This window comes from Cryptomeria japonica, chromosome 5, assembly GCF_030272615.1.
Source record: "Cryptomeria japonica chromosome 5, Sugi_1.0, whole genome shotgun sequence".
Taxonomy (NCBI): Eukaryota; Viridiplantae; Streptophyta; class Pinopsida; order Cupressales; family Cupressaceae; genus Cryptomeria; species Cryptomeria japonica.
The window spans coordinates 81,662,808-81,734,896 of record NC_081409.1 but is presented as its reverse complement, the minus strand read 5'-3'; positions in this window follow the sequence as shown (position 1 = coordinate 81,734,896).

The window sequence follows — 72,089 nt, the reverse complement described above, 5'->3', positions numbered from 1 at the left end:
TGTGCCTTGTAAAATGTGCCAATGAAAAATTCATGGCCCAGATGTACTTGTCACCGAAATAGGTTGAATTATATATCAAAATGACTAGAAATGCCCTTCGAAAGCCAATGGTGAGGTCTTTTTTTGCCCAAACTACTGTTATTTTTTTTTAACTATTTTTTTGGTGAATTTCTCGAAATTCGTGCCAAAAAAAGGCAAAACCAAAGAAAAAATTTCAGAACCCAAATTTGTCAAAATTTGACAAATTTTATATGGAAATGGGGGTTTTGGGGCATTTTGAGCTCAACAGTGAGGTCCGTTTGAGCCCAAAATGATTAGAAACAAAACCGCTACCCCAAATCCAATAAAAAACTCTGAAAAAACTTGAAACCCTCCTCCAAAAAATCTTCTGAAAAATCAGGAACAAACATCAGCAGATGTAGGCTCTGATACCATGAAGAAGTTGAGGAAATACAACTTCAGAGATCCCAAGAACACCTGCATGCAAATACCTATCACAAGAGAAGAATGGAGGCACATAAAGCAAAAAAGCATAAATGCTCTGAAGAAGAAAATTATCATTCAGAAAGGGAATCAAAATTGAATAAACAAGTACAATACAATCCTTATAAAAGGATAATAGAAACCCTAAAGAAACCCTAAAGGTATAATGTGTATTTAATAATTAGAATAATTATTAAATACCTACAATATTTATTAAATGCCTAAGTTTAGCTTAAGCGAAGAGTTTAATAGACTAATAATTAAATAAATAATTATTAGCTAATACAAGATAACTCTAACACTATTATGTCATAATACCTCTTAAGAGGACCTATTGTGACATTATACCTCTTAGTAGGACCTATTATGACATAAGACACCTTAGTAGGACCAATTATGACATAATAAGATCGATTATCACATCATAGGACCTATTATGTCATATAGGTCCTATAATGTCATAAGACCCCTTAAGAGAACCTGTCATGTCATAATTGGTCCTATTATGTTATAAGACCCCTTAGTAGGACCTATTAAAGGGTATTATGTCATAAAAGGACCAATTATGACATAATAGTATCTATGATGATGTAATAGGTCCTATTATGTCATCGTAGGTCCTATTATGACATCATAGGTCATATTATGTCATAAAACCGCTTAAGAGGACCTATTAAGACTTTATACCCCTTACTAGGACATGTTAAGGGGTATTATGTCATAATAGTACCTATTGCGACATAATAGGATCTATAATGTCATAATACGACCTATTATGTCAATAGGTCCCATTGTGACATAATAGGTCCTATTATGACATAATACGACTTATTATGTCATAATATGACCTATTATGTCATAAGACCCCTTAAGAGGACCTATTATGACATAAGACCCCTTAGCAAGACCTATTATGACATATGTAGAGAAAGATAAGTTGGTTGGAAGAGAGAGATGATATGTTTAGAGAGAGTTGAGGGGTATTATGTCATAATAGGACCTATTGTGAGATAATAGGACCTATAATGTCATAATATGACCTATTATATCATAATAGGTCCTATTGTGACATAGTAGGTCCTATTGTGACATATTAGGTCTTGTTATGTCATAATAGGTCTTATTGTGACATAATACGACCTATTATGTCACAAGACCCCTTAAGAGGACCTATTATGGCATTATACCTCTTTATAGGACCTATTATGACATAAGACCCCTTAGTAGGACCTATGTCATAATAGGACCTATTATGTCATAATAGGTCCTATTATGTCATAATAGGTCCTATTATGTCATAATAGGTCCTATTATGTCATAATAGGTCCTATTATGTCATAAGACCCCTTAAGAGGACCTATTATGACATTATACCTCTTACTAGGACCTATTATGACATAAGATAGGCCTTAGTAGGACCTATTATGACATAATAGGATTGATTATCACATAATAGGACCTATTATGTCATAATAGGTACATAATAGGGCATATAATGTCATAAGACCCCTTAAAAGAGGACTTGTCATGTCATAATAGGTCATATTATGTCATAAGACCCCTTAAGAGGGCCTATTATGACATTATACCCCTTAGTAGGACCTGTTAAAGGGTATTATTTCATAATAGGACTAATAATGACATAATAGGATCTACGATGATTTAATAGGTCATATTATGTCATCATAGGTCCTATCATGACATCATAGGTCATATTATGTCATAAAACCCTTTAAGAGGACCTATTATGACTTTATACCCCTTACTAGGACTTATTAAGGGGTATTATGTCATAATAGGACTATTGTGACATAATAGGACCTATAATGTCATAATATGACCTATTATGTCCTAATAGGTCCCATTGTGACATAATAGGTCCTATTATGACATAATATGACCTATTATGTCATAATACGACCTATTATATCATAATACGACCTATTATGTCATGAGACCCCTTAAGAGGACCTATTATGACATTATACCTCTTACTAGGACCTATTATGACATAAGACCCCTTAGTAGGACTTATTATGACATATGTAGAGAAAGATAAGTTGGTTGGGAGAGAGAGATGGTACTTTTAGAGAGAGTTAAGGGGTATTATGTCATAATAGGACCTATTGTGACATAATAGGACCTATAATGTCATAATACGACCTATTATGTCATAATAGGTCACATTGTGACATAATAGGTCTTATTGTGACATAATAGGTCCTATTGTGACATAATACGACCTATTATGTCATAATAGTGTCTTATTATGTCATAAGATCCCTTACGAGGACCTATTATGACATAAGACCCCTTAGTAGGATCTATTATGACATAATAAGATCGATTATCACATAATAGGACCTATTATGTCATAATAGGACTAATAATATCATAATAAGATATATGATGATGTAATAGGTCCTATTATATCATCATAGGTCCTATTATGACATCATACGTCATATTATGTCATAAAACCCCTTAAGAGGACCTATTATGACTTTATACCCCTTACTAGGACTTGTTAAGGGGTATTATGTCGTAATAGAACCTATTGAATTGTGACATAATAGGACCTATAATGTCACAATGCGACCTATTATGTCATAACAGGACCTATTATGTCATAATAGGTCCCATTGTGACATAATAGGTCCTTCTATGACATAATATGACCTATTATGTCATAATAGGTCCTATTATGTCATAAAACCCCTTAAGAGGACCTATTAAGACATTGTTCAGGCTCTAGTAGCAGGTTTGAAAGAATAATCGAACAATTGGGTAACCGGTTGAACTAGTCACTTATAGAAAATTCTATTACTTTCCTTTCGAAACTATACTTCTATTGCTTAGTTCTTTCCTAGGGAGGACCTTCCTTTATAGTATAGGCCCTTCCTTCCTTCTGACCTTCCTGCTGATTAAACCAGTTGAACAACTGGAATTGCCTATAGAATGGTAGGGGCTAGCCAGGTAACCGGTTGAATGCCCTTTGTATTCTAGTTGTTGACTTCCGATTAAAGAATCTGACCGTGGGTGGGAGGCAAGACAAAGTTACTTTCATCCGGGGAGGCATAGGAAAGGTAGGCACCAACCTCTTACTAGGACCTATTATGACATAAGACCCCTTAGTAGGACCTATTATGACATATGTAGAGAAAGATGAGTTGGTTGGGAGAGAGGGATGGTATGTTAAGAGAGAGGTAGAGATGTATCTATAGAGAAATATAGGTAGGTAGGGGGTAAGGGGAGGTGTATAGAGATAGCGAAGATAAAGGATAAAGAGTTAAGGATGTGAGAGAGAGGTAGAGACATAGTTTTAGATTTTGGGAGAGAGGGGACAAAGTGAGATAGAAAGGGAAAAAAAAAGACAACGAGAAATGTGACTTATATATAAATTTTATATTTCATGTATATATAGCTTGTATTTTTTATAAAAAAAAAAAAAAAATTTAAAATTAATTTTTTTTTTTTTTAAATAAATTAAAAAAAGGAAACGGGATCCCATTTTGTTTTTGAAATGGGATCCTAGGATCCCGTTTTGTTTTTGAAATGGGAGCCTATTTCTTAGATCTAGGCTCGGGATCTCGAAGCTAAACGGGATCCCATTTCGTTTCTCATGCGCTCCGTAAGATTTGCCATTTTTTTATAAGTGTAAAACTTCCACACTAAGTGGACACAACTTTGTGCACTTACCCTCTTCCCTAACTATTCTACTAAGTCGTACTCAGGTTTGGTTGATGAGGAAGTGGTGGTTTTAGCTGGAGCACCTTGCAAAGTGACCTTACCTCAACGAGTTGTGACATTACATTCGGAGGTAGATTCAGAAGAAGGTCCAATGCCTTTTAGGACAACTTTGGGTCTTTACATAGAATTTTTCAGGTGTTTTGTCCTATATGATAATGGTAGAGACATAATTGTCCATCGAAATGTGATTAACAATTGAATCATAGTTATAGGATGCTCTGGTGTAGTTGGTCTGGTCATCTGTGACTTGTCTTTTCCCTTGTCATGTTTAGGGAATGGTTCCTTAAACATCTCATTTTCTTGATTGGATGAATGGCCTTCGATCTCAATGTCTCCTCTATCAATAAGTTCTTGTATAATGTTCTTCAGTCAATGACAATTTCCTATTTTATGTCCCTTTCTTTTATGATATTCGTAGTACTCATCGTCATTCCACCAATTTGGTTTGACTTTTGGCTCATATGGAGGATTATCTAGAATTGTTATTATCTTGTTTTCCACTAGCTTCTTGAAAGCTGATTCAAGTGGTTCTCCCAATGGGGTGTATTTCCTTCATGGTTTCGAAGTTGTTTGAGTATTCACTTGATTGTTTGCATTGTATTAGCATCAACAACACTGTATCTAGAAAGGATGATTTTGGGTCACATTGTATTAGCATCAACAACACCATCATTGACTGTGTTCTTGTTCTTATTCCAAAATCTTGGCTTGTCTTTTCCTTTAAAGTCATCTTTGTTTTCTTTGAATATTTTGATGACACCTTGCTCAATTAGGACCTTCTTTGTCACTAATCCTTTTTCAATGGCATCCCTGAAAGTGGACAAACAAGCTTTCCTCAAGTCATACCCAATGTCTTTGTTGACATTTTGTGTAAACATCTCTACCATTTATTTTTGTGGAATTTAACAAGAGCATCTACTGGCTAAATTCCTCCATCTTTGTAGAAATGATGAAAAAGACTCTCCCTCCTTTTGCTTGGTGTTGCACAAAGTGGTGACCGATATATCTGTCTCTATGTTATATGAAAAATGTTGTATGAAGGCTTCTGCTAGATCACCCCATGACTTAATTCTAGGTGGAAGTTGGGAAAACCATTCCATATCTTGATCACCTAAGCTCTGTGGGAACAATCTCATCAAATATGTCTCTTCTACTACTACTTCAATGCAAGCTGTGAAAAACTGTCTTATATGTGCCTTAGGGTCTCCTTTTCCTCTGTACTTATCAAACTTAGGTGTCACAAAATGTGTAGGAAAAGAAGGCATTCGAATGATTTTTTCAAATAGATAAGGACATATGTCTTTCATTATTTGAGCCAAATTAGGTGTATTAATGTTCTCCATTTTTTTTTGTAAGTCATTTATTTGCTGTTCCAAATTGTTCTTAGGCAGAGACAGAATTCTTGGACCATATCCCATGCCTGAGCCACCAGGTGGAGGAGGAGGATACTGCATGTATGGATGGTATTGATCATAAATATGCTCATATGGAGGAGGTCTATAAGGATAATGCATGTAGGGACCACTTGATATGGGGTCATAAGGCATATAATGAGTTTGTTCATGTGTGTTGCCCCCAAATTTGACACGGGGCTTCCTTGTGTCCAAATTTTGAGCATGCCTCTGGATATCCAATTGTTTTGGAGGATGGTCCTATTGGTATGCAATTGAATGTATTTATCTGCATAAGACTTCCATAATGGTCTGCATAGACAAAAGTTGTTCATGAGATGCTCTTTCATGAGTTTCATAAGCTTGACCATGTGTATTTGGTACCTTAGCTTTTTGAAACAAGGATGATGGTGATTCAGGCACAAAATGTGGTCCTCTATTACCTCCATTATTAGGCCTCCTTTGATCCATGTTGAGTTGAGGTTCTTGCAAATGTCGATGTTCCATTATTTGAGACATGTCAAAATCATGAGGTATCTTGGCTCCACTTTGTGCCATCACTTGTAAGCAATATTGTCTATCTCTTCTCATGATTTCTTGTATCATCTTGTTGAAATGAGGATCCATGATTGCATCTTCCATCTCTGTTGAATGTATTGAAATATTGTCTGTATTGTCATTGTGTGTATCATTGGTGTTCATATTATCCGTGTTCTCAAAATTTTGAATGTTTCTATAAGCATCCATGTCAGGTAATGTGGTATGATCAAAATTGAAAAAGATATCATTGTCATACTCATAGGCACTCATGTTTGCGGACTCTTGAGCCTCTTTAGCTTCTCTCCTAGATGTTTGGGAACGAGTTTCAACCATGAACTAGGTTTTGACCAAGATGTGTGAGACTAGATGAAAATGGAAAGAGTATGGAAGACCAAGAGTTTGGATGGAATGTAAATGAATCTGAAGTGTACTTGCAATATCCAAAGTGTAAGACCAAGTATGTATGTAGTAGAGTAGGTGTGGCTTCCAAAGAGATGATAGTTTCTCTTGATGAGGTAAGTTGACCTTGAATCTAAGTAAGACCAAATGAGACCCAAAGGTGATAGACCTTGATGAGAGACCACTTAGCAAAATGTTGTTGTATGTATTGTGTTGACAAAGTAAGATGAGGACAAGCAAGTGACCTTTTGACTCAATTTTAGACAAATGTGAATGTAATGCAAGGTGTAAAGAAATGATGGACTTTGTGAGACCCAGGAATAGGCTAAATGCTAGATGAAAATCTGGAAAAATGACTTAGGAAGCTCAATGAGTCTGAAACTGATTGTTCTTGTTTGCTGGACTGTAATTTTTTTCCAATACTGAACATAGATGTGTTTGTATCCTTCACAGACGTGGTTTTCTGACATAGACATTTTTGAACACTACACTAATGCATTTCTAGAAACTAAGTGCAATTTTTCCAATTTGTAAAGTTGCTTGTTGTGACCAAATCTAAATTTTTGACCATTTTTCGTGACAAGACACAATGTTGATGAGGACTCAATGTTTGCAAGTGTTTGGACTCAAAATAAATCACAAGAAAGTGTGTTGTTTGATGCAAAAATGTTTTGCATACACTTGAAGACACAAAAGACACAATGTTTTGATGTTTGATCTTGAATGTTTGAATGTTTAAAAGAAGACAAGCACAATTCTTATAGTTGGCCAAGACAATAGTTGTTGATCCCACATGGGGTTTTCCCAGAGGCTACGCTATTCATAGCGGATACTTAGATGCTTGACCCCACTGGCTCCACCCTCGACACTCACTTCTCTGGGGCAGCCAAGCACCAGTCCCCATGAAAACTCCCCGTGGTGAACTTTGTACCTCTACTGAGAACTGTATGTATGTGGGCCGCTCCAAAGGTCCGACCTCCTGCCCCAACAAGTAGAAGGATTTTGGCTTTCTAAAACAAAAAGGTGCTAGTAAGGGCATCCACTCATATGGCCATACATGTGACACTTTCAGCTCTGTAAATACAGAAGGCTCCCAGCCGGTAGGGGTTATGCCCTACAACTGATCAAATAAATTTGATCAAACAGGTTTATGGGGAGACATAGTGTCGGTATGAACTAATCAGCACACATTACCCATGGCTTTCACCATGGATACAATTATTTATAGTGGTTCGGAAGAGGTGGGTTTTCCTCACTACCACTTGGGTCGTTCCCTCCTCACTAGTAGTCCTAATGACCACACGGGGAGGCAGACCCTCTAAAGATAAACACAAAAGAGCTTGTTGCCCAAGACACAAAAGACACTGGTTCAATTTTAGTGCACCAATTGAAGTGTTTGCTAATCTATTATAACAAGGCACACAATGAAGATCAAAAGAAAACCCTTGCCAAAATTCTACAACAAAGATTTTTTAGTAGTTTTTGCAATAATACCCCTCCTCCAAACACGCAAGTTAGGTAAATTTTAGATCTAAAAGACTTTGTGAAAAAGGGGCCTTCGATAGGATGTTTTTTTGATAGATTCAAATATTTGACTTTCCATGAGTTATTTTGCATCATAAAAAACATACCACCTCTAACATTTCAAGAAATTTACAAAATGTAAGAAAATCCAAAAAAGTTTCTAATTTGCTCCAAAAATTAATTTTTTTATAAAAAATCATAAAAAATTCATAGAAAGTGCAAAATTGATCCCAAAAATCTGGATTGTTTACTGAAAACTCCTGATAGAATTCCAAACCTGTATACAAAAATTCTTGCAAAAATTCCACGTCGTTTGTGAGATATGAGCAAAATAATGCAAAACCCTAATGTTTAAAGATCCAATTTTTAAGGAATTATTTTGCATCAAAATTAAAATCACAAAGAGTAGATCTTATGTATAATTTTGAGAGCTTTCCAAAAAATTATAAAAATCCGAAAAACTCTCTAAGTTTCTCTCAAAATTATTTTTTTATGAAAATGCATACAAAATTCATAGAAAATTCAAATATGATTCAACAACTCTAATTTTTTTATTGAGCATTTCTGATACTGTTCTTGACCTGCAACAAATATTGGATGTCAAAATTCAAAGCAGTTTGTGAGATCTGATCAAAATAATGAAAAACCCTAATTTTTAAAGATCTGATTTTTTAAGAAATATTTTGCATCACAATTAAAATAAAAAATAATAAATCATGTGTATAAATTGGAGAGATTTCCAAAAACATAAGAAAATCCGAAAAACTTCGCTCATTTGCTCTCAAAATTATTTTTTTATGAAAATTCATAAACAATTCATAGAAAATACAAATATGCTCCAAAAATTCTAAATTTTGGATTAAGAGCTATTGTTAATGTCTTCAACCTTCCAAAAAACTTTGGTGCAAAAATTCCTAGCCATTTGTGATATTGGATCAAATCTCTCCAAGATCTTGATTTTGTGTCCAGAACCCTAGCTACACAAGCTTATTCTCCAAATTGTTGTACAAAACAACAATATAGGGTTAGAAAAACCTGCAAAAAAACATGGATCTAATAAAAATCCATGTCCCATTGGGCGTTCGAAAATGTTTATGGTAAAAATGGAAACAACAATATTGAAAGACTAAATAGATTCAACCACAAAACCATAGCCTAACAACAACAAAGATCCACCATAACATATGAAGATTACCTAAGACAATGTAAATCAACAAAATCACAAAGATTATACCATCACATGTCCAATAGGGTTTGAATCTCCCTTTCTTCTTATCTCAACTGATCTTGCTTGATATATTTGCTCTCAGATTTTATGTGTGCACAAGAGCTCAACAAAGAATATAAATAATGTGGTTGCAAGTAGGCTTGATTGCATATGAAAGTTTGAATGCTAGAATGCTTGGAGATTAGGGTTGATAATGAAGGAAGCATCTCCTTATATAGAAGACCCTATAAGAAATGGAGGGATAAGATTGAGAGGTGTAAAAGATAAATGATCGACTAGGATTAGAGGGTATGTAGAGGAAATAAGAAAATATTGAGAGGGTAGGTAGTGTAGGAATTAAGAGATGAATGACATGTGTCATGGGTAGAAAAGGCTAATGAATTAATTAATTAATTAAATATTTATTTAATTAATAGAGGAAGTGGGATCAATTGAATAAATAAAGTATTTATTTAATTTAGGAAAAGGACAATTTAAATAAATAAATGTATTTATTTAAATGAGAAATAAGGCTAGAAGAGGATAAATGAATTAATTAAGTAAATAAAGATTTATTTAATTAATAGAATAATTAGGCTTAAATAATTAAATAAATAAAATATTTATTAAATTAAATAGGACAATTTTAGGTGTCTACAATTGTAAAAGCTTTAACAGGCTTGGCTCCTAACAGGGTGAACTTTAGAAGAGTTCATGATAGCTATCTTGTGAGTCTCATCTCACCGTAGTTTTTACCTATTTGAGTTTTCCACATACAAATATTTGTGTCATATGGTGAATGTTTTTGTGGTTATGATCTTATGTGTTGATTTGATTAACTACTTAACTATTCTAATAAGTCATGATAATTGGAAGCATTGAGAGATTGAACATGTTGATATATGGTTAAGCATTTCGATGTTGACAAGATTGTAGTTGTTTTACTGTTAAGTTGGTATAATAGTTAAATGGTTGATGTTGAGTATTCTTATGAGTATAGATCTTGAGAAAAGAAAATTTACTTTGTGAGATTAAGTTTGAGTTTGGGAGTTTGTATCAGTGTTTCAGATTATTGATTCAACCCCCCCCCTCTCAGTTATCTACCAGATACTTATTCTTTCATCATATCATCAATTGGTATCAGAGCATCTCAGGTCTTCTTTACCTAAAAGCCTAATAGCTTGAGGAAAAGATCTTATAGATAATGATGAAGAAGGAAGGTCCAAAGTTTAAAACAGAAAATTATAGGATATGGAGTGACAGAATGAAGATTTACATCAAGAGTCTTGGAAGTCAGTATTGGGATCATGTAGAAACTCAGTATGTTGCACCTACTGGAGTTATGACTGATGATCAAAAGAAAGAACATCAAGAGAATCATCAAGCATTAGAAGATATTATAAGTTCCTCGTCTGATGTTGAATATGTAGATATTCATGGTCTTAAAACTACATATGAAGTATGGAAAAAACTTGAAAAGATTTATAGTGGTGATGAACATGTTAAGATTGCTAAAGAAGAGAGTTTAAGAGGAAAGTTTGATGACATGTGAATGTCTAAAGGTGAGAATATCCAACAGTATGGTCAAAGGATAAAAGAGATAGTTGGTGAATTAAAGAGTGCAGGAGGGAAAGTGGAAGATACCACAGTAATCAGTAAGGTACTGAGAACCCTGTTATGGTCTATGCTATCTATGTTGCAGCTATTCGTGAGTTGAAATCCATTGACAAAACTAAGGTAACTCTTGACTCTATTATTGGCAAACTTACTACTTTTGAATTAAATGACTATGATGGTAGTGTACAGAAATCAAAATCTACTTTCAGAGCTTCTGTCTCTAACCCATCTGTGAGGAAAAGTATAGATACTTGTCATGGTTATGAATCTAGATCCAAAAGAGATGTTATGATGAAGACAACTTAGTAGAACTTGAAGCATTGTTGGCAAAATGACTACCTAGAGGCATTGGAAAATATAGAGGTAAATTACCTTTAAAATGTTTTGTATGCAACAAAATTGGTCATATAGCAACAAATTGTCCTAATGGTGAAAATGAATACAAGAGAGAAAAATTCAATAAGTATAAGGGAAAAAGCAAGAGAGATTGTCTTATAGCAGTTGACAATGTTATTACTGATGAAGAATCTGATGATGATGCCGGTGAAGATATTGTGTTTGTAGCTATTAAGGAAGAAATATCAGATTAGAAAGCACTTCTATCCATAATGGATAATTCTGATGATTGGATCATTTATAGTGGTTGTTCACATCACATGATTGGTGATCGGAGCAAATTTCTTTCCTTGAAAGAATTTGATGGCGGTGTTGTCAGAATTGGCAATGACTCACCCTGTATGGTTAAAGGTAAGGGAGTTATTTCTCTTAATGGGAAGAGAAGTGTTAAGGATGTCTATTGGGTTGAAGGCCTAAAGCACAATCTTCTGAGTGTGGCACAACTTAATGACAGAGGATACCCACTAGAGATTAGAAATGGTATGTGCAAAATATTTGAAAACAAAGGTGAATTGATTGCAACCGAGAAATAAATCAGAGGTAATCTATTTCATCTTAATCCTAAAATTAGTAATTGTTTTATTGCAAAAATAGATGATAGCTGGCTTTGGCATAGGAGATTTTGTCATATAAACTTTGATAACATTGTTAAAGTGAGCAATTCTAAGACAGTAAGAGGTCTACCTTAGCTAGACAAACTAATTAATGCTCTTTGCAAAGAATGTCAGTTAGGAAAGATGACTTCTTCAACTTTCAAGAGCAAGTCCTTCTCAGCAAAGCACTTGTTAGATTTGGTTCATATAGATCTATGTGGACCAATAAGAACAAGAAGCATTCAAGGTGATAGATATTTCATGATCTTCACTGATGATTGTTCAAGGATGATGTGGGTCACATTCTTGAAGGATAAGAATAAAGCTTTTGGTAAATTCAGGGCATTCAGAGCCTTAGCTGAGAAAGAGAGTAGAAAAAAGATAAAATGTCTGAGAATAGATCAAGGTGGTGAATTTACTTCTACAAAATTCACTAAGTACTGTGATGAGAATGGTATCAAACGACAACTTTCTGCACCTAGGACACCACAATAGAATGGTATCGTAGAGAGGAACAACCGATTAGTGGTTGAAGTGGCTAGGACTATGTTGATACAAGGTGTGGCAAATTTTTTTTGGAAATAAGCTATAAATACAGTTGTTTACACAATGAACCATGTTCTAATGGAAAGAGGTAAGGACAAGACACCTTATGAATATTGGTATGGAAGATCATCTGATGTTAGTTATTTTAAGATATTTGGTAGAAAATGTTTTATTAAGAGAGGTGATTATATAAGCAAGTTTGAAGCTAAGAGTGACAAAGGCATATTTCTTGGCTATTCCACCAAGAGTAAGACCTACAAATGCTTCAATGACCGGACTCAGAGAATTGTTGAGAGTGTTGATGTTCGTGTAGATGAATGTCCTGAAATTTTAGAAGGAACTAGTTCGGAGAAAAAGGATGAAGAACCTTGCATTTTGATTTTAGAACCTAAAATTGTTAAATCAGAAACCGATAAAGAAAATCTTGATGTACTTGTTCAACCGGAACAAATAATTTGAGAAGAAGAAGAAGATAATGAAGAAGCTGAACTTGAAGAGAATGATCATGTTATTCCTAGATATGTGAGACTGAACTATAGTCCTAAGTAGATTATTGGGGATAAGGATGTTGGAGTACTAACTAGAAGGAGAATAAGAGAGAGCTCTTGCATGATATCCACCATTGAACCCAGAAGTGCTAAGGAATAATTTGGTGATGATCATTGGGTAAAAGATATGGAGGAGGAATTGGATCAAATTGAGAAGAACAACACTTGGACCCTGGTACCCCGACCGGTAAACAAGAATGTTATAGGAACTAAATGGGTGTTCAAGAACAAGTTAAATGAAGATGGTGTTGTAGTTCGCAATAAGGCAAGATTGGTTTGCAAAGGATATGAACAAGAAGAAGGAGAAGATTATGGTGAAACTTTTGCACTAGTAGCAAGACTGGAAGGTGTTAGAACTTTACTTGCATTTGCAGCCTATAAGAAGTTCAAGGTTTATCATGTGGATGTTATGTCTACATTTTTTAATGGGATATTGGAAGAAGAGGTATACATAGAGCAGCCTGATGGTTATACTCTGATAGATGAGAAAGACATGGTATGCAGATTGCATAAAGATTTGTATGGATTAAAGAAGGCACCCAAAGCTTGGTATGAAAGGCTTCATACACATCTGATGAAGATAGGTTTTGCAAGAACTAGTGATGATAGTAACATTTATCTCAAGTCTGAAGGAGATGAAATAGTGGTGAGTGAAGTATTTGTAGATGATATTATATTTGGAGGTAATGATGTCATGAGCAACGGTTTTGTAGATGAAATGAAAAATGAGTTTGAAATGTTTTTAGTAGGGGAAATAAAAAAATTCATAGGCTTATAGATACAACAAATGAAGAATGGTATTTTCATTTACTCAATCTAAGTATGTGAAAGAGGTTTTGAAGACTTTTGGCATGAGTGAGTGTAAACCAGTTGGAACCCCAATGGTTGCAGGTTGTAAGTTATCCAAGAAAGATGGATCTAAGTATGTTGATGAAAAGTAATACAGGTCAATGATTGGCAAATTACACTATGTTGTTTACAGCAGACTGAATATTGCCCATGTAGTTGGTATTGTTGCTAGATTTCAGAAAAATCCAAAGGAAGCACATCTGATGGCAACCAAGAGAATTTTTAGATATCTAAAAGGTACAGTTGACTATAGAGTATGGTATCCATACGGAGGAAATTTTGATTTGAAAGTATACATAGATGCTGATTGGGCAGGTAATGTTGATGACCGGAAAAGTACTACTGGTGGAGAATCCTTTCTAGGAGGAAGGCTAGTTTCATGGAGTAGTAAGAAGCAGAGTTGTACTTCACAATCTACTGCTGAAGCTGAGTATGTTGTAGCTTATATGAATTGCACACAAGCTATTTGGATGAGGCACATTTTGGAAGGTCTTAAGATAAAGATCTCAGAACCTATAAAGATTTTATGTGATAATACAAGTGCCATAAACATTTCTAAGAATCCTGTTTTGCACGCTCACACAAAGTACATTGAACTAAAGTATCACTTTTTGAGGGAAAAAGTTTAAAGCAAAGATGTTATCTTAGAGCATGTTTCAACCAAGGAGCAGCTTGCAGATATTTTTACCAAATCTCTGCCTAAGGCTACATTTGAGTGTCTTAGAAGACAACTAGGGGTTGTACCCCTTCATGAAGTTACTTGAGCATGATGCTGATTGCATCAGTCCCTGAATCACTTGTAAAATATTACATGGATAGATGTAGAAGTGGATGTATTCCACAAGGGGAGCATCTAGTTGCAGAATGATATTTTGATGCACTATAAAAACTCACATTACATGTTTTACTTTCAATTTGGCATTGTTCTCAAAGGGGGAGAATAATTATGTGATTGCAGAGAAGAATTATGTGACTAGCAAAGGGAATCCAGCGACAGGCTGATGACAGACAGTATATGGTGAATACTTGGTAATGTAAACTAGGATTCCTATTCACTCATCCATAGTAGCAATCAGAGGCATTGATATTTGTATTGCCATCAATGCCCAAAGGGGGAGATTGTTGACATTTGCTTGATTGTTGGCAATTTGTATAAAGATTGCATTAATGATATGTGTTGTCCTTGATATCAATTGAACTAGTAATGGTATTTGTGATATTGATAATGTTGTTGTTATTATTGATATTGTTTTGGAACTGGTAGGAAGAGCTTTATGGAAGATATTAGTAATCGGTATGTAAGTTTATAAGGCAAACCGATGTATAAGGTTAAACCCTACTAGTTGTTTTTTGGTAAAAGCCTAACTGATCAAGATTTGTTGTAATGAGATCTAAATATTAGCGGTAAAGATGGAGACACGTTTCATCACTATATGAGGATAAGTTCATATTGTTTTGGCACATTTTTGTTTGTCTTAGGAATGAGAAAAGTGGATTGCATCTAATGCATAACACATGATGAGTTACAAGTCCGATGAAGTGGTGATTATGGAGTGGTTGGAATTTTCTTGAAGAATGTGTATTGATTGCTATGTAAATCCAATGGTCACACTTGAACCGATTTGTTTGTAATCTCTATGAGAGAATTAGGTTTTTCTTATGTTACTAACCTAGTTGATTTGTATTTAAGGTCGATGAAGTTGTTATGTAAAAAGTTGGTAGAAATCAGTTGAGTGTGTGCTTGCCTAACTGGTGAATGGATCTATAGTTTGTGTAAAGGCAGATTGAAGCTTAGAAGGATCTGATCAAGCAAATGTGGTGCTATTCAGACAGATCAAGAAAACCTATTGTTTTCTAATAATTATAGTAGAATTGAAATCCCCTAACCGGGTAATCTCTAACAAGCTTGGTTACTTGTTAAATCCTCTAACAAGGTGGTCCATTGGTTTGGATTTCTAAATCCTCTACTGAGGTTACTCCTAACAGGGTACTGTGCTTTTCATCAAGGCATTATTGAAATCGCTTAATTGGGTGATTCCTAACAGAATTAGTTCTTAATAGGACTTATTGTAAAAGATTTAATAGGCTTGGCTCCTAACAGGGCGAACTTCAGAAGAGTTCATGATAGCTATCTTGTGAGTCTCATCTCACTGTGGTTTTTACCTATTTGGGTTTTCCACGTATAAATATTTGTGTCATATGGTGAATGTTTTTGTGGTTATGATCTTATGTGTTGATTTGATTAACTACCTAACTATTCTGATAAGGCATGATAATTGGAAGCATTGAGAGATTGAACATGTTGATATATGGTTAAGCATTTTGATGTTGACAAGATTGTAGTTGTTTTAAAGTTAATTTGGTATAATAGTTAATTGGTTGATGTTCAGTATTCTTATGAATATAGATCTTGAGAAAAGAAAGTTAACTTTGTGAGATTAAGTTTGAGTTTGGGAGTTTGTATCAGTTTTTCAGATTAGTGATTCACCCCCCCCCTCTCAGTTATCTACCAGATACTTATTCTTTCATCATATCATCACAGTTCACTCATTTCTCTAGATTGTAGTCTGGATTTATATGTAGTTAGTGAGGCTCCTTTTGTGATTGAGCAGTGTGCTCTAGGCTGTAAGCCTTCCTGCAAGTGCAAGCCCCTATATCTTGTAATATCTCTTCATATGGCCAGTGGATTGATAATGTGTGTCATAAATCCCACCGTGGTTTTTCCTGTTTGAGGTTTTCCACGTATAATTTTGTGTGTTATGGTATTCATTTATGTGATTGGCTTATTGGTTGCTTTACTTATTTCAATTCTATATGTACCATCATACCGATTGGTGTATGCATGTTTTAATAAGATTAAAATTGATCATGCTGGTAGAACACTAATTCACCCCCACCCCCCCCCCCCCCTTAGTGTTCTTGGATTCCAACAATTGGTATCAGAGCTTTGTACCTCAGAGGAAGTGTAACAACTTGAGGGAGATCTTGAATCTGGAATCCATGGATATGGGTTTGGAAAAGCAACTTGGGATGGCACTTGGAGATTATGATGTTGAAAGGATGAACAACTTAAAGCTACAAGATGAATTGAATTCTGCTAAGGAATTCATTCTTGTCCTACAAGAGAGGCTTTCATCTGTTCACGCTAGGAGGAAGGAACTTTTGCAAAATTAGGATGATGAAGAGAAAAATGCACTTAAGGAACAATGTCAGAAGCTGATTCAAGAGAACATGGTCATGAAAAATTAAATGCAAGCTATAACCATGAGAATGTCTAAAGAGATTGAGGACCGACAGAAAAAGGAAGAAAATCTTGTTGTATCTTTGAAGAACAAATTTGAAGAATGTGGTAGGCTGGTTCATGAGAATGATATGATGAGAATTGATTTAGTACAATCCCAGAGTAATGAACAAGATATTGAGAGACAAATGATAATTATGAGAGATGATCTAACTATTGCAAGTGAGTATAAAGAAAAATTCAAGATTAGTTTAGCATAGCTAGATGAGTTTCTGAAGAGACAAAGACAGAATGGAGATTCCAGTGGACTTGGATTTGAGATAGAATTTCGGTACTACTAATGAAGATCAAAACCATAAGGCACCAGTAAGGTAGTTCAATTCTTATAAATTTAATGGTAGATGTTTTGTTTGCAATACATTTGGTCACATGGATAGGCAATGTAGAAGCAGAGCAAATTAGAACCCTGATTCTACTCTCGGTAAATGTTCTAAATGTAATAAGTATGGTCATAAGATAGAAGATTGTAGAATGAATGTTAAATGCTATGTATGTGGAAAATTTGGACATATGGCTCATCAGTGCAGGTCAAGCAATTATACCGGTTTTAGCAAAGCAATTCAAAGGAACAATGTTACATGTTATGCATGTAATGAGGTTGGACATATTGCAAAATTTTGTAGAAACAGAAATCCACTGGTTGGCAATGGGGGATCAAATGAGAAAGGAAAGGAGAAGGTTAGTGAAATTTGACAAGATTATACGCAGAGATGGGCCAGGAAGTCTGAAGATCAATATATAGATGGGAATGCACCGGTTATCCAGCAGAGGAGGTTGCTCCTACACTGACAGGTAGCTCAACCAGTAACTAAGGCGTTTGTCTTAGGGGTAGGCAAAATTCATGAAGATGTTGCATATGCCTCGAGACGAGGTTCTGGAAGATGTTCCAAACATTGGAGATGCTCATCTGACATACAGATGTTTTAACAGAGATTCGACATCTTTCACCGAAAGTCATTGATGTCAATGATGGATTAGGGTTTTTCTTGAAAGATAAAAGGTTGAATCTACTTCATTTTTTATCACCTTGCATTCAGTGTGATTAAGAGAAATTCAAAGCGATTAAGGGTGATTCAGTGTGATCAGATATATTCTTGAGCGATTTCACTGGTGACTAAAAGCATTTGTTAGGGATTTTTCACTAGAAGCAATTCATGGGTAACTTTCTTAAATCATGGAAGCGGGATCATCATCTGTTCCTATCTTTGTTGCAAACCCAATTGTTGTAGAGGTTAAAGACCATCCTAGGCCAACTTTCAAGCAATATCCACATGTGGCTACCCTAGATGACTCGGTTGGAGCATTTTCTCTTATTCTGGAAGGAGTTGTGTATGTTGAAGATATCAAGGCATACATACATTGTCACATTGAGGACTTGGGGACATCTAAAATAAAGGGCATGTACATGAGTGAGCTAATGGGAGAATTTGGAAATATCAAACCGAAATACAAGCACACTGAAGACTTAGGGTTTACCGACATTCTGGACATTCTATAATTAGAAGATGAAATCATTAGGTATGTTTTGAGCAGAGTTCATGGAGAGTTTATCTGGTTGGATAGACTTTACAAGATCACCAAGGAAGCCATCAAGGCTCTCACCCATTTACCATAGGTTGGAAAATATTCTGAAAAGAAGGTTTCTAATGATTATGTAAATGAAATCACCAACACGACATCTAATAGGCGATCCATGAGAATAAGCACTATTACCGACACAGACATCAGATTCGGTAGCATGATCATTGGGTATAAGGTAACTTAGTCAAATGAAATGAATTATGTTTCTAGCTCCTACATTTTCGCATCTTATAACATGATGAGAGAAAATGAGAAATTGGATCTATGTGGTTGGATGTTAGATGAATTATTGATAAACCTAGGTAAGATTAAAGGAGAAAAGAAAGGGACTTTCCGATATGAAAACTTGATTGTCCGCTTAATGCTATTTTTCATGAATGAGATTCCTAGTTTTGGGAAGAGACAATGGGCATTTGACATCCCGGTAGGGAGGCAATTAAAACAATCTATTGCTACATTAGGTATTCAGAGGGATGACAAGGTATGGGGATATTTTAAGGCATTCCAAAAGGCTATCAAATATAGAGAAAGGGTTCCTAAGCATATGTTGAGAAATACTCAACTAACATATGCTTCATGGTGAAGAAAGATGAAACACTTATGGAAGTAGTCACACCCCGGAAGATCTGGATTGAGGAAATGGGCTATGAAGTTGATGCATAGATTTTAGATGCTTATGCAAAAATGTTGATTGATGCACCTATTGATGAAGAAGAGAATCCATGTGGTACTGCAAAGTGCAAAGCAGAAGACACATGAGGTTGAAATAGAGTTCAACTAGAAGAAGAGAGAGAAATAGGAAGGAAAAGAAAGTAAGTTTGTTGAGAAGGTTTCATAGGACATCAAAGCATTAATTGATGTTGTTCTAGAGAAAGGAAAGAAGAAAAAAGAACCTGAAGTACACATTGATCCTATTACAACAAAGTCTACATCTCAGGATGATACACCCCTAGCATTCAAAAGGGTTATAAGGAAGAAAAAAAAAGAGACCAAGGTAGAGGCTAAGAAGCAATTGGTTAGAAAAGTTACTATCAAGTTACCAACATAGAAGAAAGCACCAAAAGTAACACCTTCAACCTCATCTGGTACTTGTAAAAGGAAGAAGAAGGGAGACATTGATCTGGCAATTGAATCAGGTAATGTAACTATCATTCCACCAAAAACTTGTGTAGAATTAGTTGATGAGATTACTAAGGATGGTATGTTAAAGAATGTACATTTTTATTATGAACATTTAGAGGATGATGAACAAAGAGAAATAGAGGAGGCAGTTCTATTATATTTGGATATTTATAAGAAAGATTTGATAGAAATTGAAAACCAAATACTGGCAGAATTATATAATATGTTAGATGCTAGAAGTCTGTCAGCTATGGAAGAGGACAAGCATATTACAATTCAAGAGTTGTTATCTTTTTGTGTTACTATTTCTCTAGAGGAATTGGATAGGACACTTGAGGTGGTAGACAGAAAAATATTTCACAGCAAACATAGAATAACTAGTCTTATGTTAGGAAGAGTAAATGAAATAATAAAGGAGACCCAATAGGCATGGGTTAAGTTCTTTGAAGAGAACATAGGTTTCTTTACTTCACTAGAATCAAAGAAGGATACTGCAAACATCCTGGTTGAAGAGAAAGGAAAAGGTATCATGGGTACTTCACCCTCAATTTTGAAAAACATTAAGATAGTGGAAACTAAGCCCCCGGTAGATACAAATGTATAGAAAAATATTGAGATATCGGTTGATATAGAGAGTGTAAAGGTTGATAATGTACATGATGCTAATGTTGAGGATAACAGTCCTTCAGATACTGATGTACAAGTTGAGGTTACAGTTCCTAGGGAGGAACCAACAGTTACTGAGACTGCACCAAGTGGCAAAGCCACCAGTGTAAGTGAGGAAGCTATAAAGAATAAATCATCGGAGAAGAAGAAAGAGGAATCCAGCAAAGAACCAGTAGTGAGTCCATCATTGTTGTCAATTGACACCTCATAAGTTGTAAAGAAAAACATAACCAAGATGAGTCATACTGAACTCATGATGATGGCTGCACAAAAATTAATGAAGGAAGGATCTATGGATAAAGGGATTATTGATCAATCTATCATTGTCTTGCACAGACTAGTCCCAAAGTGCAAGTTTGAAAATAAAGAGAGACCATCCGGAAAGCTTAATACAATTACATAGCACATTTATAAGGATTTTCAATCCTTGCAGTAGATTTCAAATAGGCAAGCACTAGAGAGGTTCACACAGGCTAAAAGAGCTACATTTGATCAAATGATCGAGTCTGAGAGAAAGGAAATGGATGAGAAATTGAAATTGATAGATCATTCTTTGAAGCAATGTAAAAATATTTATAGAGTATGTTGTAACATAGATTCTCTTACATTTAATTTGGATAAGAATATTAAGGAGTTTTAGGAGAAAATTGCAAGTATAGCTAATTCTTTTGATGGATTGAATTCATTGACTACATCCATTGATGGTCAAATTTTGGTTTTGGAAGATCAAGTTTTTTCTCTTGAGAAAGAGAAATACAAAATCATAAGGAGAGCTATAAATCTTAGAGGTTTGGTGAGTGATTCAAAGTGGGGAACTAGAAGATTAGAAGACCCAAAATCACCCTTCTATGCCTAATCCAAGGCCTAAATCAACCCCACAACTAGGGTTCTACACACACTAATGACAACCAGTCACCAGTTATAATTCCTAGGGAGGGTTTGGAGTGTTTCACACCTATTACAACTCACCATAACCTTCCAATCAAGTTTGGAACTCTCCATTGTGCACCCGGGTCAAGAAACCTCTATTTAGGCCTAGTTCTAGTAGCCCTGCCAGACCGGTATTTCCAACTTTGCTAAAAATTATTCCAAAACACCCTTGCAAAAGTTTGAAGATTTGAGTACTCTTTTTGGGCTTACACCCAACTCCAAGAGATTGAGGTTTGACTCTACTCCAGTACCCCTAAGCACCTACTATGGACACATACCTAATAGGCCTAATTAGGCTTGTTTTCCAAAGCAACTACTTGAAGATGGGTTTGAAAAACTAGAATCAACACTTGGAAATGTTCCCTTATCCACTAATGGTCTAAATCAATCATCAAACCGGTCTCCATATACTCCCTTGGTGGCTGTTTGTTCTTTCCTCCTTGTAGTCTAGACTAAACACATTGTCTTGTTTAGCCTAGGGCTTGGTGGTGACTGCACCAACCCTCACTCCCTCATTCCACCCTTTTGTAATCTCAATGTAAACTCCCCTAAATTTAATTTCACAAATGTTAATGGAATTACACAATGGAATTTGCAAGTTAGTGCCACATCTTGGGTGAAACCCTATGAACCAGGGTTTTGAATGACAGTTTTGAGTAAACTAGCCACAACTCGCTCCAAATTATGCCAAATGGAGTTAGACCACTTGCATTAGAACCTAGATTCACATTGTAATGTAACCACTTCAAATTTTCATTCAATCAAATCCTTTTTTAGACCGTACTGTATGGAAAATAGCAAGAATTGGATAAAATCTGAGTTTTATTATTGTTCAATCCACCAAATCTTCACACACATCATCCAAAAACAACATGGATGATCTCAGAGGCCTAAATAGGCCTTCCCTCAATGGCTATAACTATTTTCAGATGGTTATGGCTATTGAAACCTCTTTTCCACAACCGGTGGAAATGTTGCTTAGCAACTTTTTACAACTTTGCATATTTGACACTTTTGATGTGCTAAAGTCCCCAATGGACTTTGTAGACCTATCCTAGGCCTAAAACTACTCAAATCAACCTATCAACATGCTTCCTACACTTCATGAACCCCATGGCCTAATTTGGTCTCTAGGTTTATAAATGAGCTTAGAGCCAATTGGCCTTACAAATGGGTTCCTTATTACATCAAGAGGATCCAAACTGATCCAACACACCAACCTAGGATCTAAGACCTATCTAGCACTAAAACAACAAATGGAACCAAGAGCGTGCCCTGCACCATACTCACGGGGCTAGAAAAACTCAAGTCTCTTGAGTTGACAGATCTGGAACCTTGCATCCAATCTTCTCCAAGGCCTATTTTTTCATCCAAGTTACATCTTCTAAGGGTTTGTCCTTCCATTGGGGTGGTACTCATAGTAGGTATGCCTCCTTTTTTTATTACTCAACCTCTTTTCAAGTACATGCTCAACTTTAAGCTTAGGCTGCTTAGGTAGGTCTTGTAACATCTCTTCCCTACTGGAGTCATCTTGACCTGCATCACACAGATCAGTAGTAGGACCTTTATATCTGTATATATATGAAACATTGAAAGTGTTAAACAGAGAAATGTCTAGAGGAATATCAATCTTGTAGGCATTGTTGCCACACTTTTAAATGATCTTGAAAGGACCTATCTTCTTCATCATCAACCTGGTGTATTTCTCCTTAGTGATTCTCTCCTTCTTGAGATGAATCATCACCATATCTCCAACCATAAACTACAAATCTCTTCTTTTCCTATCAGTTGCATGCTTGTATTTGTCTAAGGTTTGTTCCAACCTATCCTTTTCTTCTTTGTGTATGTCTCTCATCACTTTTACAAAGTCTTATGCTTGTGCACTTCTTCTTTCTAAATCCTTCACATCTCTCAACTCCAATACACCTCTAGGGTGTGACCCATACACTATTTCAAAGAGACTGTGACCAGTGCTCCTATTCATTGAGTCATTATAAGCAAATTCTCCTTGAGGAAGTATTGAATCCCATGTAGCTCCTTGATCCTTAGTTAGACACCTTAATAGGTTTTCAAGTTACCTATTGATGACCTTGGTTTGCCCATCAGATTGGGGATGATAGGTTGAGGTAAATGACAGATTGGTACCCAACCTTCTCCAAAGGGTTCGCCAAAAATGCCTAATAAACTTAGAATCTTAGTCTGAGATGATTGATAGTGGCAAACCATGTAACCTTACAACCTCTTTGAATAATATACCTGCTATGTGAGATGCATCATGTGTGGTTTTACAAGGTAGGAAGTGACCCATTTTTGAAAACCTATCAACAACTACATAGATGCTGTCATAACCCTGTTTGCTCTTTGGGAGTCCTAATACAAAGTCCATACTGACCAAATCCCATGGCTTGTTTGGTATGGACAAAGGGGTATACAAACCTGTATTTCAACTACTACCCTTGACCTTTTGACAAATAATACAACCTTCCACATACTTTCTAATATTAGTATGCATCCTAGGATAGAAGTAGAATCTTCTAACCAATTCAAGGGTCCTGTCAATCCCAAAATCACCTGCCAATTCCCCACAATGCTTCTCTTTCACAATGTTTTCTCTCATAGAGCCTCTAGGGATGCAAAGTTGGCTTCCTTTGAAAATTAGACCTTCCTACAAAATGAAGTTTGAGAACTCCTTGTGGTACTTTTGACCCATTTCCTTGCACACTTGGTATTCTTCTTTGAAGTCCTCATCTCCTTGGTACATGTCCTTCATGGAATTGATTCCTATCCTCTCCAACTGAACCTCCTTCACTGTCAAGTTCCTCCTGCTAAGGGCATCAACCACCTTATTTGCCACTCCTTTCTTTTGCTTGATGGTGAAAGTGAATTCTTGAAGGTATTCCATCCACTTCATATATCAGTGGTTCAACTTGTCCTATCTATTCAAGAAGCTCAGAGCATGGTTATAAGTATAGACTATAAACTATTTTGGCAACAAATAATGCCTCCATTTCCTCAAATATTGGACCATTGCATACATCTCTAAGTCATAGGTTGATTACTTTTATTTGGCTTCATTTAATTTTTCACTAAAGAAGGCTACTGGTCTACCTTCTTGACTCAAGACTCCTCCTATTGCCTTGTTAATTGCATCACATTCTATGGTGAAGACCTTGTGGAAATCATGTACAACCAATATAGGTTGTTCTGCTACCCTTCTTTTCAAATACTCAAAGGACTTATATGTTTCACTAGTCCATAAAGACTGACATTTTCTACCCCTTTTTATAGTGTCAATCATAGGTGCACATACACCACTAAAATTCTTAATAAACTTCTTATAGAATCTTGCAAGACCATGAAAACTCTTTACCTCACTTTCATTTCTAGGTGTAGGCCAATTGAGGATTCTTCTACCTTGGATGGATCCATCTTGAGGCTATTCTTGGAGATCACAAAATCAAGAAACACCAACTCCTCTTGCAGGAAGACACATTTTTCCAATTTGATCTTCAACTGCTCTTCATTCAACCTTTTCAACACCAAATCCAAATGTATTAGATGTTCATCTCTATTCTTGCTAAAAATTAGGATATCATCTAAGTATACAACAACAAAATGATTGATAAAGGGTGTCAAGACTTCATTCATGAGCCTCATGAATGTACTAGGAGCATTTGAGAGGCCAAATGGGATAACCAGCCACTCATAAAGTCCTTCATTTGTTTTGAAGGTTTTCATCCACTCATCTCCCTCTCTTATCTTGATTTGATGGTAGCCGCTCTTCAAATCCCCCTTGGAATAGTACTAGACAGTCCATCAAGTCTTCTATCTGAGGAATAGGGAACCTATACCTGATTGTGATCCTATTTATGGCTCTTGAATCCATACAAAATCTCCATGTACCTTCTTTCTTTGGGGCAAATACTGCAGGGATAGCACAAGGGCTAATGCTCTTCCTTATGAACCCTTTCTCTAGCAACTCATGTACTTGTCTTGCAAGTTCTTCATTCTGATCAGGGGTCAAATTTTATGCTACTTTGTTGGGTAATGTAGTGACTTACATCTCTGAAAGGTGGCAAGGTCTCTGGTGGGCTTCCTCCAACTACACCCTTGTATCTTTCCAACAAATATTTCACCTCTCGAGGACCTGTAGTCCTCTCTTGCACCTTGTCTTCTTCTTTCTTCCTCACTTCTTCTCTTGTCTTCACCACTATGACAAATCATGGGGTATCCTTCTCTTTGATTGTCTGCATAAACTCCTCCTTACCTACTAACATGACACTAGTCACAACATGATTGTCCTTACCATCATCTGATAGTGGGGTCATAGTGTATTGTACACCATCTTTGGTCAACTTGTAGACATTTTTCCTCCCATCATTCTTTGAGTCTACATCATATTGCCATGGCCTTCCTAGGAGGAAATGGCAAGCATCCATATCCGCAACATCACACAAAATCTAGTCTCTATATTCACCTATCTGAAAGTCCACCCAAACTTGTTCACTTACCAAGGCTTGCTGCTCTTTTCTCAACTGGGAGACCTTGAAGGGGTAAGGACGAGGGAGTTTCTTTAATCCAAGTTTGCTGACCATCTCTATTGACACAAGATTACTAGTTGACCCTGACTCCACAATGACTATGCATACCTTTCCACTTACCTTGCAAGTAGTTCTAAACAATGCCTTCCTCTGTGGTGGCTCCTTGGTGGTTGGTACCTTCAAGAGGGTCCTTTTGAACATTAGACACTCCCCTTGCTCTAGATCTGCATGGCTTGAAGGTGAGTTCACACTTTGGGTGTCTTCCTCTTGTGCCAAATGAACTCTTCTTTCTCCACCTTGACTGTTAGAACTTTTCTTTTCTGGACATCTGAATGATTGGTGGCCAACTTGATTACATGTGAAACATATTCTGGTGAACACATTGGTTCCTCTACCTCCAAATCTACCTTAGCCATTTGGTCTTCTTCCTCTGATACTACCCCTGTAGCTTGGTTCTCCTTCTGATTCCTGATTACTTAACTCTCATTGTGGTCTAGGAGATGTTCCTCTTCCGCCAAATCTACCCCTTCCTCTGAAGTTTCCTCCTCTTCCTCACCTTTGTTGGTCTCCCTTTCTTTTGAAATTTTCTTCAATTATTAATGCCATTTGATAAAATTTATAAAATGTCTCAGGATTGAAGAGACTTAGTTCATCTTGAATGGCATACTTGAGACCATTCATGTATCTTGCCAACTTTTTCTTCTCACTCTCTTACACCTTTTCTCTTAGGGACAATTTGTAAAACTCCTTTGTGTATCCACTCACATCCAAATCCTTTTGTTTTAGGCTGTGAAACTTCTTGTGCACTGTCACTTCATAATATGAAGGTACAAATCTCATTTTCACCTTAGCAATCATCCTCTTCTATGATGAGATGGGGTTCTTCCCTTCTTCTACTCTCTCATTTTGTAAGAAGTTCCACCAACTAAGGGCGGATCCCTTCATCCTAGACTTAGCAGTCTTCATCTTTTGGTTCTCAGGCACATCTTCACACTTGAAGTGGTTCTCTAAGGCCTCCAACCAATCTATGACTTCCTCTAGGTTCATCTTTCCAATGAACATAGGTAGGCTTGCTTTGTTGTCTCTATCACCTACTCTCTCAAGGGCCTCAAGGAAACCTCTCTGATCTGTAGGTATCCTCTCTCTTGCCAACAAAAGGGAATCTCCATAATTCCCTTATTCTTCTTTAAATTCTCCTCATTTCTTGTCCATCTTACCCTTCAACTTATCCAATTCTTTTCTCATCTCTTTGTTTGTTGCTACCTGCTCTCTTATCACCTTGGCCAATTCAATGTTGGTCACCCTTCTCCCATCAATATTGTCTTCTTCATCTGACATCTTGTCAACCTTCTTCTTCCACCCTCAAGAACATTCTTGGCTCTGATACCACCTAATGTAGAGTGGGAAACTAGAAGGTTAGAAGACTCAAAATCACCCTTCTATGCCTAATCCAAGGCCTAAATCAACCCCACAACTAGGGTTCTACACACACTAATTTCAACCAGTCACCAATTATAGTTCCTAAGGAAGGTTTGAAGTGTTTCATACCTAGGAAAACTCACCCTAACCTTCCAATCAAGTTTGGAACTCTCCTTTGTGCACCCGGGTCAAGAAACCTCTATTTAGGCCTAGTTCTAGTAGCCCTGCCAGACCGGTATTTCCAACTTTGTTCAATATTCTTCCAAAAAACCTTTGGAATAGTTTTCAGATTTGAGTACCCTTTTTTGGATTACACCCAACCCCAAGGGATTGAGGTTTGACTCTACTCTAGCACCCCTAAGCACCTACTGTGGACACAGACCTAATAGGCCTAATTAGGCTTGTTTTCCAAAGCAACTACTTGAAGATGGGTTTGCAAAACTAGATTCAACACTTGGACATGTTCCCTTATCCTCTAATGGGATAAATAAACCATCAAACCAGTCTCCATATACTCTTTTGGTGACTGTTTGCTCTTTCCTCCTTGTAGTCTAGACTAAACACATTATCTTGTTTAGCCTAAGGCTTGGTGGTGACCACACCAACCCTCACTCCCTGATTCCACCCTTTTGGAATCTCAATGTACACTCCCCTAACTTGAATATCCCAAAAGGCCATAGAATTCCACAATGGAATTTGCAAGTTAGGGCCATATCTTGGGTGAAACCCTATGAACCGGGGTTTTGAATGATAGTTTTCAGTAAACTGACCACAACTTCCTCCAAACTATGCCAAATGGAGTCAGACCACTTGCATTACAACCTAGAGTCACACCACAATGCAACCACTTTAAAGTTTCATTCAATCAAATCCTCTATTAGACCATACTATATGGAAAACAACAAGAATTGGGTAAAATCTATGTTTTATTATTGTTCAATCCACCAAATCTTCACACACCTAATCCAGCAACAACATGGATGATCTCAGAGGCCTAAATGGGCCTTCCCTCAATGGCTATAACTTTTTTCAAATGGCTATGTCCATTTGAACCTCTTTTCCACAACCGGTGGAAATGTTTCTTAGCAACTTCTTACAACTTTGCATATTTGATACTTTTGATGTGCCAAAGTCACCAATGGACTTTGTAGACCTATCCTAGGCCTAAAACTACTGAAATAAACCTATCAACATGCTTCCTACACCTCATGAACCCCGTGGCCTAATTTGGTCCCTAGGTTTATAAATGACCTTAGAGCCAATTGGCCTTGCAAATGGGTTCCTTATTACATCAAGAGGATCCAAACTGATCCAACACACCAACCTAGGATCTAAGACCTATCTAGCACTCAAACAACAAATGGAACCAAGAGGGTTCCTTGCATGAGTGAGTCCCCAGTTAGATTCACTTGGTGAACATAAAAAGGAGTGTTTAGATCTGGTTGGCAACCCCACACCGACAGATCTAAATGAGGAAGAGTCCTTTGCCCATATGTTAAATGGACTTGTATATATTTCAGGCACTTTCAAATCTGGTTGGGATACTTATCTAGAGATTTTGGAGAAGGCATACCCAGATATTTTCAAATATATTAAGGTTCAGTAAGGTATTTTGAGACATTCATTGTATAGTTTTGGATCTTTGACATTATTTTTGAATATTTTGATCACATTGATGTCAAAGGGGGAGTGATATAGATGTGGAAAAGAAAAAAAGGAGTTGTATACATTAGGGGGAGATATGGAACTAAGGAGATAAGGAGATATAGAGTATGTTGTATTTTGTATTGATTGGATATTCAGCTCAGGGGGAGCAGGCATGATGAAACCGATAGATGAAACCAAGACCATTTTTCACATGAGTGTTGCCATCAATGCCAAAGGGGGGGATTATTGGAAATTGACACTCTATTGGTTGGCTTCACTATGTTGTCATTGATGGCAACATGGAATTTTATTCTGGCTTCATGTTTTGGTTCAATTGTGTACCAGCAGGCACTTCACAGACATTACACTGGCACCAGCACCGACGGGATGGATTAATTTCTTTGGTTACTGGCAATGCAGGCCAACATGGTTTATAACAAGGTTATCGATATTGGAGGCTGACATCTTTTGGATCTGGCATTGGTTATTGATATTGATATGCATATATTTATGTTATCTAGCTGACATGTATATTGACATTGTAATTATCTTTGTAAAGCCGACATAAGGCATGATAAATTGTATAGGGTATATAGGTTAGTTGGATTAGATAATTTTGATATGTATGTAGGTATGTGAATGTAATGTAATGAGATAGAGGATGCAAATATGGATGAATAGAAGATGCAAAATATATCTAAGATTATGTATGAGAGGATAATTTTGTAAAGGGTTATTCTGGTAAAGGGTTTAGGGTCTTAGACCGGAATAGACAGAGCTTAACCGGAACTGTATTTAGGCATAGAAGATTCTATCTTAGCATTTCACTCATTTCTTCGGATTGGATTCTAGATTTACATGTAGTTAGTGAGGCTCCTATTGTGATTGAGCAGTGTGCTCTAGGCTGTAAGCCTTCCTACAAGTGCAGGCCCCTATGTTTTGCAATATCTCTTCATATGGCTAATGGATTGATATTGTGGGTCACAAATCCCACCATGTTTTTTCCTCTTTGAGTTTTTCCACCTATAATTTTGTGTGTTATGGTATTCATTTATGTGATTGGCTTATTAGTTGCTTTACTTTTCCAATTCTATATGTACCAATATACAGGTTGGTGTATGCATGTTTTAATAAGGTTAAATTTAATCATACCGGTAGAACACTGATTCCCCCCCCCCTCTCTCAGTTTTCTTGGATTCCAACAGTATGTATGATAATTAATGTTGTACATAATACTGATGTTGACATCAGGATTAAGAGACAAAGTGATGAAGAGATAAGGTCTCGCACTATAGCTATCATTAATCAATCTAGAAACACTTATAGCCTGAGAAATAGGGTAATTAGCTTGAATCAGAATCAACCTAGTGTGAGTTCTCCTAAGGAAGTTAAAGTAAGAAAGGATGAAGACAAGGGAAAGGCACATAAAGTATAGCCTGGTGTTCTTGCTAAGGATCACAAGGCAAGTGATGCGAAGGAGAAAATAATGGTTGATAGTGCTAATTCGAGTGCATCCTCTAGCAATAAAGAAATGAATGTAAAGAAAGAAATGGTTGTTGGGAGCCCACCTAATATATCAAATATTCCAATGTTTGATATGACTCAAACTCGGTCATAGTTAAAGGTTTCAGTTCCTCTAATGAAAATGTTCAAGATTGAAGAGTACAAGGATGTTGCATTGTCATTATTCTCTAATGTACTATCAAAATCAGTTGGTAAATCTAAGCATGCAGCTAACAATGTTGAAATTGAAGAGATTAAAACTCCTTAGGTATATGTAGGTACCACAATCACTCATAACCCATCTTAAGTTGATCCTTTTTATTTGACACTTTTTGTGAACAATAGATTGGTAAGGAATTACATGATAGATTCTGGAGCTACAACAAATGTAATGCCATATGGTGTCATGAATGAATTGGGATTCTGGATAGATACTTCATTTGGTAGGTGTTATGCAATGGATAACAGAGAATTCCCTATTGTTGGAACTATGAAGGATGTGGAAGTAAAACTGGCTAACTTTCCTGAAGCCGTACAAGATGGACATCCTTTTTGTAGATACTTTGCCTCGGTATGGGATTTTGTTGTCTAGGTAGTAGGTGGCTGCAATGGGTTGAAATGTGCAGTTATATTTGTCATATGCTACCATACTAGTGAATGGAAAGGAAGTCAAAGTTAGACAACTCAAATAACTAGAGAATGTAACTAAGAGGGGAGGGTGAATCAGTTGTCACCAAATTAAAGAAATTTAAGCATTCAAAACGTTATCACCGAAATACATAAACTCAATACCAGAATGCATAAACCAAATACCAGAATAACAAATATACCAATTAAATGTAAGAACAAATCACAAAATAGTTACCATCCATCCATAACACATGACACCAAGATTTGGACATGGAAAACCTGGTAAAGGGGAAAACCATGGTGGGAAGCCTACCCACAGTCAGATAATACTTTTGCAGTAAGTATGTGATTATAATATTAGGGGTTTTCACATGTAGGAAGGCCAACAACCTAGAGTGCACTACTCATCACCAAAGGATCCTCACTTACTACATAAGCATCAGAATACAATCCAGAAAGAAAGAGTGACCTGCAATTATAACATCTCCTATGCCTAAGTACAATTTTGATTAAGCTCAATACCGAAGGCCTTAAACCTCTCTTACAAACCCAATTTGATCACCTATGATAGACCAAACCTTTTGCATATGATTAAAACATTATTTGCACATAGATCATCCCATAACCTTCACTTATGATCTACAAAGAGATCTTACATCATATTTATACCAACCCAGGACCTAAACAATTAGGTCGGCCACCAAAAAGATAATACAATAAGTTCATAACATAAATCCACAATCCAATGATCAACCAAGTCAGCTTAGGCCAAAAACACTATAATCCAATCCTTAAATCTCGTCAGTAATGCATCAGAAACATCCTCCAACACATTACAGAAATCAGTCCATAACCTAGATAACAACAGACCCAAAATAGGTCGCCATAAACCAAATCCAACACCACCAATGAACTAGAATGCAAAGTAGATAACTAACAACATCACGAAAGCCATCTAGAAGTCACACCAACACCACTTATCATGTGCATCAAAAGATCTTCAACAAAGCTATGCCAGTAAAACCCTTACCAGTGACCAAAAGGCTTACTAAAACAAATGATAGCTCCTGAGTCATCAAATCCCAAACCAATTGATCGTGATACATATCTGAATAGCATTAATGATAGATCCAAACCAATTCCACAAACCAAAGCATACCGGATCATACCAGATCAATATCATAAACCAACCACTCTACCGAAATCAACCGAAAACCGGTAAATAACCAAAACAACCGGTGTTGCCATCAATGACAAAACATCAATTCAACACATAATCAATTTCTCCAAATTGCCAACAATTCCCCCTTTGGCACTGATGGCAACACTAGATGTGAAAAACATCCAAGTGATAAGAAATGCCAAACAAGTCTCCCCCAATGGAAGATAGCCAACGATCTCCCACAAAATGATATAGCAATGAAGTTTTGAACTAAACTCCCCTTTGACCGATATTATGTTAAGCTCTGTTTTTCACATATATCTCTCCCCCTTTGACATCAATGCCAAAAATCTAACATAATCATCAAAGAAAATTCATAAATCCGCTGAATCTTACAACTGACTACTCCCCATGAGTACTAGCACTACCACATCAATCCAGAATAAATAGTAGCTCTGATAATGCATACCGAACTGATGCCAATTAGCATCACTCAGGTCTCTACCGAAGGGGCAGAAATCCCCAATTTGTCTCTAAAGTACTCAAATGATTCTTTAGGCAAAGGTTTAGTGAAAATGTCTGTAATCTTCTCTTTAGTGTTCACATAAACCATTCTGACTTCATTTGCTTCCACCTTTTCCTTAATAAAGTTATACTTGATAGATATGTGTTTTGTCTTAGAATGAAATATCAGATTCTTTGATATATTAATAGAAACAAAGTTATCACAATGAATAACTATTGGTTCATTACAATCCACCTTTATATCCTTCAACATTTGCTTTATCCATATAACTTGTGTACAGTTACTAGCAACAACAACATACTCAACTTCAGTTGTAGATAAAGAAGTGCATGACTGCTTCTTGTTGATCCATGAAACAAGTTTCTTTCCAAGAAAGAAAGCTCCACTGAATGTGCTCTTTCAGTCATCAATATCTCCATCCCAATCTGCATCTATATATACACATAATGTAAAGTAATCATTTTTAGGATACCGCAAACCATAGTTTGTTGTTCCCTACAAGTATCTGAAAATACTTTTCACCGCACTCTCATCATTTTCTCTAGGATCACTCTGATATCTTGATATAATACAAACTGCATTCATTATATCCGGTCTAGTCTAAGTTAGATATAACAATCCACCAATCATAAAATTGTACCTAGTAGGATTTACCGGTGTAGATGCATCATTCTTTGCCAATTTCTCACTTGTAACCATCGGAGTACTAACCGGTTTACAAATTTCCATACCAGATTTCTTCAACAACTCTCTAGCATACTTAGTTTGACATATGAAAATACCATTATCAATTTGAGTAATTTGTAAACCTAAGAAAAATCTCATCTCCCCAATCATAGACATCTCAAACTCATTCTTCATATTGTTAGAGAATTCCATACACAACTTATCTTCACCTCCAAAAACGATATCATCAATAAAGACCTCAATAATAAATATGTCATCATCAGTGATCTTATAATATAAATTACTGTCAACATTACCTTTAGTGAAATCAAGCTTCAAAAGATATTTATTCAGTCTTGCATACCAAGCTCTAGGGGCTTGTTTCAATCCATATAAAGCTTTCTTTAACCTACAAACCATGTTTTTGTCATTTGAAAGTGAAAATCCATCAGGTTGTACAATATAAACTTCCTCTTCAAGATCTCTGTTCAGAAATGCATACTTAACATCCATCTAATAAACCTTGTAATTCTTATGAGTAGCATAATCAAGAAATAATCTCACAGCTTCAATCCTAGCTACTGGTGCAAAGGTTTCACCATAGCAATTCCTTCCTTCTGAGAATATCCTTTACAAACCAATCTAGCTTTATTCCTCACAACTTGTCCATCCTCATTAAATTTATTCCTAAAAACCCATTTAGTTCCAATAACATTCTTATTTTTAGACTGGGGAACTAAAGTCTATGTGTTATTCTTTTCTATTTGATCTAATTCTTCTTCCATAGCTTTCATCCAACTTTCATCTTTACAAGCTTTGATTACTAATGTTGGTTCAACTTGAGAAATAAAACATACCTCATCAACTACCAACCTTCTTCTTGTCATCACTCCTTTGCTTTTGTCTCCAAACATCTGATCTTCAGAATGATTCAACCTTACATAACCAGGAGTCTTCTGATTTTCTATTCCTCTATCCTAATCTTTAGTTACTATTGAATTTTCTAATACTGTCGTAGTAACTAGTTCAACATTCTATTCTGGTGTAGGTGCTACCGATTTAGTCATGATCATTTCCATTTCCAGTTCTCTCTCATAGGTTCTGATTTGACTTATGTTCTTCTCATCCACTTTGACATTTGTGCTCTCCACAATTCCCTGCAATATATATCCTTTTATATATTGCTTTGATGATTCCTATTTCCTATGCTACATTAATTGGTGAACCCGACGTGAAAACTAACCTTCTAACCCCTTTACTGTGTTTTTGAGTGCCTTGAAGTTGATTTGCAGGTCAAAAAAACCAAAAACAGGGCCGTACAGGGTATTCTGGACACTTCCGCGCTTGTGTCAGACATCTTGCGCCTGTGTCAGACATCTTGCGCTTGTGTAGGTGACATCTTGCGCTTGTGTCATACATCTTGCGCCTGTGTCATGAGTTCTGCACTTGTGTAAAGTCCAGAACAGAGGTAAAAAATGCAGTGTTTACTTGAATTTTTTGGTGTTTTTGCATTCTGTTTTCTGTGCTTTGGATTTTGCTACTAATTATTTGTGCGGAATATTGGCATACGCATGACAAATACTAAAAATCAAACTGCTAACATGTGTTATGCAGAAATCGATGGTCAAAGACAACAAATCAAACCTCTAACTTGGGTTTTGCAGGTTGCCTTGGAGAAACAACCAAACTTTTGTGTTTGTGCTTTTTAATTAGGCACTTAGTGATTTCTAAATAGGTTGGAATAAACATGTTTGTGCTTTGATTGTTGAGTGTGACATTGGAGTAGGAGAGTATGCTCTCATCCTTCTTAGGGTGATCAGAAATCCAGATCTTTGATACCATACTCATTGTCTTGATTGTGTGTCACCTTTAGAGGGCCTGCCTTCCCGACCACTTTGCTTTTGTAAGCAAGTGATAATCGTGAGAAGGGAATGACCCAAAGTGAGTATGGCTAGAATTCCTTGGCATTCTAACTCACTATAAAAAAATACCCGATGAGCGAAAGCTTTGAAGGAAGTGTTACGTGGGAATTGCAGTTACTTGGGAAGTGATGACCCTTGAACTCTTTCTCATATCAACATCTAAGTAGGGCCTCTTGGTCTAAATCGTGCTTGCGCGACTACATTTTTTTGGTATCTTGATGGGCTTAATGTCTCAATCACGCTTGCGTGACATCAAGGAGTAATGCTTAACAGAAATCCTTACTACATACCTTGTTTTTAGAGGCCAAAAACCCTTCTAGTTGCTTGAGAAGGACAAGTTCAGATACTTGGAAGAGATACTAAGTTCGCCATGGGGAGATTTCCATGGGGACTGATGCTTGGCTGCCCTGAGAAGTGAGTGCCGTGGAGGGGAGCCCGTGGGGTCAAGCATCTATGTATTCTCCTTGAATCCCATAATGAGTCTACCTCTCAAGCACCTAATGTCCTTGCCTACCATAAGAAATGTATGAATGAGCATGACTGTTTTGAGTCTATGTTAAAATATCTTGTCTTCTTTACTTGTCAAAAGTTGAATTGTATCTCATTTCAAGAACAAGGAAAATTGATTCCAAACAAGGTTAAACACAAGAACATTCCATCCAACAAAATTCAAAAACACTTTCAAACATGGTTGTCAAACATTGTTCAAAATCTTGTCTCAACATTCGTGTCACTTACATTTAGGTTCATCCTAGGTTGCATTTTGCAAAGTCATTGTCAAGTACCAAGGTTAGGTTTCACCTAGGTCATACTCCTTTGTATATCAATAAGGGTCATCCACTTGCATATGTCCTCTTGCATTAAAGTCATACCATTGTCATACATTCATATTTGCATACCCTAAGTCTCTTCATTAAGCTTAAGTCATTATCATATCATAGCAATTGTCCCTTTGCATATAGTGTCAAAACTAGGTCTTGTCATACTTGAGTAATCCAAATCTTTGATAAACCCTAAGTCATTGTTAGGAATTCTAGACCTTATCAAACCTTTTCTCCTTTTGTCATCATTGTCATTTGGTCAAACCTAGCTTAGTATCCAAGCATATAGGGGAGACATTGTCATCTTGTCCTTTTGTCACTTGATCCTTTTGTCCTTTGAGGTCTAGACGTCATTCCAATTTCCTAAAGGTCTCTTTTAGATTTGCATTTCAAAAGTTTGTCAAAATCTTGAAAAACAACCAAAAACATAGGTTGCATTCTTGCCATAGATTGCATTCTCATTTATTTAGTTTGCATTTAGTTGCATATCATATATTGTCCTTGAAAAATTCCAAAAATATTGCATTTGCATAGTGACATGTCTATTGAAACAAGGTTCCAAGCACCAATGATGCAACAAAGTTTGACATATCAACCGACAATGCAATCGAATTTTAATCCAAGGCAATCACAGTTATATCCAACCCAACAACAAGGCAATATTGATCAAACTTATCATCATGATGTAAATGTCCAAATACAAAAACTAGAGGAGAAACTAGCTCAAGAAGAGGAGATATTGGAACAAAGAGTGAAAAACATTCAAAAGAATAGATCACAAATGTCCAAAATGTTTCTAAAACTTCCAGGTCGAAATCCAAAGATTGAGCCAATTGATGTAAGATCTCTTCTTGAACGATCAGACATACCAGCTCTCCTCTCCCAAATAGAGATGATGAAACAATTTCAAGAAAGGAGACAACATCAATTTAAACATTATGTGCCTCCACAACAAGAACAAGGTGTTTACTATCAATCAGATTTTCAACCATCACAACCAATGGTCCAACATATGCAACCAACACAACCAATGGTCCAATTTCAACAATATGTCCAACCAACTATACAATGTCCACAAATAGTTCAACCAATGGTGGAATATCAACAAGTTCAATCAACGTATCAATGTCAACAACCACCACCAAACATTCAAAAAAAAAGGTTGCAGCCCACACCAAGCCAAATTTTGAACATGTCAAACCAATCTGATCAACATTTAGTTCGAAATCAAAACATGACATCAAATCAAAAACAAGTTCAAATTCCAGGTACAACCATGTCAAAACCTCGAAAGAAAGGTGGCTTTATTGCAATGATCTTAAGGAAACAACCAAGTGAGTTCTTTGAGGAAGATCAAAATAATACACTTATGTCTAGCAATGCCTCATTCCCTCACAAGCAAATTGACTCTCCAGTGACATCTATCCCTACATCTCCAGAAGTTCCGCAAGAACCTTCCATATTGTCCTCATCAAACAATACACCCAAGGATGCAATTATCCAAGGGCTATCCATAATTGATTGCCAAGATAATCCAATTCATGACGCACATCCTTGTCATGTTTTAGAAATACAAGACCCAATGCCACCATGCACTTTATTCCCATTACCTATTTTAGAGGACCCCATTCAAAGTCCCTCTTCCTCATGTTCAAGCATTGATTCCTTGCCAGAATCCATCACAAATGTTCAAAGTGCCTTTCCTTCATGCCAAAACATTGGTTCCATGTCAGAATCCCCCATGCATATCCAAAGTCCAACCCCATGTCAAGAGGATAATTTAGAGCATGAAGAAACGTGTCCTAAAGAAAATCAAGATCAAGATCCTGAAACCTTATCATCCCATCCAATTGTTGACCAGGACCCCATGTTCCTAGACACTCATGATGATTCCCCTATTCTTGTCCATCCTATCCAAAATCCTATTGACACTCCATTCCCCAAGCAAGATCAAGATATCCTAGTCCATCCAACCCCAAACGATCCCCTTCCATTTCATGAAAAAAATGTCCTTTCAAATCCCATTGACATTCAAGATATCCCTTCCATCCTTTCCGATGATCCCACTGAAAGTCAAGAGCAAAGCACCTTTAAGGAGGATTCCAATGATCTTCCTCCTTGTCAAGATCAAATTATTCCTTCAGATCCTCCACAAGATCCACTTGTTCCTCCATCTCCACATCCTAATCCAGCATATCCACTCCAAGATCCCATTTCTTTTGATGATCCCATTATTTTTCCCATTCCATCTCTTGAAGAGCCTGTCATTGAACCATGTCCACAACACAATCCTAGTCCCCCTTATGATCCTAGTCCCCGTCATGATTCTAACGTGTCAGTGCAAGATGTTCATGAACCCTCGACATGCATAATGGGTTCTTCCACTTTGGTGCAATCCGATCCACTTCAAGATCTCATTATTTCTCTCATATCATATCCACCTCATAATGGACTCCCGTCTTCTTCCCAAAGAAAAGAGTATCCTACAAGTTAAGATATTCATAAAAGCAAAGGAGTAGCCCTTCATGAGCAAGAACCCCTTCATATCAAAGAGTATACTAATGGTCATGGCTACAGAGCTCACACTCAAGGCATTGGTATCCCTTCAAAGTCAAAATCCAAATGTCCACCTTCCCCATCATCGCTTCCATCCATTCTAGGTCCCTATATCCCTCCATCTCCTATGCAACATCAGCAAAGGCACACATCTTGGAGAACCTTCCATCCATCTCACATGCCTCCATATCATTCCCATCCACACCAACATTCATTCCCTCTTCCAAGCAATTTGGATGCCAAGTATAAGCATCATAAGTCTAGCAATCCACATGTATTCAAGGATCAACATGTCCAATATAATCAACATGTCAAAACAAAGAACAATATGATCTATAAAGAAAAAGAAATACCCAAAAGGCCACAAAGGCCCACTGAGAAAAATAAAGGCAAATCCCAAGAATGCACAGTCTACTGACATCATCAAGGGCAAGTTTGAACCTAATTGGGTTGGGCCTTTCATAGTAACTGCAGCCTATGGCTTGGGGGCATATCAGCTAGCGACTCCACAAGGTGAACCTCTGTCTGATCCTATCAATAGCATGCATCTTCGCAAGTACTGGGCATAGTTTTCTGTTAGATATTTCTTCAAATATGATCCTAAAAAAATACAAAAAAAATGAAAAAAAGCAAAAACATGAAAAAAATGAAAAAGGCAAAAAAGAGAACAAAGGCAAAAAAAAATGACAAAAGCAAATAAGTAAAAAAGCAAAAAAAAAAATGATTCGCCCTCTAGTGAAAACCTGGCAAACAGGCGCTTTGGGCAAGTACCATGGTGAAAACCTGGCAATCAGGCGCCATGAGTAGTGAGATTATTGCTCCATCATCTATCATGACTTCTAGATATGCTTTCTCTCGGACGGTTTATCATGCCTATCTTTGTCTCGACCCAATGTTCTTTTCCAGGCCTGTTATTGGTCAACATCATTGTCTTGCATACTCCGGTTTCTTGTACATAGGTTTTTGGTCCCGGTCTATGTGTCTTTCAGATGCGCATTAGGTGTGTTTCCCTTGTCGTGATCAATCACTGGAACTTTTGCATCCGAAATAATGTCCTGAAAAAAATCCTAAAAAATCAGAAAAATGTCCTAAAATAATCATAAAAAAATCAAATAATGTCCTGAAAAAAAATCATAAAAATTGAAAAATGTCCTGAAAAAAGTCATAAAAATCAAATAAAGTCCTGAAAAAATGAACAAAAAAAAAAAAATTGTAAAAACTCGAAAACCAAAAACAAGCATTTTGTAATAAATCATCCCTTTGTTCATAGACAGCTCATTGAGTATACATCCAATGACAATCAATTCAAACACCGTGCTTTAACTGAAATCACGCATTACCAGATGAACTTTTTCAATCAAAACCAGACATTCAAACTGATCACAATTGTCATATCAATCGAATATCCATATCAAAATCATTTGTCTTTGTTCCTATTATCATGGGTCTTATACAGGGTGTGGTATACTCGAAACCAGACTGTGTCCAGTCTTAGATGGGGTACTGCATTTCCTGAAACCAGACAGCATGATCGTCCTATCAATCCTTTCAACTTTTGACAATGAAGATCAAGATGTTTGTCTGATTTGCTTGAATTTGTGCATCTTATTTTATTATTGATTTATCTTTGGCTTTGATCATGTTCCTATGTTGCTCGATGATGTCACTGAGTGATTTAGAGTGACCGGGATGGCTCATGGTCTCTTTCTTTTTTGATTGTGATTGTCGTTTGTCTGTGATGTGTCTGTCTTTCACAAAAAGGGTTGCATTTCAGCTCTGGCCTTCAATGCCATGATGCTACGCATCCATTTTGCTACATAAAAATAAAGGTTCTCACCTACAAAGTGCATTACTGAAAGCAATTTTTTCTTCAATTGTCCTTTGTCTCATGTTCTTCTTACTAACACTTCTTCCGTCCGGTCGGATAGTCAGTTCAGTCTAGTGCCCCGATATCCAAACACATATATTGCGTCCTGCATCCATTTGGTTAGTACATTTGCATTGCATCAAGCACCACATCAAGAATTTTATCCATTTCATATCAACAATACATAAAAATACATCCATACATGTTCCACAATTCATACATCACCAATGCATAAGTCATTCATACATGAAAAATAACATAAGTCATAACATATTGCATCCCGTCATATCGATGCATATCATATCACATATCACAATCATGTCAGAGTACAAAATCGGACTGTCTGTCCTAAGTATGGCCCGCAGGCTGACTACAAAATGTCAAACTACATAATGTCTACTGTCTGTCATACGGAGTACGTGCCTCTGTCACTGGGTGCTCCCTCTGTCCTCCTCATCCCTGCCATGTCTCGCAGATGATGTCCCTCCTGGTCCTGGCTGTGGTGGTCTCATAGGTCCACTCACCCCCATGCTGCTCAATGACCTCCGAGAGCGTGACCTGCTCTCTGTCCTCGATCGTGCCCGATATGAAGGTGCTCTCCACTCTGGTGGAACTGCACCCTCATATAGTGTCCTCCAATATACTCTCTCCTCTCCAGTCTCTACCAGCATCTGTGCCATCTCCCATGCACTGGCATCCCTAATCGACCCAATGAACTCAGCGACTCTCTGTCCCTCTCGCTGTGCCTGAGCTATGGCTGTATCTCGTTCTGTCTTCAAGATGGCATTCTGTCTCTCCAATGTTGCAATATAATCCTGCTGACTCGCTATGGTAGCCCTACACATGTCCATCTCATCCGTCCTAGCTGTCTCTGGCTCTATGGGAATATCCTGCAATGTCTCCTGATCCGCTGCGTCTGGCTCATCATCGTCCTCCCCACCATCATCTCCGTCCTCGTCCTCCTCACCATCACCTCCCTCATCCCCGTCTCCCTCATCCTCATCATCCTCGTCATCCTCCTCGTCCTCATCATCTCCCTCCTCTCCTGTGAGTGGGAAGTCCTCCTGTCTCCTAGGTACTGGAATATCAGGATCAGTCAAAGGCACTGGCCGTCACTGTGCAAACCATGTCTCATACTCCTCTGTCATCCCAGCATCTACTACATCTGACCACCACTCCCACTATCTCTGTTGTAGCTGTGCAAAGTTGGCATGTGCTATGTGTGGCTGAATCATACTCCCCCACTGACTCGTCTCTCTGTGAGATCGGGCAAAGCATGCCATCCTCCTAGGTACATCCTGCGTCTCTCCAAACTATCGTCTGACCCTCTCAGGCAGGTACAACTCAATCACTCTCTGGTGGTTCACTGGTCGCCCAATTAGGTACCTCTCCTGTCTGCAGTATGGTAACTCCTCGTGATCATCTGACCATCCGGGGCAATCTCGATATGACCTCCATATGAACTCTCCCAGTCTGTCTAGCTCATGTCGCCAGTATAGTATGTATCCAAATGGACCCTGTCTCAGTGCTCCACCATAGCTATACACATATGGTCGGTGTGGTACAACCTGTCTATCTGTAATCGGTCGACATATGGAAATATGCTCGAATGCCCATACCTGAAGCAATGTGACTCCACAGCTCAGAGTCTGAACTCCCTGATACGCTACCTGATGCAGCTGAAAATAGAGCATCGCCAGTACACATGGTCCCCATGCATACACTGTCCCCTCTGTCGCCATCCACTCTAGCACTCTTCCCCATCCAATAGGGAATCCATGCCCTCGTCTATCTCCTGCTAGAAGACATGCTATCACAACTGCTATCACCACATATCGTCGGTCATACTCGGAAGCCATGCTCTCCCAGCCGATCTCCCTCTCAACAATGTCCAGATCATCTGTGTTGCACTCAAATAGCCTGCATAACGCGTCTCTCCCGATCACTGGGTTGTACTCTATCATCTCCCCATGTATCGGAATGCGGAGGATGCACTATACATCCTCTAGTGTCACTGTCGCCTCGCCAGTCACCAAATGGAATGAGGAGGTCTCCGAGTGCCATCGCTCTGCCAATGCGGTAAGCAATCCTGTGTTTGCCCTAATCTCAGGCATGTATGTGATGTAATATATCCCCAGTCTAGCTAATGTGTCTCTCTCTATGCTCCTGAGTCTATGTCATAGCATGAAACAGTCAGGTCGGTTCTCCCGCGTGATCAATGGATATTGTGGACTCTGCATCACAATCAGGGCACCATTTTGTCAGTTTTAGGGTTTGCTTCTATGGGTTGCATATCCTCATTTTCATGTACAAATCAGGGTGTTTTCATCTACATTGACCTATCCTACCCTTCTCCCCCCTTGTCAGGTCATTTGCATGCAGTTTCGAATCAAAAGTGAGTCATTTTTGGACTCTTGCACCTGTGTCAGAGAAACTGCGCTTGTGTCAGGTAAATTGCGCTTGTGTCTTCCTACACAAGCGCAGAACACCCTACACAAGCACAGGATTAGATGACACAAGTGCAGAAGTCATCTTTTGCATCCCCTGTGGGCCCCACAATGTCCTGTAAGCCATCAAAATTCATGAAATTCAAAACATGGGTTTTCGAGATACATACCGCTGCTCCTGCATCGTCCGGTTTTCTGAATGTGCGTACACGTTCTTCAAGGTGATCTGCCCTTGGAATGTTCGCCATCTCTTTGCACGTGTCCTTGTCCAGAGCAACAAATCCTCCTCTTTGGCTAGTAAAAATGAGCAATTTTCACCCTCTTGGTCTTATTTATAGCTCTTTGTCATTGCATAGATGGACGTGCATCCTCTCCATCTTATGTTGGTCGCGGTCTTGTGCACCTTAAATTGCTTGTCCTTCATGCATCCGATCTCCGATTGTCCATCTGTTTGATCCTATCATTTTTATCAATCAATTGGCCTCTTTTCTGCATGTTTCCAGCCAATTTCTCGAGGGGGCATGCATATGTCATTATTATTGTCTGGGGCATTTTTCGTTATTTTTCTTTGAAACAACGCTTAAAATTGCATTGTCTCAAAGAGGGGCAAAATGTAGGCACCTAAAAATGGTCAACGCTTGCGGAGTCATACTTTAACGTTTGCGCATTGCCTCATTTTAGGTTTTTGCGTCGCATTAACATTTCTCCTATGTCATGCATTTGGTTTTTATCATTTGTGAGCATCGAGTCATTCTTCTACATTCTTCAATCATCTCATCCTCGAATTTGGTCTTGTCGACAACATTATCCAGTCATGATTTTGATCGATTTTATCTTGTTGCATCAATGTGCTAATTTGTCATCATTTTGGACATCGTCAATCCTAATTAGGGTTTTGTCCTCTTTTCAATCTTGTCATTTTGTGATCGATTTGTCATCAATCGTGGTTGTTTTCAATCTTGTCATCTTGCAAACTATCATCGATCCTCGTCCTCTTGTCAATTTTGTCATTTTGCGATCATTTCGCTATCGATCATTGTTTGTCTCGATTATGTCAATTTGGATCAATTTGTCATTGTTCCTCGTCAATTGGCGTATTTATCAATCAAATCATTTTATCGCATTGGTCATTTATCAATTCAAAATCATGATCGAATCGATATCAATTATCCTTCATCAAGACCTAATTGTCATTCTTGCATTTCTAATTCATCTTCCAAGGTTTTATGATTTATTTATTTAATCTTGTTTGGCATTTCTTCTTCTAGGTTAAATAATTTATTTATTTATCCTAAAGTCTTCTCATTGCAATTAAATGTTTAATTTAATTGGCTAATTATTCCTCTTTTGTGAATTAATTAATAAATGACACATTATTAATTAATTTACCTAATTTCCTAAAATTCCCTCTTTGTGAATTATTAATAAATGAGAAATTATTAATTAATTCACTAAATTCCTAATTTCATCATTTCTAATTCTTAATTTCCTAATTTTCTAAATTCATCAATTTCTAATTTCCACCTATTTTCTAATTTCCTAATTTTAATTGCCACCTAATTAACTTGTCTCTAGTTCTCCCTATTTTTGTGCTTCATGTGTCATACTCTTGACATAGCAAGATGTCATAAGGTCCTAGTTCTCTAACCATTGCATTGGAAATATGTCATAATTCATGACATAGAAGGTGTCATAACCTTCCTTTTTCCACTCAATTGTGCCATTTTTGAACTCAATTGCCAAAATATCAATTTCATGCTAATTTGATCCTATCTCCAATTTATCTATAAATTGGATGATCTTCATCAATCAAGGCCCTAATAATTAATAATTGGTAATCAGACTATCGAATTTCTAGTACTCTTGATCAAAAATATTGTCATCTTGCTTTCAATTGTATGTGTGCACTTGTAGGTGAGATCCACAAATCCATTTGAAGAGGAAAGAAGAACAATGGAGCCGCATGGAAGAAGCATCCAAATCGTCATTAGGTTTGCATGATTTTACTTTTGAATGCTTCATTTTATGTCTCTATTGAGTGTGCTTAGGATTAGATTCACTGCAATGTGTGTTTGTGATTGAGCTGCATCCAAGATAGTTTTGTTCTTCCTTTCTACAAATCCATTCTGTTGAGGTGTCAGGGGTGCGGACAACTATCTCCTTATCCCATTCTTCTCACAATAGCTGTTAAATTCATCAGATGTGAATTCTCCACCCTGATTTGACCTTAAACATTTAATCTTCAATCTTGTCTCTGTCTCAACTTTAGCTTTAAATATTTTAAACTTTGCAAATGCTTCAAACTTCTCCCTTAGAAAAGTAACCCACATCATTCTAGAATAATCATCAATGATTAGCATGAAATATCTATCACCCTAAAAAACTTTTGATTCTAGAAGGACCACACAAATCAATATGAATAAGATCAAGAACATCATTAAATTTGTCTTGTATACTCTTAAAATTTGTTCTGACTTGCTTTCCCATTTGACATTCCTTACATACCAGATTATAGGGATTTACAATCTTAGGTATATCTCTAACTGCCTTAGTAGAACTGATCTTCACAATGCAATCAAGATTCACATGACACAACCTCTTATGACATAGCCAACTCTCATCAATTTGTGCAATCAAACATGTCTTCTCACCAGAGTTCAAATGAAAGATATTACCTTTAGTCTATGTACCGGTTGCAATTTCCAATCCAAATATGTTGATAATCTTGCATTTTCCATCCTTGAACTGTAACTAAAATCCCTTATCCACCAACTGTCTTACACTCAAAATATTATGCCTTAAACCTTCAACACAATAAACATTATTAGTGTTATTCTTACCATCCAATGATATTGTTCCTCTTCCCTTGATCATACATGCTTTGTCATCTCCAAATCTAACCAAGCCACCATCAAATTCTTGCATAGATAAGAACTTCCTTTTATCTCCAATCATATGATGTGAACATCCACTGTCAATTACCCATTCATCCTTGTCTTCAATTTTAGTATCAAGGTCCTTCTCTTCAGGTATCAAATCATCTTCCTTGATAGCCAAAAATGCCCATTCCTTTCCATTGTCGAATCCACTAGCTAAATCTTGTGTTGATTCATCATCAAAATTGGTCACACCTACCTCATCTACATAGTAGCACGATTTGTCTTTGTTTTTCCTGTACTTATGCTTGTTCTGATAATCATGGTTAGGCCTATAAGATCTTCTATCTCTTTCTTCAAATCTTGAATTCCTTTCAGGACATATAGATGCAAAATGACCTATCTTATTACATTCAAAGCATTTAAAAGGAGATTTTCCTTCATACTTACTTCATGTCAGTCCTTTAGGTACTCTTCTAGAAAATAAGGCTTCAAGTTGCTCAAATTCTTCATCTTCTTTCTTCATATCCTCTAGTTCCTTTACATATAAAGCTTTCCAGTCACTCTTGCCTGTAGATGATGCAGATGCATGAAAAGAAGGTTCAGATTTCACAATACCAAAAGGTCCAAATTCCTCAAGATCAAAAGCAGATAACTTCCCAACCAAGGTATCCATATTAACAGAGATTTTTTTCATAGTTCTCAACTAATTAATTGCCATAGCCTTCATCTTATAAGTCGGTGGGAAAGATCTCAGTACTTTAGAAACTATTTCATCTTCACTCAGAGATCCACCTCAACATTGAATTCCCAAAACAATCTCATTAGCTCTCTCCATAAAAGCAATAATGCTTTCATCTTTTTCCATCTTCAAGTTTTCATACCTCACCCGATAACCATCAAGTTTAGCAATTTTAATAGTAGGGTCACCTTCATTCAGAGTCTCCAATTTGTCCCATATAGATTTTATAGTTGATTTGTCAGTTAGTCCCATCATTTGTTGATCAGAAAGTGCACACAAAAGGGCTTCTCTAGCTCTACAATCATTCTCAATCTCTTTATCCAGACCTATCAGAGGAGGATTGCCAGATGCCGAATTAAATGATGTAACACCATTCTCAGTGATCTCCAAAATTTCTTTTCCAAGACATCTCAAGTGAGTCTCCATCTGAATATTCCATAACCTCTAATTTGTTCCATCAAGCCTAGCAATTTCTCTCTCAAAAATAGCTGCAGATGTATTTGATGAACTTGGACTACTAGATGCCATAGGATCTTCCTCAAGTGGTTAAGATTCTGTAGAGAGCACCAAGCTTTGATACCAATTTTTAGACAACTCAAATAACCAGAGGACAACTGAGAGAGGGGGGGGGTGAATAAATTGTCACTGGATTAAAGAACTTTAAACATTCAAAACCTTATTACCAGAACACATAAACTCAATACCGAAATGCATAAACCAAATACCGAAATAATAGATATAGAAATTAAACATAGGCATAAATCATAGAACAGTTACCATCCATCCATAACACATGACACCGAGATTTGTATGTGGAAAAACCGGTAAGGGGAAAAACCACGATGGGAAGCCTACCACAATTAGATAATACTTCTGTAGTAAGTATGTGATTACAATATTAGTGGCCTGCACATGGAGGAAGGCCAATAGCCTAGAGTGCATTGCTCATTACAAAAGGAGACTCACTGACTACATAAACATCGGACTACAATCCAAAAAGAAGAGTGAACTGCATGTATAACATCTCCTATGCCTGAGTACAGTTCTGGTTAAGCTCAATACCAGAGGCCTCAAACCTCTCTTACAAACCCAATTCGATCACCTATGACCAACCAAAGCTTCTGCAAATGATTACAACATTATTCACAAATAGATCATCCCATAACCTTGACCTATGATCTACAAAGAGATCTTACATCATATTTATACCAACCCGGGACCTAAACAATTAGGTCGACCACCAAAAATATAATACAATAAGTTCATAACATAAATCTACAATCGAATGATCAACCATCTCAGCTTAGGCCGAAAACAATGTAAACCAATCCTTAAATCTTGCCGGTAACGCATTAGGAACATCCTCCAACACGTTACAAAAATCGGTCCATAACCTAGATAACACTAGACCCAAAATAGGTAGCCATAAACCAAATCCAACATCACCAATGAACTAGAACACAAACAAGATAACCAATAGTATCCTAAAAGCCATCTAGAAGGCGCACCAAAACCACTTATCACATGCATAAAAATATCTTCAACAAAGCTCTGTCGGGAAAACCCTTACCGGTGACCAAAAGGCTTACTAGAAAAAATGATAGCTCTTGAGTCATCAAATCCCAAACCAACTGATTACGATACATATCTGAATAGCATGAATGACATATCCAAACCAATTCCACAAACCAAAGCATACCCGATCATACCAGGTCAATATCATAAATTGGCTACTCTACCAGAACCAACCGGAAACCGGTAAACAACCAAAACAACCAGTGTTGCCATCAATGACAAAACATCAATGCAACACATAATCAATTCCTCCAAATTGCAAATAGTAAAGTTGTATACAGAACCAAGAGCATCCATAGTAGTGGATTTGGTGACTCCTAATCAAATGACATGTTTTTGTGATGTTGATTTAGGAGGTTTTACTATTGAAAGTACTAACCCATTGTTAACAAGCACAAATCCAATAATAGATGAAATACATGAGGGGCAGGATGGATTATGCCAAATGTTTTTTGATGGTGCATGCTCCCGAGAAGGTTCTGGTGCTGGTGTTTTGTTTATTTCACCCACACGTAGGACTTTCAAGTACTCCTTTCTGCTATCATGTGAATGTACAAATAATACTGTTGAGTATAAGGCTTTGTTGCTAGGGTCACAAATTGCAATTAAACATACAATTAAGATGCTAAATGTTTTTGGGGATTCAAAATTAGTGATATCCCAAGTTAGGTCAAAGTATGCTTCTAAGAACAAAAGGCTTAAGCAGTACAAGCATGCTATTTGGGATTCCATTGAATTTTTCTATGCTTTTTCTGTTGATTGGGTTGAAAGAGCAAAAAATATAATGGCATATTTTTTGGCTAATGTGGCTTTGAAGTCTAATTATATTGCATTGTTTGGGATGTAACAAGTAGAAATAAATTCGAGGCCTTCTAAACCTAGCAAAATTTATAGTTGGAAAGTGTTTGAAGATGATGATGACATTTTGAAGTTTATACAATGTATAGATCAATAAAAAACACAAGAGATAGATTTCAATGCATTTGTAGAAGCCATAAATGGGAAGGATATAGTCTTTGGGAATGAGGTAGTGCAACTGAAGATAAATAAGATTCCTAAAGGACTAGTTTCCTTAGAGAGAGTATTTGACAATAGTGATAGTGCCATGAATAAAGTATCTTCAGATGTGAAAGAAAATTTAGCAGTTAATTTAGGTACATAAAAATCTCCCAAAATGGTGTACATTGGCAAGAAACTAAGTCCCACTATTAGAGATAGTTTGATACAACTGTTGAAGAAATACAAGGGATTATTTGCTTGGACTTATGATGAATTAAAAGCTTACAGAGAGGATTTGTTCCAATATGAAATACCACTAAAACTAGATGCTAAGCCATTTAGATAGAAGAAATGACCAATTAATTGGATCCTAGCCCCAAAGATGCAACAAGAATTGACTAAACTGAGGGAAGGGGGAATAATTAAGCCTATTAGACATTCTTTTTGGGTTTCAAATTTAGTGCATGTTAGAAAGAAGAATGGGGATATTATATTATCTATTGATTTTAGAAATCTGAACATTTCATCTTTGAAAGACAATTATCCCATGTCTAACATGGAGGCAATGTTGTAGAAGGTAACTAGTGGGTTAGTGGAGGATCATGGGGGGCCAAAAAGTGGCGATGTGAAAAAAATAGCCTTTTCCACTCGCCTAAAAATGTGAAAATTCGTGTTGACTTTTTGCTTGGCCTGGGTGTCAGTACACCTTGGCATGGTAAACACCTCAGCAAATCAGAAATCGGAATATCGGATATCCAATTTTTATAGGTAATATTAAATTAAAAAATAAATTATATATTATATAATATGTAATATATAATATATTATTATATTAAATTATATATTATATAATATATAATATAATATAATATTATATATTATATAATAAGTATTATATAATATATTATATTATTATATTATATATTATATAATATATAATATAATAATATAATATATTATATTATATATTATATAATACATAATATATAATATAATAATATATTATGTAATATATTGTTATTTTAAAATAATTTAACTATTAAAATCGAATATCTAGTTTCTCTGAGACAATAAAAGAGGACTGTGACAGCTCGTGGGTTATTTTTTACCCATGGGCTACGCGAATTCAAGAAAATCCAATATCTGGTTGGACCTGATATCCGATTTTGTGACCCAAATTTGCAAAAAAATCCAATAAAAAGTAGAATTTTTATTGTTTTTCATCATTTTCATTCAAATTTTTGCATTTTTTTAATGTTTATTTGTTTTTTCATTCAAAATATATTTTTTTCATGAAAACTAGGTTTTTTTAAATCAAATACAAAATTGTTCAAATTTGTTAACTAAATTCAATTGTTTACATTCAATTAGGTTAAAAATGGGGGACAACAATGAAAACATTGATCAACCACAACCGCAACAACCAAACCCTCCTTTGCCAAACCCCCCCTCAATTCAGGATTTAATTGCACAAAATTTGAACTAATTGAGGGGGATTGTAGATGTCTATCGTAGGATCCCTTGCCTGAACCCAATGTTTGATCCCCTCGCGTCCATCATAAAAAGTATAGAAACAATCACTAAGGAGCGCAATACCGCTCTTTTGTGGCGAGATTCTATGAGGAAAAAATATGCAGATGGCTTGTCCTATGAGGAGATCAAGGATCTCAAGATATCTAAAGCCGATATCATCGCATTGTTTGTGAATCCCTACACTGGTTAATGCGTAGACCCCCCCAAAAAAAAACTTTCTACTAAATGGTGCACAAATGGTGATATTGTGAAAAACTTTTGGGATCGTTGGTGGCTGGTTTTCAATAAACCACCCAACAACAATCTTGATGTCCCCTTCTACTTCATCAAAAGATTGTATGATGAGTTTGTTTTAGGAAAACATGTGAACTACTTCGACATCCAACCTTTCCAAGGTGTGGGTTTAGGTATGCCCCAAGATAGACCTGGAGCAGTCAGAGTAGTCCAGGGCCCATATGTCCCCCCTCCTCTTGTTGATCCCCCACCTCCAATGAAGCATCCAGATATCATCTATGAGGCGGCATCATAGACCATATCAGCTATTCACTCTTTGAGTAGCCTTTTGGTTTCTCAAGCTAGGGTAGTAGCTCAGCTTTCTTTTGATGATAGTGATGCATCTGGTGGGGCTGACACATCCTCCTCGGCTCCACACATTTTTGTGCCCCATAGTTGTGTCATGTGTGGGAACCTATGCTTGGGTCTAGTTGGACAACCTATTGATCCTCCTATGCACACTACAGATTATGAGGTGCATGAGATGCACGATGCACCAGATGTTATGATAGGGATAGGAGGATACCCCAGAGAGTCCTCGCATGCTAGAGGCAAGGAGGCACCTTCATCATACGTTGATGATGTAGCGGTAAGATTTGTATTTTCATAGTTCATTCTATATTTTAAATAAATATTTATAATCTAGATAATATTAAGTACTAATGTTTGTGTTAGAGTTATCTTTTATTAGCTAATAATTATTTATTTAATTATTAGTCTATTATACTCTATGCTTAAGCTAAATTTAAGAATCTTATAATTCTTTAGGGTTTTCACCTTTAGGGTTTTGAGTATCCTCTTATAAGGATTCTCTATTTGTATTTTCATTAACAACTATAATTATTGAATTGAATTCTTGTTGCACAATCAATATGACTCCTCTTTTCTGGATCTCTGAATTCTGGCCTCCATAGCTTTTTTACTTCTCTCCTTCTGTGACAAGTTTGCATGCAGGTGATCTTTGGGAGTTGTAGAGTTGATTTTTCCTCAACTCCAATATGGTATCAGAGCTCCAAATCTGTATGCCCCTGTTCTCTTCATGAGAGATTTTGGGCCTTTTTTTTTCAGATCTATTTATTTGGGGGTTTGTGCAGATGTTTTTTTCCATTTTTGGGGGTAGCTGATTTTTTGGTACATTTTGGTGCCAAAAGGACCTCACAGAGGGATTCAGAAGGTTGATTCCATGAATTTTGATAGATAACTTGCCTATTTTCGGTGACAGGGGCATCTGGGGCATAATTTTTTATTGGCACATTTTTCAAGGCATAAAAATCCGTACAATTGTACCTGCAATGCAGCAAAAAACTATATATATATTTTACCCTCTTTATGCCCTAAAAGAGGGGTAAAAATAGGTTACTCATATTGGCCAAATTTATCACGATTGCTCATAAGTTGTAAAAATTTGTCAATGGGGGATTCATGTGTTGAAATGATTCATCTCATTTTTTCAAGATTCCTTGCAGTTTTATTGGGGCATGATTTTTTTAGTTGGCGGAAAAACCATCAATCTCATTCAATCAAATATTGTTGTGTAGCCAATTTCTCGTTTTTCTCATTGTGATCACGAACAGTCGGTTCCAACATATCTAGTTAGGCATTCTTACCCTATGCATGCTCCTATTTTGCCCCCCCACTCGGTCGAACACTCGGGGTCATACCCTACTGACATCGTCCCTTGAGCACCCTAAGTGCTAAAAATTTTCAAACTTTGAAAAGCCCCAACTCAGAATCCGTGGCACCTACAAACAATATGTTTGAACCTACAGGGCCATGAGAAGGGTCCCTACAAAATCCTATCTCAGTTTTTCAATATTCCTTATGGTTTTATTAGGGCAGCATTTTTTCAGTTGGTGAAAAATCATTAGTCTCATTCAATCAAATGTTGTCATGTGGCCAATTTCTCATATTGTTCACCGTGATCACGAACTGTTGATTCCAACATGTCTAGTTAGGCATTCTTACTCTATGCAAGCTCCTATTCCCCCCCCCCCACTCAGTCGAACACTCGAGGTCATATCCTATCGACGTCGTCCCTTGAGTGCCCTAAGTGCTAAAAACTATCAAACTTTTATGGGCCATAACTCAGAATCTATGGCACTTGCAAATGATTCATTTGAACCTATGGGGCCATGAGAGGGGTCCCTACAAAAGCCTATCTTAGTTTTTCAAGATTCCCTACAGTTTTATTAGGGCAACATTTTTTCAGTTGGTGAAAATATCGTCAGTCTCATTCAATCAAATGTTGTCGCATGGCCAATTTCTCATTTCTCTCATCGTGATCTCGAACCATCAGTTTTGACATGTCCATTTAGGCATTCTTATCCTATGCATTTTCCTATCCCCCCCCCACTCAGTTGAACGCTTGGGGCCATACTCTACCGACATCGTCCCTTGAGCACCCTAAGTGCTAAAAATTGTCAAACTTTGATGGGCCCTAACTCAGAATCCATGGCACCTGCAAAAAACCCATTTGAACCTATGGGGCCATGAGAGGGGTCCCTACAAAAGCCTATCTCATTTTTTCAAGATTCCCTATGGTTTTATTAAGGCAACATTTTTTCAGTTGGTGAAAAAATCGTCAGTCTCACTCAATCATATATTGGCGCATCACCAATTTCTCGGTTTGCTCATCATGATCATGAACCGTCAGTTCCGACATGTCCAGTTAGGAATTCTTACCCTATGCATGCTCCTATTTCCCCCCCAATTCGGTCGAACACTCGGGGTCAGACCCTACCGGTGTCGTCCCTTGAGCACCCTAAGTGCTAAAAACTATCAAACTTTTACGGGCCCTAACTCAGAATCTGTGGCACCTGCAAATGATCTATTTGAACCTACGAGGCCATGAGAGGGGTACCTACAAAGGCCTATCTTAGTTTTTCAAGATTCAATGCGGTTTTATTAGGACAACATTTTTTCAGTGGGTGAAAAAACTATCAGTCTCATTTAATCAAATGTTGTCGCGTGGCCAATTTCTCATTTTTCTCATCGTGATCATGAACCATCAGTTCTGACATGTCCAACTAGGCATTGTTACCCTATGCACGCTCTTATTTCCCCCCCCCCCCCACTTGGTTGAACAATTGGGGTCATACCCTATCGGCGTCGTCCCTTGAGCGCCCTAAGTGCTAAAAAATGTCAAACTTTGGTGGGCCCTAACTCAGAATCCATGGCACCTATGAATGATCTGTTTGAACTTATGGGGCCATGAGAGGGGTCCCTACAAAATCCTATCTTATTTTTTTTCAGATTCCCTATAGTTTTATTAGGGCAACATTTTTTCAGTTGATGAAAAAATCGTTAGTCTCATTCAATCAAATGTTGTTGCGTGGCCAATTTCTCATTTTTCTCATCGTGATCATGAAATGTTGGTTTCAACATGTCCCATTAGGCATTCTTACCCTATGCATGCTCCTATTCCCCCCCCCCCACTCGATCGAACGCTCGGGGTCATACCCTACCGGCATCGTCCCTTGAGCACCCTAAGTGCTAAAAAATGTCAAACTTGGCGGGCCCTAACTAAGAATCAATGGCACCTGCCAATGATCTGTTTGAACCTACGGGGCCATGAGAGGGGTCCCTACAAAAGCCTATCTCAGTTTTTCAAGAGTCCCTACGGTTTTATTACGGCAGCATTTTTTTCAGTAGATGAAAAAATCATCAGACTCATTCAATGAAAAAATATAGATAAACAAGCATTACATTGTACACATAATGATAATCAATATTTCAATGTATTATATACACATAATTACCATTACACTTGCATGTGACATCTATGAGCGAATATGCAAACATGATTTTTCATCATTATTAATACAATTACACCAATGTACTCATGTACAGATACATTCTATATCATTAATATAACTAAACCAGTTTTCTCATGGACATCGTATATCATCATAACAAAGTTACATCAATTCACATCCATATACAAATACAACATCCCACTTCATCTGCATCAGACATCCTCATGTCCTAAGAGAAAATCTTACGTAAAGCAATGCCTACATATAAATGAAGACCAAAATAAGCAACCTTTTTTATGCAGAATGAATGTCCTACAAGAAACAAATTAAAACACTTAATACAAATTTTTAAGACGTACAAGATTGTATAATTACGAAACTTACTAGCTTCTTTGCAAAGTCTACAAGCATAACTTTGAAGAAAGACGCATGTTGATTGAAGCCCTTCTAACTGCATTTCTCACTGCATTCCCTGCACGGTTGAAGATGATGGTAGATATTGTCATTTCTGAATGGCAATACATTCACTTGACATAGTGTGTGAAAGTTTACAAAATTTAATCACATTGACAAAGTGAGGGACTTAGTGTTTACACACAAAATTTAATCTCATTAATGCACACAGAGCATACGGTGTTGTGTTTGGCTATAAATTTTTGTAATTCTTGAAAAGAAAACTTAAAAAGTATCTAAATATTGATAATCCCAAGGAATATGTACCATCACCAAGAGTAAACTAGTCAACGACGAATGATTTAGCATGAACCTGTATTTTTAAGAATTGTTAGTCTACACATAAAATGCATGCATGAACATAAAGGCTTTATGATAATCACTTCAACTGAAATGCATGATAATAAATGAAAAGGTGGGATTATATACCACAAAAATACATCCCTTTGAATTATATCAAGTGAACCCACTATGTTGATGCAAAAATAATAATGTGATAGTGTTGTATATCATCAAAAAGACCTGCATGAGCATAAATGTTTTGCGATAATTATATCATCAAAAATTGTCAAATAGTTTTATCTATTATCAAAAATTGTAATGCTCATCCAATGCATGATAATAAGTCGTGTTGCAAAATACATCCCTTCAAATTATATCGAGTGTACCTTCTATGTGCATGCAAAAACTGTGTTGCAAAAACAAGCGTTCATCAATAGACCTGCATTTTGAACACATCCTTAATATACATGTAACAAAATTGAACATTAAGGTTTTATGATCATTGTTTGAAATGAAATGCGTGATAAAAAAATAAGACCCCATTAAAGACCTACTACTCAAGTGTGCTTTAAGGGTCAACTCTTTGCTTAAGAGTATCTAGTATTGCTTCATGATTAGTAGTAGTCACTGTCCATAGCTCTTTGGTCTTCGGTTTTGCTTGATGCTTCAACAACTTGACATTTGTAGCTATAATAATGTGTGAATACATGAGAATGGTTTTGTGTCTCTCATAGTCTTCATATGCAGGTATGTCATTCTTTCTAATCATGTATGTTCATAACCAAGTTCCCACAACAAAAACTGAACCTGTAGGATATGTGAACCCATCATCACCTGTCACTAGTTGTGTTAGCTTTTGTTTTCCCTGTACACATCATGCCAACCAATTTTTGGATCTCTCTTCATTCCCTTGTGGTGCAACAACTGCAAAAACATGTCCTGGTTGTACAAGATTTGATAGACGGTCATACTCAAGTGAACTTTCTATGTCATCATTTGACAAGGATATTGTTTGAGATAAAGGAGTTAGATATTGTGGAACCCACGTATCAACCCACTCACTTGACTCGCACTGATCCCAATGACACCGAAAATAGCTCTGACAAAAACAAGCCAACGCTCGTGTCCAAATGGTCCATGTACTTGCATCTGAGTTGAGAAATGAATGCATCTTTGAAGAATCTTTAATTGTTTTACAATCCAATTTGTCTCCCACTGTGCCCTCCTCAACCAACCAAAAGAATTTGCTCGTGCTGTTGAATCAAGAGTACCTCCATGTGACAATGCTGAACTACACCAATCAACAATAGAACGTGCATTAGAGAAATTTGCACTTGAAATCCTCAATTGCTCCCTAACTAGAGCTCTCTTCAAACATGCACCTGCTCCATCATGCTCCCCCTTCCCATGCCCTACCTCAAAAAAATACCAAATATGAGGTATACGCCTCTCTACATGCATTCTACTCAACCAATAAAACATACGGATATTCTTGAATTGACCCGTACAGTTATCTGACCATATGAGATGTCGATCAATTACAATAGCTTTCTCATGAAAGAACTGAAAAAAATTCTCGAAAGAATGTTGCACATACTTGAAGGAGTGTGATCTATCATCACTCATATAAAAATCATACTCCCTGGTTATCTTCTTGTCCTCTTCTGTACTATCAGGAGCATTTCTATATGTAATATGAATAAAAATAGCAATCTGGATTGAATTGTAATATTGAGATTGTACCTCATTTTGTGGTTGCAATGTATAGTTCTTTGCAAAATCAACCACCAATACAATAGTGTCAATCAGGAAAGAGTTCTTACACATCCTGAATGGTTGTTTCAACCACTAATACCTATGGGTGTTCCTTGCATACTTGTAGAAAATATTTTCCTTAAAATCCAAAATAAAATTAGCAACACTCACTTCTCTTGAGACTAATTTGCATCTAGAACCTTCGCCTCCACTCTTCAAAGTATATTTCACTGTCTCATATCTTTTTTTCTCAACATAATTCTTTCCAAACTCGTGTTCGTTGCCCTCATGAAAACATGAAACAAACTTTGACAACCCACCACATTGTGAGCACTTATCATTCAAATAATCAGTTCTATAGAATAGCAACCATCATATCTAGGGCATAAAAATAGATCTTGCAAGTCTCTTGATGATCTCAGAAATAGCATTGCACCACACTCCTACAACATCTCATTAGTATGCATCGTAGAATGAATATGGCATAAAAGTTCATGGTACATTGAAAACTCCACATGGTACTTGCAACAAGAATTATGAATCTTAAGAGGTACACAATAAAATGGATTCAAAGATTCAAAGGCCCTATGTGATATTTGCAAAGTTGGATGTACTTCACAAATAATTTTGTACAACATTGTTTGGCTTGATTCCAAGAAATGTTTGGGATGCGATGTACAGTCTTGGTCATTGATTCTTAATTTCAAAATATCCTTTACATTGGGTGATATCCTAGAATTAGAGTGGAAAAATTATTGAATTTTCTCCTTCACATTGTCAGTCAACTTTTTATCAACACGTGGAAGCCTCCCACCAAAAGCCCATGTATCATGTTGAAGTGGATCATCAAGTCTTTGTCTTTGTGCAAGTGCTATATCCAAAGTTTTATGGTTTATGTTCAAATCAACACAAGTTTGTCTCATTTGGAGAGCCTTCCTCAATTGATGGCTTACTAAGGAGGTTGTAATCACTCTTTGAGTGACTCTCTTATCTCTTTCCTTGGTATTCTTTCCAATAGAATTGATAGCATTAAATAGATTTTTGACAATAATAGAATTTTTCTCCATCTTCTTATTCACACGAATTTTCAATTTTTTTAGCAATGGTCTCATCTTTATCATCTTTAGCAATTGAACAAAAAGTTGGCATTTCTTAGTCAATGTCTTATTGCTAAAATTTTGGTCGAAAAGTTGTGTAACCCATAATCGAATGGTTCTTGTTGACCTCTTTCCTTCAAGATTCGCAATAATGTTCTCATCAATTTCAAGTAACCATTTTGGGGTTCTTGAAGGTCTTGGATTTGGAATTTGTTTTTCATCCATGAGAGAGTCTTCATTTATGAAGTAATTAGGTGTTACATATTGTTCACTTGGTTGAGAAATTCCACCTTCAATGTCAAAGTTTTCCACATTTTCACCTCCAATGTCAAAATTTTCCACATGTTCACCTCCTATGTCCAAATTTTCTACATTTTCACCTCCAATGTCGAAATTTTTCATATTTACACCAAAATTATGGACACCTTCATTATCAACTCCCAAATTTTCAATTTCCATTCTCATATCATGTTGATCATTTTCATTATCACTTTCAACATTTTCAACATGTTCAACATTTTCACTTTCAAAATCTACATTTTCATTTTCAATAACTTGTTCAACATTTTCAAATTCAATTTCCTCTTCACTTGAAGTAACATTAGAAATATTTAACATACCTTGTCTTCTCCTCCTATGACCTTCTCTATCTCTTTCTCTATACACTTCAATTTGGTCATTTGAAAGCTTTCTTTTGCGTTTAGACTTCCGATGACTACTACTCCCCATTTACCTCCACAAAGATGCTCCTAAATGATTGACAATGTAAGATTTGACTTTAAGAATCTCTCAAAAGCACAAATTTGTCTCAACTTGTCTGAAAACCCATTATTATCGACATAAACTAGAATGTGAAGAATGTGGGCTGTTGGAATCCACAAAATGGCCCACAAGGCTCTTTTTTATTTATAGAAATTGGATATTCGATTTTAATGCATAAATTTGGGGTCCCAAAAATAATTCTCATTGCCTCTTTTTTTTTATGTTGCCACATTAATGGCAGTGACAGAAATCGGATATCGGATATCCAATTTGAGTACTCATATTTGAGAGAGAGAAAGAGATTAGGGGAGATAGAGGGGAGGGGGAGAGAGAGATTAGGGGATAGAGAGAGAGAGATTATGGGAGAGGGAGATAAAGAGAGATTAGGGGGAAGAGAGAGAGAGATTAGGGGAGAGGGAGAGAGAGATTAGGGGAAAGGGGGGAGAGAGAGAAAGATTAGGGGAGAGGGGGAGAGAGAGAGAGATTAGGGGAGAGAGGGGGAGGGGGAGGGGGGGAGAGATTAGGGGAGAGGGAGAGAGAGATTAGGGGAATGGGAGAGATAAATATTAGGGGAGGGGAGGAGAGAGAGAGAGAGAGAGAGATTAGGGGAATGGGAGAGATAAATATTAGGGGAGAGGAGGAGAGAGAGAGAGAGAGAGAGAGAGAGAGAGAGAGAGAGAGAGGGGAGAGAGAGAGAGACTAGGGGAGAGGGAGAGAGAGAGATTAGGGGAGAGAGAGAGAGAGAGAGAGAGAGAGAGAGAGAGAGAGAGAGAGAGAGAGAGAGAGAGAGATTAGGGGAAAGGGGGAGAGAGAGCTTAGGGGAGAGGGGTCATATGACCCCTTAAGACCCATTAACGACCCAATATGGTGTCATAAGGGGTCATATTGTGTCCTAAGGAGTCATATGGTGTCTTAGGGAATCATATGACACAATATGACCCATAACAACACAATTCAGTGTCATAAGGGGTCATATATTGTCTTAAGGGGACATAGGACCCAATATGACAACGTAGGACATAATATGACCCATAATGAGACTGTATAGTATTGTAAAGGGTCATATTGTGTCCTAAGGGGTCATATGTTGTCTTAAGGGGTCATATGACACAATATGACCCCTTAGGACACAATATGACCCATAATGACACAATTAAATATGACCCCTTAGGACACCTTAGGACCCATAACGACCCAATACGGTGTCATAAGGGGTCATATGGTATCCCATGACCCCTTAGGACACAATATGACCCCTAATGACACCATATGGTGTCATAAGGGGTCATATGTTGTCCTTAGGGGTCATATGGTATCCCATGACCCCTTAGGACACAATATGACCCCTAATGACACCATATGGTGTCATAAGGGGTCATATGACACATAACGACACCGTATAGTGTCGTAAAGGGTCATATTGTGTCCTAAGAGGTCATATGGTGTCTTAAGGGGTTGTATGACACAATATGACCCCTTAAGACATAATATGACCCATAACAACACAATTTGGTGCTGTAAGGGGTCATATAGTGTGCTAAGGGGTCATAGGACACAATATGACCCCTTAGGACACCATAAGACCCATAATGACTCAATATGGTGTCATAAGAGGTCATATGTTGTCCTTAGGGGTCATATGGCATCCCATGACCCCTTATGACACCATATGACCCCTAGAGACACCATATGGTGTCCTAATGGGTCAATCTGTCGTAAGGTGGCAAGATGAACCATTATTACAATATAAAAAGTAGTGCCAATATTGTTGACAAAAAATTGACACCTAAGGGGTCATAGGACACAATATGACCCCTTCCCCCTCCCTCTCTCTATCTCTCTCTCCTTCCCCCCTCTCTCTCCTAATCTCTCTATCTCTCTCTATCTCTCTCTCCCTTTCCCCTCCCAATCTGTCTCTCCCCTAATCTCTCTCTCTCTCTCGCGTGTTTGCTTTGGGATTTGTCTTGGAAGTGACAAGCCTAGAAAGTCAACTGAAAAAACATGTTTTTCAGTATTCCTTGATTTTCGAGACTTTACACTGGGGGCTGACGACTTTTTTTATAGCCAAAATTGATCAAATGAAAAGGGTTTTTTAAGGACGTTCTTAGATTTCCAATAATATAAGGCTTGCCTTATTTCAACTTTAATAAATAATTATTATTTATTTTCTAATTGAATTCTGACAAAAGTCATGATTGATAGACTAATTGAAAAACACTCATAACTTTGAAACAATATAATATTTTTTTAATCTGAAACATGCATCACATCCTATGCTTCATATACTATAGGGAAAAATTAAAAAAATAAAAATTCATAAGGTTTTGACCAAGTTAGGGTGGTCAGATGTAGGAGTTTCTGAATTTCTGAAAAGTTGTAGTAAAAAATTCAAAAATTATTATTTACTTTATAAAAAATTATAAAAAAATATGTGTCACATCCAGGCACGAGTCTAATACATATATTATAAATATTATAAGAAAATATTATGATTTTATTATGATTAGGGTGGTCATACATAGACCTACTTCTTATCTTTTTCCTGAAATTTAAGTACCACTACATTGAAATTTGAAATTTTTAACAAATAGGATTTTTTTTTTCCAAAAAAAGACTAGTAGCTTAGAAACTACATTCAATTTTCTATAGATTCTCTTCTTACATATTTTAAAAATAATTTTCATAACTTATTGAAATTTTCATGTCAAGCTGCATAACTCTGATTTTGTGAAATTTCATTGCCACTTAAGGGCCTGTTTTGGCACACCATGATCTTGCACATACCCTAGTTGTGAGTTATTGTCTATGATGGATGGTTTCTCGAGATACAATCTGGTGAAAGGCAAGGAGTCATAGAAATATAAGATAACCTTCATAACTCCTTGGGGAACTTACATTTATGTGAGAATACCATTTGGTTTAATTAATGTTGGTGCAACATTTCAGAGGGTTATGGAGGTGGTGTTTGCATACCTAATCAACATAGTTATGGTGGTTTATCAAGATGACCTTACTACTTTTTTAAAATGCCCTGAATAACACCATGCAAATTTGGAAATGATATTCATAAAGGTGCTAGAATATGGTATATCATTAAACCCAAAGAAGTGTAATTTTTTTGTAACAAAAGGTAAAATGCTTGGACACATTGTATCTAAGGAAGGTGTGAAAATAGATCCAGCTAGAGTAGCAACAATTGATAAAATTTCAATGCCAAAGATGGTAAAAGCAATACAATCATTATTTGGCCAAATTAATTTTGTCAAAAGGTTCACTTCAAATTTTGCAAAGATTGTGAAACCAATTGCCAAGATGTTAAAGAAGGGAGCCAAGATAAAATAGACAACTAAAGTGTTAGATGCTTTTGCAAGTATCAAAAGGGCTATCAAAGAAGCTCCTCTGTTGAAATCCCTAGAGTATGGTAAACCTTTCCAATTGTTTTCTTTTGCTTTATTCCATAATTTTGCAACAATGTTATTATAGGAAAATGACCAAGGGTATGAGCAACCCATTTCTTTCTTCCCCAAGACATTGCAGGCAGTGGAGCCAAAATATGACATTGTTGAGAAACAGGCATATGCCTTAGTCAAAGTGGTAAATAATTTCAGTCCATATTTAGTTTGTGCTAAAGTTGTTGTGTATGTGCCCAATACAGTAGTCAAGGATGTATTTTCTCAGTCTAAAGTGACTAGGTGTAGGGGTAGGTGGATGAATAGGATTCAGGAATTTGATATAGATATATAGATTGCTAAATTGATCAGAGGGTTGGGGATTTCTAAGTTGATGGTAGAGACCAACCTAGAGGCTACTCAAGTGAATAACATGGAGGTGTCTAATGGTAATATTACTAGCATAGAAAGGCAACCATGGTATACAAATATTGTTCATTTTTTGCAACATATAGAATGCCCTGAAAAGATGGAGGACCACCAGAAGAGATGATTTAAGTTTAAAGACCAAAAATATGTGGTGATTCAGGGTGATCTTTTCTGGAAAAACAAAGATGGAGTGTTGTTGTTGTGTTTGGATGAAGATCAGTCAAGAAAGATCTTGAGAGAAATACATGAGGGTGTTTGTGGTAGGCATTTTATAGCACATACGATTGATCATAAAGTTTTGAGGGCAGGTTAATACTGGCCTACTCTGTTTAAAGATGCTCCTGTTTACACAAGTGTGAGGCATGTCAAAATTTCTCTAGTAAACTCAAGTTTTTGGGTGCATTGTGTAATGCCCCGCCACGAAACCCCGAAGGGATTAAGCCAAAGCACAAGAATAGAGTGCAATAATTTTATTTTTTTTAAAGACTAACACAACATTAAGATACAACGAGATATAAAAGATTCAGATTACATAGCGAAATACATCAACTAACACCTAAAGAGTTTTCCAATGTGATTACTTAGTTACACATTTCACTTAATTCAAACAATTAATCCAATAAGCTGATTATCTTAAAAATGAGATAATTCTTAAACAGGGATAATTTATTTCAGAAGATGGAAATATAAATCACAAGACAAGATTCATCCATTAAGATCTATTCATAATCTTCATTCAAGCTTTTCATTAGAATATAAGCCATGCATCTAATATTCTAACACACAAGAATTTCATCATAAACTTATGAGATCTTTTCATGCATACTTAATTTTCTTAACAACTGAATATATTCCATTATACTAAGCTACATTCATTCATGATCCAATTTACTACCTCTAAGAGAGGATTGCATACATGCATTTAAAATTAATTTCATTTTATCCACTTATACATTCTATAAAAATGCCATCCATACATGCTAACACTAAACATGAAACATAAGGACGAAAGCATCACATAACACCAAAATGATCTTGGAGTTCACCCCTAAAGGGCTACATCTCCGGGTCTGCTCAACTGCATGACCCCTCTAATAAATAATAAAGTTACAAATACATGAGGTTCTCATAATTTACAATCCTGCCATCAAGGCGAAACATAATCAATATACAAACGACTGCATCGATCAATAAATACATAAATGATCCCTAAAAGGAAAGGATCCAACCAACATAATCGAATCAAATACAAAGGTCCACTAGAGAATTGCAAACTAAGTCATCGCAACCCAAGGTATAACATGAAACTAGGTACTCACAAGGGCATAAGAAACAAGACAACTCTACAAAAGTGCTCCTAACAAGACCATGCAACCACACACTAGCGAACGTAGGGACAAGTGTCATCACACAACCTGGTATAGCTACCCTGGCAGGTCTTCATAGAATCCGGCCCCATACACTGGGTTACCCTAACAACCTCATCTAAACCTCCGACCCATCCAAGCCTCATGTGGACCCACACATCCTTTCGTGAAGACAAGGATGATGGTTTGCCATTTCAGGCCTTCTCACAGCATGTCGAGTCTATGTTAGCACTCGTCCCATGTGTGAGGCACATTTATCTTACTTAGAGATTAACATTCTAATCTATTGTTAGGTTATCACTTATTAGACTCACTTTCGATGGGTTACCCAGCAGCCACTTTGGGTGTGGCCCCCAATCAAAAGCCACTTTCCCATACGACACTAGACTACACTCAGATGAACTCAAAAACCAAGGAATACACATGGTTAGACGAATGGAGTTCAAAAAGGAGGGAACATCCATTTGGTCAAACACGACTCAAAAGAGGTACACTTACTGACGGTACTTTAACCAAAGGCTTGACCAACTATGGTCAACCACGAATCATCATTCGACACCCACATAAAGGATATGACCAACTACAACACCACCACAATACAATAGTCAACTTGGAACCGAGGACTGAAATAGGTACCCAAATCAACCATACGACCGGGTCCAATCAAACAAAGCAAGGCTTGCCATTACTTAAGCAAAAGCGAATACAAAAATTAAACTCGCATAGGCAATAACTGGAAAAGACAATATTTTCCCATATTGATTTAAACATTAAAATTGATCCAATTTTCTAATTGATCTAAGTTTGATTGCAGATAGCTACCTCATCTAGGTACATATCGTTTTTGGTTTTCTAACTCACTGAGGTTCATTTGCATCAAACATACATAAATACGCCATAATGAGTTCTTAAACCAAGTTCACATGAATATAATTAAATAACATTAACCGAATAAATAAGCTATTTAATCTTCCAATAAAACATCATTGATATTCTCTTTTGAAATAAAATAACTCAATCTCACTTCTTCAAATAAGCATATAGTTTCCAAAAATGGAAATATACCCTTAGAAAGGAGATATAACAAAATAGGTAAACATTTTCCGAATTAACATAATATTTTAATTCCACAAAATCCTATTAACATAGGGGTTAATTTCCAAGAATTAACAAATAATAAATATTTGATTTTATTCTTTCTTTTCAATTTGCAAATGCCTATATTAGTTCCTTGCAAATACATCAAAATGCAATTTAACCAATTAACATATATATTAATTACTCATTAATTAATTATATACATTAATTAATAATTTAATGAATAAAATTTAACATTAAAACATTATCATTAAATAATATTGAATTGTATCATTAAATAATATTAAATTGTTATATTTTTTTTTTCATTAAAAAAAATATATAAAAAAAATGTTGTTTTTAAAAAAAAAAAAGGAAACATAATATATATGGGGGGGTTCCACGTGGCCCCAATGGGAGATCACACTGCCCCAAGGGGGAAGCACTGATTCCCAATGGGAGCATGCAACACCCCCATGGGGAGCGCTGCTGCCCCCAAAGGGAGCACGCAACACCCCTTGGGGAGCTTTGCTACCCCCAAAGGGGTTACACAGCATCCCCTCCTTCCACGTGGTGGGGAAACTCATCCACGTGGAGGGGGGGGGGGGGGTATAATAATTTATTTTATTTTTTATTTTTTTTTATTTTTACAAATTTACTGTTAAACACAACAAATAAGAAAAATATAGTCCCAGTGACTTTAAATAAAATTTTATTTTTATTTTATTCTTATTTTCCAAATACCCAGATTTGGGAAGGAAAATCTTTCCAACACAATACCATACTGGCAAAATGAGATGGATCTACACAATTTAACATCAAATATGCCAAATCCCAATCTAAATTTCATTTTTTAAAACTCATATAAGAGAGATTCATTGGAGTTTTAGACAAATATTTCTCAAGAATAGGCAAACCCCAAAATTTGGTTTTAATTTTTGAGAATCCATTTATACAAACAAAATTGACATCTGGAGGTTTGGAAAGGAAGCAAGGAGGATTTAAGATCCATAGATTCAAACTACAACTCCTCCATTTCCCAAAAGCATAAGATCTTTCAAACTTCCCAAACAGATCTCTTCAAAATCAAAATAATTTCTGATAAACAAAGAAACCAAAGAAATATAAACCAGAATCTTACCTCATATAGCATTCTTGGAAAGGATCTAATGAAGAGCCCCAACCTGCAGCTCAAGAAATCCTTCTCCTTCCAAAATCCCCAAATTTTCCATCCAAAATATTTTCCAAAAATATTTTTCCCAAAAAATTCAATCCCCCAATATTTTCCAAAAGTTTTGGTTAAATGGGAGAAGTTGACCAAAATTTATTTTTGGAATTAAAATTTTTATTTAAAATAATTCCTCAAAAATCATTATTTTCCAACTATATCAATAAAATAAATTTGCTTTTCAATTAAAAATTGATTTTTCCAAATAACTGAATTTAACCTTTCTATTTCCAAAATGCCAAGAAGATAAAATTAATTCTATTTCAATTAAAATTAAATCTTTCTTTTCGTAAGCATAAACATAACAAATTTAACATTAAAATTAACTATTTAATTGAACGTGCTCCCAATTTAAATCGAGCAATTCAATTTAACGATAATCGCATAAAGGAACTTTGTTCAATATAATCTCTTAATCTTTAATACACAATACATATTTAATCAAATTAAAGATTAAGGATTAATTACTCAATTTAACCATACACACCAAACACGCAAACCAAGAAGGTCAACCAGACAAACAACTTGCAAACCCAACCAAAAGGAAATACCGACGACGACTGATGATGCTCACTTGAGCGCGACTATGGTCAAACGAGGGTCTTACGACCACCTAATCCAAATTCTAAGGACCAAAGAGATACATTCACACCTGTGAATCTAGGTGAAGACGAACCTCACACCCATGCGGTACTATACCTAAAATCTCCTACATCCAAGAGCCATACATGCATACATATATATACTTAATGAAAGTCTTAGCCCAAGATAATAACACAAATTAGGAGAATTAATAACTTGCATACAAACTGGTGTACAAACCACATTAACAAGTATGCACTTAATAAAAATATCTGACTATAATCATTATATTATGATACACTAACCAAGGTTAAACCAAGATTAAAAATTGATTAGGGCAGGGGTACTACACATTGTGCTTGAGATGAGTACATGTAGAAGCCCCTTTTTATCAATGGGGAATGCATTTCATTGGATAAATTGTAGATAAATAAAGTAGTGGACATGGGTGGATTTTAGTAGCTACTAATTACTTTACCAAGTGGATAGAAGCTATTCCCACCGAGATTTCTACAAGCAAAGTTGTTACAGAGTTCTTAATGGATAACATACTTACAAGATTTCAAGTACTAGTCAGACTTGTAGTGGATAATGCCATGTGTTTTAGGTCTGAATAATTTAAAGAATTTTGTGCCACTTATGGAATTGAGATCTTTTATTCATCCCCTTATTATCCATAGGTAAATGGACAAGATGAATCTAACAATAAAAGTCTTCTAAAAATTATAAAGAGAATGCTAGAGAAGAATAAAAGGGTATGAAATTCAAAGATTAAGTTTGCATTGTGGGCTGATAGGTTGACAATAAAGAAGGCCATAGGTAAATTTCCATTTGAATTAGTTTATGGATCTCAAGCTAGAATGCCAGTGAGTAATCTCTTACCTGCTTACAAGTTCATGCAAGAATATGATGAATTGGAGGATTCCATGCAAGAGAGGATGGAACAGTTGGTAGAGCTTGATGAAGTCAGAACTGAGGCTAAAAAACATAACTTAAAGATGCAACAGAAGGCAAAGTATCTTTTTGACAAAAGGATTTTTGAGAGAAAGTTTAATGTTGGAGATATAGTTCTGCAATGGAATACCAGAGTAGAAGACAAAGGAAAACATGGGAAATTTGAGCCATTGTGGATTGGTCATTTTGTGATTGCAAAAAAAGAATAATGAATATTCCTATTTTCTTCACAATATAGAAGGTGAAGTTATGGAGCTACCTGTGCATGGACAGTTCCTTAAAAACTTCTTTGCCTAGGTAATTCTCTATGCTTAGGTAATTTTCCATGCTTAGTAATTTAGAGCTTGTATATAATATATATTTGTAAATAGTGTAGTTTGGTTTGCATCCCAGTGTCTGGATCCTCATCTTTCTCATGTCTCCCAAGTTTCCCCAACAAGAGCCATTGTTAGGATTGCAAAAAAAATTAATCTTTCTCTAGGGGAATTTGCAAATTGGTTGTCACATTTTAGCCATTGGGTCAGGTTTTATGTTGCATTTTAATCACAAGTAGTATTTCAATTTTGCTAAGGTTTTATTCATTTTTTAAGTCCCTTTGTATGTTTTTCCCTTAAGATATCAATGACCCCGTTGACCCTCGCAATTTACTTGCACGTGATAAATTCTTGTGTGATAGGTTCAGTTCCCACATCCCCACAGGTGGTCTCTCCATAACTCGGTTGATGTTGCGGGCCCATGGACTGCATTCATGAGCCTTTTGATAGTTCACCCCACCATTCCACAATGTGTCAACCCTCCAGAGTGTGTTTGTTGCGGGTATATAGTTTTAGTGTAAGCAGAGGGAATGAGATCTTGCACTCCCATTGCTTACCTTTGGCTTTCTTTTCTAAGGTTGCAGGCATGCAGGAAGTTCTTTTTCTATACAAGCAGGTTAAGCCCTACATCTCGGCGGATAGATTTATGTGGGCTGACTTAAGATTGCGGGTGAGTGAAATGATAAGTTATTAATTCCTGCATCTCCGCATGATGGTGTAGTAAAAGGGAATGAGCTTTGTAGGCTTGTGAAAAAATTGTAGTGTTTAAGGTTTAGTAAGAATTTGGCACCTCGTATTCCTGCAAGTGTATTCTGCAAAGTTCAAATAGGTTGGCGGACGTAAAGAAGATATCAGAGTTGGAAAGCGTGCATCCCGCACTCTTGCATAAATGTTAAAGGATGACTGTTGAAGGTTGTGGACTCATGGGAAGAATGAAATGAAGATTTTACATTCCCACTAAAAGGTAAAAGGATAACATAAGCATGTTGCGGGATTACGAAAGAAAAAGATGTGAAGTCTTGGTAAGGTTGGTGTTTTGTGGTCCCACATGTAAATTTCATAAGGATTAAGGAAGTTTTAGGGTATGCGGTGAGCTTTTGATGACTTTTCAAAATGGAAAAGTGACTATCAAACTCATTAGCGGAATTCCATGTGTGTTTTTCAAAGTTGGCCCAATCGTTCGATTTGATTGTGTGGGAGATATCAAGGGTGGAAATCCAAATTAGAACATGACTACTTGTGTGTTCAATTTGCTCGCTGCATTTATTGCCCAAGGCATTAGTTTTTATTATCACTTCTACCGAATTGATTCACAATTGAAACCCTATTCAGAGAATTGTGACCATGCAATAGTGGAGTGCTTGGATAAGCAAGGATTGAAAAGAATTTCACAGGAAGTACAAAGATTGAAGGTGTCTCGGTGCTAAAGTGAGCTACAAATTTTAAGTGTTCTTGCACTTGCTCAAAATTGTAGGGTTGAATTGCAATTTTTTATTAGAAATAGTCTGTTCCCAATCACCCTAGGGTTTATTTGTTTAAAATTGTAGTAGCTTGCCCTGTTTTGTCTCAATTTCTTGTGAATTGTTACAATGTCAAAGAAGGGGGCTAGTTCTTCTAAGGGAAAGAAGTGCAAGATGGATAGGGTTCTACAGACCCCTCCCACCATTAGAATTCAAGATGATGAACTTGAACAATTAGAAAGTTCTCAAGACAAGAAGCTTCCCAATAAGAGGTAGCTCCAGTGTAAAAAGAAGAACCACTAAAAAAGGAGAAGCCTCAACAACAAAAGAAAAGAAAGAGCCAAAAGAGAAAAAACCTAAGGCTCCAAGAAGGAAATGGGAATCTCATGCACCTGAAGTGACATTAACAGAAAGGCATGAAATCCCTAAGGAGAGACTTGAGGAGAGCATGCACAATAACTTGAGGTTGTTGTTGAAGCATCTATTGTAGCTCCAACGATACTGAGTGACAGAGAAAAGCCTTCGTTGTATCAGGACTTTTTGGACATTCTTCCTACATCCACCAGGATCATTAGGGATGATGATGATATAATGAATGGTTGTGTACGATGTGGTGATGCTCGCATTACTGAGAGAGGTTGGAATTTGTTCCAATATTTATACAACAATAAGGATGAACCAATTCCTAGGTCCAATCCCTAGAGATTTGGCATGGCTTAATTAATTGTGCCATATATTTTGGTAGAAGTGGATTTAATTAGAGCCATAGAAACACTGTATGATCCTGCTTCAAAGACAATAAGGACTGTTGAAGGTATAGTCCTAGCTAATATAAACCCTATGGAGATTGTCAATTGGTTTTGTCTTACAGGGTATGGAGTCATTGATATTGATGTCAAGAAGTTTGAGCATGAATATCAGTTAAGAGGAAAGAATTATAGGGAGAAGGATGTTCAACTGTTTAGGAAAAGGGATTGGTGTGGTGATGTAGCACCAATCATTCTAATTGACAAGGAGCCTTAAATTATTATTAAATCATTTGAGAAGTATTTTGTTAAGACCTATTTTTCTCTATGTCAAATTCTGGGAGAAGATGCTAAAGAAAAGATGTCATTAAGGATGATGATGATGGGGATGAATATTCAACATAAGTATGTGATTTTAGAGTATGATTATGCTGCATATATTTCTTGGAAGGTCCATGAAGGTTTAGTTCGAGCAATAGATAAACCCATGGAGATAGAATTGGAGTATTCTTCTTTGTTGTCCCATTTGATTCTCTTTTAGCACAAGTATGAGTGGAACCCAAGTCTTCAACTCAAATTATATGACAAGAATGGTATGGCCTTCTCTGTACAAAGGTGGTGTTGTTGCAAGGTGTGTGCCCTTGGTCTCCTTTTGTTGTGTAGTGCACTACTCAAGTTTGTGACATGGCTTAATCACCTCCTGTGGATTCTATAAGTCAAGTGGTTGTATCAAGCATTAACAGGTTGATCTTTTGGTGCAATGACAACCACACTTGTAACAAGTGGTATCAGAGCTTGGTCACAGGTTCAAACCCCTTGCTTGCGGTGGGGGGGATTGTTGCAAGGTTTCTACCCTTGGTCTCCTTGTGTTGTGCAGCACAGCGCTTGGGTTTTTGACATGGATTAATTGCCTCCTATGGATTCTATAAGTCTAGTGGTTGTATCAGGCATTAATAGGCCAATCTTTTGGTGCATCGACAACCACACTTGTAATAGGTGTCACATCTAGGATAGGACATGTGAGGCTACTAATTATATAATGTATCATCAACATTTTTTTATGAGGATCATGTCATGGTTGGGTGTGGTAATGAGCAAAGTTCTAGCCAAAGTAATGGATTTTTTGAGGTTGAAGGAAAACAGGAAGAATGATCAAGGAAGGTGTAATCTTGTAGATTGTTTCCTCTTTTCAGATCACATAATAAGAAGGGTGCGTGGGTGCCCTCAATCTCCTCACCAATTCCCATTTATGTTTCTCACAGACTAGCATTTTGTGAATTCATGTGGCAAA